Source organism: Nicotiana sylvestris, chromosome 12 (assembly GCF_000393655.2).
Source record: "Nicotiana sylvestris chromosome 12, ASM39365v2, whole genome shotgun sequence".
Taxonomy (NCBI): Eukaryota; Viridiplantae; Streptophyta; class Magnoliopsida; order Solanales; family Solanaceae; genus Nicotiana; species Nicotiana sylvestris.
In genome coordinates this window covers 8,739,504-8,811,592 of record NC_091068.1, presented here as the reverse complement: position 1 = coordinate 8,811,592, position 72,089 = coordinate 8,739,504, and the positions used below count along the sequence as shown (strand labels likewise).

Below are 72,089 nucleotides of genomic sequence, written 5' to 3'. Positions count from 1 at the left end.
AGGAGTGAAACTAGGTAGAGAAGAAGAAGAACCTTTAATAGCAACCGACCCTAGACTACGCAGTCTTCCCCCTCTCCTGCTTCTAGTAAGAGCAAAGGGAAGTTCATCAATAATATGAACTTTTTGGGGATTAGGGTTCGAAGAAGACATAGTTGTACGAGGAAGTAGAGAATATTGAATATTCAAAGATGGAAAACTTTTCTGAGAAAGAAAAGACAAAGGATATATTTATACTCAGAAGAAACCGTCAAACAAAAAGGTAATGATGGGAACGTCATAATGAAAACTGTCACTTCGTGATTGATGTAAGACGTAAAAGAGCCTTAAAAGGCGCTGAAGGGTTGCAGAACCAATCAAAAGTCATCACGTGTCACATGCATTAAATGAAAGTGACATGCGAAGCGTCAGTTCTGGAGAAGGTATAATGACATATAGAATGGCGGCAAAAATTTCCGCTTTAATGAGATCCACTTCCCAGATATTCAATTGATGAATAAATGGCAAGTGGGGAGACTATTTGTATTGGGAAAAATCAAGTTAATATTTGAAATTAATTATGTGCTGACATGTCAAGACACGTGGATCAATGAAAGAATGACAGCTAGCAAAGAGTATTCAAAGAGACACGAGCCTTAATAGACACGGGCAAAGATTCGAGAAAACAAGAAGGAGCGGTTACTTAGATCTCTTGGTAATATGAAGAAACATCGGATGAATGAACCTAGATAGCAAAAAGTATAGATATGTGTTATCTGTAATTAATGAGCATCAATGATGGAAAACGTTATAGAATCTTCACGAAATAGTTACGATTGTCAATTATAACGTTACATTAATGTCATTAATTGCTCATAATGGCTCTATTATGAGAGGAAAGAAACGTAGTACTTAGAAATAGCTATAAAAGGAGAAAAATAATATTTGTAAAGGGACACAGGATATTATTGGAATACACTGATTTACTTTGCATTGCTTACTCTGCTACCTTTCAATTTAATTCTTCCTTTTCATTACTTAGTCATTTCTTTATTTGATTATCAGTAACCCCAGTTATTCTAAAATTAAGCTTTGACCGAAATTCTTATTTTCTGGTTAAACATATGAAGCCTAAGGGCTAACCCTATTTCGAGTTCGAGCAAGTCCTCACTCGATCATAAAAGCCCAAAGGCTATCTTAACCCGAGTTAGAGCAAACCCTCACTCGGGGACTATCCATAAATCCAATGGGCTAACTTTACTTCGAGTTCAAGCAAATCCTCACTCGGCTATAAAGCCTAAGAGCTATTTTCGTTTCGAGTTCGACCAAGTACTCACTTGACTACTAAGCCCAAAAGCTACCCGAGTTCGAGAAATTCTCACTCGGGGACTATCTTTCGAGCCAAAGGGCCACCTCATCTCAAGTTCGAGCATGTCCTCACTTGGTCATAAGGCTTAAGGGCTATTTTCATTTCAAGTTCGAGCATGCACTTACTCAATTATCGAGCCCAAGAGCTACCTTACCTCATCGACTGTTAAGCCTAAGAGCTACTCAAACTCAAGTTTGAATGGTCACTCGGGGACCATTGATCAGAAATGTTCGAGGGAAGAACTTATTGTCGGTCGTTACCATCTCAAAACTTTGTACATTTAAAAGGAATTTATGATAAGGCACTTTGACCCGCACAAAAGGGTAACATATTCAGAAGCCATGGAAGGAAAAAGGCTTTGTATAAACCTTTTTACATAAGCTATAGGTCACGATCAAGAGTTCCTCGCAAGGACCAATCAGTCTCAAAAGCAAAAAATTACTAAGAGCACGAAACCTAAGCAGCACGGTCCTTATCGGCAAAAGTGTCTTCGCCCTCAGAACCTTCCCCACCGCCGGACTCTCTAAAAGTTCACGAAGTTTTCCTCGGGAAAGGCCATATTCCAAGCTTTCATTTCCTCAGTCGCTTATGTCACGATAATGCTGTCGTGGCAAATCGGGGTAAAGATCAAGGACTTAATTCATTTCTTATCGTTATACTCTAAGAAATGCGGGGACTATCTGTATACGGTAGAAATCGGGGCTACCGTGGGCTCGAGGGTCACTTCAAGAGCGAGATCAAAATAGACCAGGAGCGAGCCCGATGGGAGGCTTCGAAGATCAAAGTATCCGATGAACATCGAGGCCAAACGTGACCGGTCTCGAGATAATGCCGTTATCAGTTTGTTACAAAAGGACAAAATTCATGCCACATCCCCAAGATCGTGGCGTAATCCCGAAATAGATTTGTACGAATTAGTACTAATCCGTACTAGGCGGTTAGACAACTGTCCCAATAAAATTCTTTACTGTAAATAGAAATGTACCTTATTTAGGGTTCTCCTATTATATAAAGGGGACTCACTCATTTGTAAACATCATCTAATCATTGGCAAAGAATATACTTTCTTACTTTTTTATTGTCCATCAGAATTGTCCCTGAGTTTTATTATTCTTGCTTTATTGTTCTTGGTTCATCTCGAGGTCCCTTTGGCTCGAGGTTGATACTGTCTAGCAACACTGGTTTGATTTACTTATTTCTTTCATTTACACGCTATACTTCTTGATTATTAATTAATATTGAATTAAATCACATATCTTTAAAACTACAAATCAAATTTAATTGTTACTCGTATTTTCGAGGTAAATAACTTATGATAAAGAATTTTTCCCTTGTGGAAAACTACTGAGTTTATTGTTGTTGTATGTACCACTTATGATAAAGAATATCATGTTAGTACATAGTTCCATAATTAAAGATTTTATTCAATTTCATTAAAAGATATATTTTTATATTTTCGAATACCCTTTTGCTAAAAGTTTGGACATAAATCTTCGCCAATTCAAACATTATATCGGTAGTAAGAGACTTGAATCTACAAAACAACCTGCAATTATAGAGTTCTTTCATAAATCTTGAAAGAATTAAATCTTCAAGTAGCTTTAAAATGTGTGCCTTAGAGTTAAATTTTTGTACATTTAGTAATGAATTTATTGATTATATATTAGATTTTTAAATATTTAATTAATAAAATACGCGTATCTTTTGAGATTTTAAATTTGAATAAATTTTTTACTTTTTATATGAAGGGGAGCCTTGACGTAACTGGTAAAGTTGTTGCCATGTGACCATGAGGTCACAAGTTCCAGTCGTGGAAACAATCTCTTACAAAAATGCAGGATAAGGCTGTGTAAAATAGACCTTTGTGGTCTGCTCCTTCTCCGGACCCTGCGCATAGCGGAAGCTTAGTCCACCGGGCCGCCCTTTTATATGTAAAGTTAAAAAAAGAAAAAAAGAAAAAAAAATAATTCTTGATATTTTTTGTTTATAATAGCCAAATAGTATTTAAACACCAAATGTTATTATATGCGTATAACAGTTATTTACTATAAAAATTAAAATACCGGAACAAACGAAGCTGTCATAAAGATGTTAGGTGACGGTAATTGGTTTATTCACACGTCTATTTTGTCTCTTAAGAAAAATGTCTAGGGGCAGTAGAATAGTAACCATTACTAGAATTCTAATTATTAACAAAATGTAAAAGTTCATTCACTAATAAGGTAAGACGTCGATCATAATTATCATGACTCAAATCCAAATAAGTTAGATACCAATTATATGATTTATTCAATATAAAGTTAATATTACAAACAAAAAAAAAGAAGATAATTGTGATAGCACTAGAATGTCTCTACATTTCCTGCTGAAATTTAAATCTCTAATAAAGAAAAGTAATAATAAAAGTGAATCAAATATAATACAAAAAGGTTAAAGTGGAGTATCATATATTTACTTTAACAAGAGCTATTAGGATTAAATTATTGAGATGGCTAATTATAGAAGAGAAATATATATTAAAAAAGGTACCACTTCAATAAGGTGCAATGTAACCAGAAAAGGTAAGAAAGCATTAGACTAAAAGCTGAAGTTAATATAATGTTTTAGAACAAATAATTGGTACATTTCGTACCCAAATTGAAATTGGTGGGTACTAGTAATTTATTTAAAAAATAAAATAAAAAGTACAATGGCTTATAAAAAAAATTCAGTCCTAATAATGTACAAAATGCCAAAAGGTTCTTCACTACTTTTTTTAATACAAAAAGGAATACTTTTATATCGGCTCTCTCATCTGCTAACTATCCAGGCAAAAGCTGCATTCTCGGAAGTTAGTTTCTTTGCCATCTTAGTGGAATTAGGCTGGAAAAAATTAAAGATTTGGCTCTCTTGTTTGATAACGGTTCGGGTCGATAGCTGAACTCTGGGCATTACTTCCACGGTTACTATCGACCCGAGCCTAAAAAAGAAAAATAATGGACTAAAAGCATTAGAGTAAAAGCTAAAATAAATAATTTTCTAAAGCAAATGATTGGTACGTTTCGTACCAAAATTGAAAAGGGGTTGGTACTAGGAATTTATTTTATTAAAAAATAAAAAAGTGCTACTATGACTTATAAAAGAATATTCACACCTAATAATGTACAAAATGCCAAAAGGTTCTTAACTGCTTTTCTGAATCCAAAAACTTCACTTCATATGCAATCAGACAAAATCTTATTTTATAGTATGTTGTATATATATATATTTTTTTTATTAAGAATTATGTAATGTATATTTTATTTCATCATATAATTTTTAAGGTAAATTGTTGATTTAGTGTAAACTTCCAATGCAAACATGTATTTTAGCTAACTCCCTTCATTACATTTTCGTTAACACATAGTTAATTTGATGGATTTTCTTTTTAAAAATAAAATCAAATTGGATCAATTCATTCTAATAAAATTTAATATCAAATATGCACCGTTTCTTACACGTATTAGCGATTTGATTTGAACACCATAAGTAGAGATCGTGATCTTTATAATTAACTACCACTGGTGTAGCATAGGGGTGTACAAAGAAAATCGACAAACCGCACCAATTCGAGTCAAACCGAGAAAAAAAATCCGACTATAGTTTGGTTTGATTTGGTTTGGTGTTGGAAAAAAGAAACCCGACCATAATTGGTCTGGTTTGGTTTTAACTAAAGAAAGTCAAACCGAAACCAAATCAACCCCACAGTACATATATAGAAATTTTAGATATATTTAATATATAAATATACTTATTTTGATGTCATTTATACATATTTCTTTAAAAAATTCATAATTTTATCTTTTAATGTATTATTTCAAGGTTGGACCTAGAACTTTTGAATATTCTAATAAGTTTTATAGTCATTAATATTAGTAAATTAAATAATACTAATAAAAGCCCAAACAAAAATTAAATCCATACTAATGCTAACAAAAGACATTCAATTCAATACTACGATCGAGAATGTATTGTATATCTATTTTTTGATTTGCAATAATTTAGATAAAAATGCATAACCTATTTTTATTTTTTTTTGTAGCGTTTAGTCATGTAATTAATACTCCCTTATTAGTCTATTTATTTTAGCATGACTTAATACTTTTAGATTATATTTATTTTTATTATGGCTTTTAATTAGCAATATTTATATTACATAATTTTATTGTCTTTATTGTTGAATATTTTAGGATAATGTCATGACACATCTCATATTTTGTATTATTTTCTTGAAAATACTTTATATAGTTGTATCTTACCAGGATTAAAGAAATATTTGAGCACAAATTATATGTTTTGTTCTACAAAGATTTTACCAGAAAAAATCCGAATAACCCGAAAAAACCGAGATTGAAAAACTCGAGTTTTATTGGCTTGGTTTGGTCTTTAAATTTAATAACCCGACACAATTGGTTTTGTTTGGTAATTGTAAAATCTGAACCAACCCGACTTATGTACACCCCTAGTGCAGCGGATGGGGCTGCTTTTCTCTTAACCAGAGGTCTCGAGTTTGAACCCTAGGTATGGAAAAATCCTTAGTAGCAAACGCCTCTCCCCCTCCCCCTCCCCCTCCCCCCCCCCCCCAATGAAGTCTTATGCGGCGCGAATCCGGATATAGTCGGGTTCTAATGCAGGTATCGAACACCGGGTAAGAAAAAAAACAGATCTTTACAATTAACTAGTCATGTGTATCACTATTCAAATTAAAGATTTTTTTTTTCTTAAATAAATTATTCATATTTCTCTTAATTGTTGCAAAACTGTCACATTTGCATTGGCTGATTCCTCAAGGAATCTTTACACGTTTAGCCATATCTCCACCATTAAGACACTACAGAATTAAAATCTATTTAACTATTCTATAATGCAGCCTTATCACAATACATGAATAATATACTACAACTAAAATCATATGATATCATATGGTTTAACCGTATGATATCTAAAGTTTACTGGTCAGTTTAATTTGAATTAGTATTCCTATATTCATTGGGGAAAATACTTTTTTAACCGAAAGGTTCTCTGTTTGTGTGACTCGAACTCGAAACGTTTGATTAAAAATGAAAAAAATTTAATTACCTTACCACACTCATTCATGGAAAACTGGTGAGTATATTATATTCAAAATGAACATATTTATATATTTTTGAGCTACTAAATTAAAATTCATTTTTGTGCATATAAATAACAAAGAGTTCAATGCAGTTGACTTCTGTTCAACCCATCTGGCACCATTTTCATCAAACAAAAATCATACACAATCACATATTTATTATAAATATATCTTTATACATACGTAGCTTATGCATTAGTTGAAAATTAATGTAACATGGTATAAGGTGGGATAAATTTACCATCAACCAACATAGTATAAATTTAGTCTCAACTTAATCCTATCTTATCCCATCAAATTTGGTATAATTTTATCCCACATCCTAAGTGAGATAAATTAGTCTAGAGATTATAATTTCAGGACTATAATTCCAGAATAATTTAACCCCACGTACCAAACGACACCTTACAATCTCACGTCCAAACTCATATACAAGCTTAGTTGGAATAATATACTGACATCTTGGGTCGAGCTAATAGGAATGAATAAATTTCTAATAGAGAGTGTTTTTCCCTAAAGCTTCCTACGCAACACAAATTCAAATTAATCGGACCAACAAATACCGAATAAAATGATAAAATTCATGTACTTTCCAACAATAAAACAAAAAAATAATTGATAGCCATAGCCCATAGGAAAGTAAGGGAGCAGATAGACAAATAACAGCAAAAAAAAAGATTTTTGTAGTGCTATTTATTGGGCAAATTTTCAAGTCCAAGGGACAAAATTAGCAGGAAAGTGGCTTCATAAAGTGAGCCATGCCTCATTTGCCCACAACATTGGTTTTTCCTTTCCCTTTATATTCTCATCATTTTGTCCTCTCCTTTTTCTTTCTTATTTTTAACTACATATACATGTATGGAATCACTCAGTTTCGTTCCGATTTATGTGATAGTATTTGATTAATCAGAATTTAAAAATTCTTTTAAATTTGTAATTTAAGATAAATCACAAATATTTGTATAGTTATAAATAATTTAATTAAAAATAAAATTAAAAATTTAAAGTTAAATTATTTTTAAATATAAAAAGGTTACTTTTCTTGAACAAACTAAAAAAGAGGAAAATCTAATTGGTTGGTTATATGAGCTTTCACCTTGCCGGTAAGAATTTGATTCTCCGCTTTATTATTTCCTTCCTTATTTTGTTGTCTCCTCCCCCTATGTATAATTAAGAAAAAAACTAAAAAGATAGTGTGCCAAATAAAATGAATTAAAGATAGTAATAATTTTTTGAATATTTTATTAGTTTATATCCAAAAATCTACTTCAAGCCTTAGTAATAACCGATGTTCAATTTCCTATGATGGTTTGATTAAATAAAAGAAACTAAAAGAATAATAGATAAATAGTCGAGTGAAAAAAAAAAGAATAAAATAGTTAGAGTCGTAAATATAGGCTTGGACCGTTGGGCTAGCCCAGTCCAGCCCAACCCAGCCCGTAATTTAGTAGGGTTGGGCTAAAGTATTTGGAGCCCATTTAAAAACAAGGCTTTTAAATCCGACCGGAGTAAGCCAGTGGCCCGTAAGGTTGGGCGGAACCGGCTTGTGGTCTTAATAAAAATATTTATTTAAAATATAAAAAGTATATGACATTGTAGCATCTAAATCAGTATTTAGCATTGGTGGGCGTGTTCTTACCAAGTATAGAAGTTGCATCCATCATGAAATGTCCAAAATCTTGTTACTACTCGAAATTGGTTCAACGGCTTTTCCCAAACTCAAACTGGTAATATTTTTGTATGTGAATTTGAATATCATTAGTTTTTAAAATTTAATTATTCTTAATATTTAACTAATTAATATTGCATATGAATTGTAGATGTAGATAAAAGTGAAGATAGTAAGACAACCTTGTCACAAGCGGATTCAAATGTGTTTGATGAAGATGATGTATTGGATATCTCATAAGCATCATGGACGTTCTCTTGAATAGTTTGTTTTGAGTTTGACTTTTAGCGAATGAAGTATAGTCTTGTCTTTTACTTTTTTAGTATTTATTGTGATATATTAGAAAAGTATAAAAAATTATTAACTTTTGCGAAATTTTTCCAATAAGATATTTTCAACTTTTAAATATTTATCTTTTTTTAGGTTAGTACTTAAAGAAAAAATATAAAATTAAATTTAAAAAAATTATGGGCCGGCTCATTAGGCCCACGACCTACATAGGGCTGGGGTTGACTAACAATTATAAGTCCCATCAAAATGGTGGGCTTAGCCCAAACCAATCAGTCAATTGTTAAAGCCCACGTAGGCTAATCTGGGCTAACTCGGCCCGACCTCATATTTAGAATTCTATAAATAGTATTACAACCATCAAAGGTTATGGTGAACAGATAACTATTTTTCCATTCTTAATTAGAAGTTTCAAATTCGAGTAGTGAATATTTTACCCTTTAAAATGGGACTTTCCGACGTGAAATTGAATTGGTCAAATTCCAAAATAAATACTAGACAAAATAAAATGCAGCAGACACGTAATTCCTCATCCCACTTACCATTTACCAAACATTATCACCTTTTACTTTATAGCCGCCTTTAGGAATATTTATTATACAACATATACAAAATCTTTTTTCACATTGACAAAATGAAATGCATGTGTTAAAATACAAATAAAGAGTACTAAAATAAAAAAAAATTGACCAAGTCAAGCAGATGAAATTCTAAAAGTCAGAAAATTAAGTTTGACTAACTTTTAAACCTTTGAATTCTCACCATTATTTACTATGTTAGGTAGTATAAATTAACGTAGTAGCTATCAACAATGATGTAGAGAATTCAACCCACAAAAAAAGACAACGATATAGAGAAAGGGTCTTTTTGAGGTGTATAATCACAAATTTACGCGTAATCTATTAATTCGACACTTGCTGATCCGACTAATTTAACTTTATATCGAGAAAATCTACTATAGAGAAAATCACTCTAGGGACTTGATTCCCAAAGATTGAATTTGAAATCTCTTGCTAAATGAAAAGGAAATTTTCATCCCGCCACATCTCTCTTTTTTATATTTCTTTTTCATCATATTTTTCGATAGTGCTGGAAAATTGCTATTGGGTCGGGTTCACCCATAAAGGGTGCTAATTAATCCGTAAATTCATAGCTAGTTCTCCTCCTAAAGAACTTAATTGTTATAATAATAAAAGAACGGTTAGGATTTTACATAATAAAAAATTCAATCTTTGCATCTATAGGATTAGTAGGTTATTAAAAAAGGGAGTTCATCCGCCTTGCGAGGATTCCCGACTACCAGTGACACAAGTCGTGGTTGCTGTAGATCCGCTTCCGCTAAGAAAAAACCCATAAATCTCCTAAACTAATATTACAAGTTAAATACATAAGATGGTAACTTTCAGGGATATTATTACTTTTAGCCTGCGCCAAAAAATATTTATATTTGGTAGCCGAAAAATGTATAAAATTTATATAATTTTTGTAAATAACATACTGATACAAAAAATATATTTTTTTGACTATTATTTTAAAAGCGGCTATATATCTACTATATATGACTTCCAAAGTAGTGGTCTATATATGCAGCTATAGCCCCCAAAAGCCTTGACTTTACTTGCGTTAAAATTCTTATTTATATCAAAACGTGGAAAGATAATATTATTTTTTATTTGTAACAAACCTCAACACATTTATTCAGTCAAAAAATTTACTTTCCTTATATTACCCTTTCGATATAACTAATGTTTTTTAATATTCGTTAGTACGTAGTACTTTTTGTATGTTATATTTACGGAAAATAGCCAAATATATCCCCGTACTATCAGAAAAAGTTTAAATGTACTCCTCGTTATATTTTGAGTTCATATATACCTTTATCGTTATACTATTGATCCAAATATACCCTTTTTCCGTTAAGTTTGTCAAAAGTGGACGTCCAATCCTACGTGGCACTGACATTTGATGAGGTGGATGTCACACGGCTTGCCACTTAAGCGCCCTAACCTATTTTACCCCTCCCTTCTATTTTTTTTTTCACCACTAAAATTTCCTTCCCCTTCGCCACTATTGCTACAATTACCGCTACCATGAAAACTATTGTATTTCAAATTTTAGTCTTTTATATATGGATTAGGAGCGCTGAGGTGGCAGGTCATGGGGCATCCACCTTATCAAATATCAGTGTCATATAGGATTGAATGTCCACCTTGGACAAATTTAACAAAAGAAGAGTATTTGAACCAATAATATTACGGCAGGGATATATTTAGACCCAAAATATAACTAAAGATATATTTAAACCTTTTCTCATAGTACAAAGATATATTTAGCCATTTACAGTATATTTTATAGATATAAAATAGCACATGAAATACAAAAAAATTTTGTGCGTACACACTTCAAACATCTTTTTTATAATTATATTTTATTATTTCTATTTTTCCCATTAGTTAGGCAGGTGGGATTTCGACGTTAATCCTTGAGTTCTTTCACTTATATTTGCACATAAAATTCTTTTACTTAATCATGATTAATTAGTAATATTATAATTTTATTAAATTACTTAACATAATATGTTGATATGATTTAGTATAAATATCGGTGGGTTAATTTTTTTACCAATTCGGAATTGCACCACTTATGACCCATTAAAAAAAAGGAAATGCTACGATTAAATAGTTAATGGATATATAAAACAAAAGCAAGTTATCAAGAACTTATCGACAAACTTAAGTAAGTTACGTTTATCTTTTTTACTTGTTATTTCTATGATGAATCATTGCTAAGAATAATTTTAGAATTTTATACTTATATTTTAAGTTAGCATTTTCAGATTTTTGTATATACTACACATGGCATTTAATTAATGGATCATTTCACGTATACAGTGGCGAAATCATGAATTTTCTTAAGGGTGTTCCAACTTGAAATAAGTAAAAAAAAAATTCAATAAGGAGTATTCAATATATATTATGTACCTCTAAAACCGAATATTTTACTTATATACACAATGTAATTTTCCAACAAAGGGTAGTCAATTGGCCACCCGGTCACGACCCGAAATTTCCACCGCCGGGACCGTGATAACACCTAATATTTCACTTGCTAGGCAAACCAATGTTAGAACAATTTATCCATTTTCAACCATTCAAATTAAATGATAAGAAAGAAACTGAAATAACTGTAATAATCCACAGTAAAAATGTGGAGGCCATAACAACTGAAATATCTAATACAACCCTGGATACGGTGTCACAAGTGCACGAGCTATTAGAATAATACAAATAAAGGTCTGAATAAAACATAAAATTATTTATTTTTTTAATCACTATACGTAAATTACACACTGATTATATATTATTATACATATATTATATTACTGCCGATTATTTTAAAAAAGAAAAATTAGATGGTTAGGTATGCGCCTGTCTAAGTTAATTCTTCTAATTATAATTCAAAGCCAATCATAAGTAATAAATGCATGAATATCTTAAAGCATTTAATCCTTAGAATTTGACTCAGTATTTTGGATAGTGATGTTCAACTAAAGCATCTTTTGGGCGGTGGAATCAGTCTAAATCAAGAAACTTATTATTGGCTTGTTAAGTCGTACTTTTCAAGTTTCTTTTCCCTTTTTAAGAAATATTTTTCACTTGACATGAGTTGAGCTTAAATAAAACGGTAATAATTCATATAATTATTTTAATTTAATTTGGGACTGAGCCCTGAGGTATGATAGTACTAGTAATTATTGTTGTTGAGTCTTTCACAAGTTTAAATTAGTTTTCTCTATGGTTTCCTTTTTTGGCATTTGAGATTTGAGAATAGAAATTGTACCAACCATTGGTTCAACTCTTTGGTCCGTGACGGAGTCAGAAATTCTACCTCTGACCTAAAGTGATTTTTGAGCTAGATTTACGGTTGCATTCGAAGCTACCCTTATGTCAAGAGATTTGGCAATTTTTATGCATATAATTTTTTTTATTTTGCCTTATTTTTACAGTATAATTTCTGATAAAAGATAGAGACCTCAGAAAAGAAATTGGAATCTTTCTTTTAGTAGTAGATTTTAAGAGCATTGCAAAAGATAGGAGTATTTCTTTCTCTATACTATTTAAGCCACATGAACACAATGCATAGTCATTTCTAGTTTCATTCACTTTTCCCCAAATCCAGAATTATAGTGGCGGATTTAGACTCGACACAGCGGGGTTGATAGAACTCACCAAGTCTATTTGATGAACTATATAGTATATATGCATGTGTAGAAAAAGTTGGCACATATATAATGAGCAGAACTCATCGACTCTAAATCCTAAATATGCTATTACTGATTTAACTCAATTCCAACGGTCATAGTTATTAGTGAACTGAGGGTCTACCGGAAATAATTTCTCTACCCCATAAAGGTAGGGGTAAGGTCCGCGTACATCACACTCTTCCGAGACTTTGCTTGTGGAATCACGCTGAGTATATTATTGTTATTGTTGTTATTACTGAACTACTTTGTGGAGTAATTCATGCCTCGAAATAAAATGGATTGACTTGTCTAAGTAATAGTTCCTATTTGTTCAACCAGGGGAGGGTTAATAGAATTTTGGGAAAAATTGCATTTGCTGTTTGGTCAAAAGCCCAAAGTAAAATGAATTTGACAGAATCAGCGTCTTTGGGCTTGGAATGGGTAGTTCAAGAATAAAACTATTGTTTTCAGGCTGGAAAATGAGCAATTGGATTAGGGCGAAGTGTACCAGTAGCCGGTTTTAACCATGTTATTTAAAATATATTTACAATTTATAATATATTTAAAGATAAACTAGTTCATCCAAACTTCATTACCAAGGATCCTGAATCTTTGTATCCTGAATTATTGAGCTGCTAATTTGAAATTTAATACTAAAGTGTCCTGAATTTTTGAAGTGCTAATTTAAAATTCAGGACATAAAATTTGAATTTCTGGACACAATTTTTGAACTTTAGGACACGATGTCCTGAAGTTTGAACTCTGAGGTTAAACTTCAGGACGTCGTGTCTTGAAGTTTGAACGAATTGGTTAATCTTTAAATACATTGTAAACTATGAATATATTTTAAACAACATGCTTAAAAATAGCTTCTTTTTATCCCCAGATTGTTGTTAATATTTGTTGCTTCCTTGTTTCGATTTTCTGTTTGCATTACTTAGTATTAACTTTGTATTTTCGCTTTGGTTGTCAAATTAGTTCGTTTGTTATTGCCCCTTCTCTTTTTCCTCCATGAGCCGAGGGTTTACCGCAAACAACCTCTCTGTCTTTTTAAAGACATGGGTAAGGTCTGTGTACACTCTACTCTCCTGGGACCCCCACTTGTGGGAGAATTACATTAGTTTTTTTTTGTTGTTGTTGTTATGCTTAAAAGTGGCTACCTGATATCATTTCCACATTGGATTACTCCCCACATATCCGCTCCTTTTTGTTTTACCCGCTCATATCCGATTCAATCCGCCCATTTGCTAACACTAACCGCTAATATCACGAACTTTTCGAACTCGGAACATAGAGCTAAAAACGAATTAATAAGTCACTTGAGAATGAAAATAAGAAGAAAAGGAAAGAAAAATAGCTTCTTCTTTTTTAAATGTGAGAAAATCCTTTACTTTTGGGGTTACTTGGATTTTAAGGACATAAGAGAGGAATAAATCATCATAGGCAACTGCGTCGCTCTTTCTTGAAGTCACCTCAAGTATTGTTTGGAGCAATACGTGATTTAGTTGATACATCAATTATCGTTTTTGCTTTAAATGTTGGAATCCTTTTTTAATTGCTTGACAATATTTTACTTAGATTATACTATGACTTATTTTTTCTCATTCGCGGTAACTCTCACTAATCTAAAAAAAATTCCAAAACTATTTACTCACTCCGATCCAATTTATATGCTATTATTATTTGACTATACATGAAATGTTAGAAGAAAATCATTTAAGATAGTGTGATTTAGAACAAGTCAGAGACACTTATAGCATGTTTGGTCAACCTTCTTTTTGGCCAAAAGTGTTTTTTTTTTTTTTTTTACCAAAAGCACTTTTGACCAAAAATTGAGGTGTTTGGCGAAACTTTTGGAAGAAAAAAAAGTGCTTTTGAGAAGAAGCAGAAAAAAAGTAGCTCCTCTCCAAAAGTACTTTTTTGAGAAGCACTTTTGAGAAAAATATACTTAGAGACAATTTTTTAAAGCTTGACCAAACACTAATTGCTGCTCAGAAGTGTTTTTCAAACTAATTAGTCAAACACAAACTGTTTCTCACCAAAAGTACTTTTGAGAAAAGCACTTTTGAAAAAAAACACTTTTCAAAATAAGCTGATTTTTACAACTTGGCCAAACGGTTAGTGTTAAGTCATGTCATTAAGGGTAAAATTAAAAACTTAAGATTCAGTTATTTATTAAAAAATTAAAAAAAAATGGCATTCTTTTTGGACAAACTAAAAGGTGTGCTACAAATTGAGACAAAGAAAGTACGTAGTATTTAATCAAACATTTTATTTTCAACCTTAGGGCAAGTCGATGAGTCCATAAAAGGAGGAAAAAAATATGCATCAACGGCACACTAAGGAGAAGCAACAATCATATAAAAGGATGAGTCCAACAAAAACAACAACAAAAAATCCAGTGAATTCCCACAAGTGGCGCTTCAACGCAAGAAATAGCGTAAAAAGAAAGATACATGACGAGGTATGCATATCAAACTAAGATAAAAATCTCTGTAACGTACAAAAATAACTAAAGAATATAGAACCCTGTTGTGAAGAAACAACAGTTAAGATCTCCAAACAATTAGATAGTGAAATATGAACAATGTAATATTGTTGTACTCTACCACATAGCAGCATGTACTTATCTCAGCATGTACAAATCTTCAGATTTGAATACATTCATTGAGTATACCGGTGAAAACCAGCTATGGTCAACTCTTGTATAATATAACCCAAAAACAATCCAAATGACCGCCATTCAGCACCTGATAGAGGCCGTCCTGTTAAATCCATGAACGAAAAGATGATCAGAAAAAATGAAGGTTATTGCGGGGTAGAGGATATATAAGCATCTTCACCTATATAGGTAACTCCCCACCCACCCCTCCAAAAGAATAAGAAATAGAGAGTGAATGTCCCCATATGCAGGGCAGATTTTGTGAAGAGCAAAAGGGAAGTGCGAAAAAAGGATATTAAAATTGCAGCTACACCATCAACTCAAGGAAACAAGAGAATGGTGGGGATGGGGCGTTAAACTTACGAAGAAAGAATTCTGAAACTGAAAATAAATACCTCAATAGGGGCCTAGGTGGCTCTAATAACTTATCAGTACCATCTTGAGCAATTTCTGTAATATATATGCTGTTCATTGCTTGCGGTGAGGAGTCAGCAAGTTCTTTAAGGCCCTATAACAAGATTATGTGAAGTCAAATGCAAGTGCATTATAAAAGGTTACTGATTTTTGCCGAAACCATATGAAGTGAGAAGAAATATAAACCACAGAATGCTAATAGGTGATGGACAATGGGCAGTAACATGACATATAAACCATGCACGTGGAAATCAATCCTTTTCAATCTGAAATCATAAAAGGTTCAACCATATCCACACTGCTTCAAATTTGCAAAACTTGTTATTTCTACTCGCAAAAATGATGAAAGGCACATAGAATGCAAACAACAACAACAACCCAGTATAATCCCACTTAGTGGGGTCTGGGGAGGGTAGTGTGTAAGCAGACCTTACCCCTACCCTAGGGTAGAGAGACTGTTTCCAAATAGACCCCCGGCATCCTTCCCTCCAAGAACTTCCCACCTTGCTCTTGGGGAGACTCGAACTCACAACCTCTCGGTTGGAAGTGGGGGTTGCTTACCATCAGAGCAACCCCTCTTGTCTAGGGTAGAGAGACTGTTTTATTACAGGCACATAGAATGCATCTGTAATAAAACACTATGTTTGTAGAGAACTTAATAGCCTTGTGCTGAAGAGTCTATTCCAATTAGAGGAATGTTTTTGGTTTCACATATATCCAAGAAATCAACATGTGTACCAGCATCCAGGAATAGTCCATGCATTTGATGGAATAGGAAATGAATATCTTTCATTAATTGTTATGAAAGTTTTGATAAATTTTAAACAAGTTTTCTGTTCCGTTTTCCATTTGTAAGGAACGTGCCTTGATAGATTCATTCCTCCGAATAAGAGACGAATACCATTTACATTCATGAAAATTGAAATATAAACGCACAATCACAGCAACTGCATGAAAATGGCAAATACCAAGAAAAGATACTTGGAAAAATACATCTAGTAAATCCAAGTTAGCGAAAGTACCATTAGACTAGGAATAGAGTTGCCCACGGTTTTAAGTTGTTCCTGCAGCAGGAAATTAAGATTAGAAAAGTTATTGATAACCAACATCTAATAATGCTAAACAATCAAAGTGCCATATCACTTAAAAAGGACAAGGTATGCTCATAGGTATAAAATACCTAGGAATTGAAACACCAAGAAAACTTTACAATTCCAAACTCTCAGGGGTAAGACATAACCCACCTCCCCACCCCCCACCCCCCAAAAAAAAAAAAAAACCATCTGGGGAACTAACACTTTCTTCATTTCCTTGTAGAGTTAATAAAAATATCACTATAGAAGTAAATAGTAAAAGTAAAGAACTAAGTTGTTAGCTTCATCAAATGATGAATGAAGAGGGTCTCTACACACAAGCACTGGTTAAATAATAAACAAAAAAAGTCAAAGTATCAGCCACTACAGGATGTTCACAATTGGATTATGGAGTTGCATTATCTCGTTCACTCACCGCAGCAAAAAGAAATAATTGCTGAATCTTCAACTAGAGATCCTACTTTCAATAATTACTTGCAATTTCCATTTTAAAAGAAGCTTCCAGATCAACCAAAGATATTTCCTTTTTTAAATGTCTATACATAAAAAACAATACTATTTCCACTATCTTTTGTTCTTTGCTCTCCCAATGATTTCGCATAAAACATCTCATATATAATCTCAATGCTGATTCAACTTTCGCGAAGCGATAAATAGTTTTTGGTCTATATAACGCAAAATTTTCCATCTATCCCACCTTCACTCCAGGACCAAAATCAGAATTATAACGACAAACATCCAATTCTGTGGTTCTTTAGATAACTGTATTAATTTCCAAAGAGCATTTCTCTGCACTTTTAATACAAAAAACTTCAAGCAAATCCTATCATTTTCGGAGAATAAGTTTCCAGTCAACAACCAGCTTTGTCTAAATCTGCTTTGCTTTAAGAATAAGGATCCTTAATCCTATTCTGCTTCACTAGACATACCCACACTACTCCATTCTATCCAACGCAGGGAGTGAAATAGAAGCATAAGAAGTCAAATCTGTTAAAGCATAAAGCTGAGGAAGCATCATTTTAGTGGAAAAAGTTATTCTCATCAAGAATTCTACGAACCTGCAGTGTTTCAGGCATCTTCACCCTTTTCCCGCTGATAAAATCGCACAGGTACATGACACCAGCATTTGTAAGGTCCTGTTATCAACAGTAAGTGCAGTTCTTAGTACTAAATATCTATTATGACACCTTGGAGGCATTCATTACAAGCTCCAGAAACCATATTTCAAACCTTGTTTCTTTTCCATTTTCTGGGCTAATTATAATAAAACAGAGCTAGTAGCCTAAAAGCTGAAATGGAGACTTTTTTTCTTACCTGCTTGCCTTCCAAGGATAGTAGCTTGCCATCCTACAATTCCAGATAGATTTGAGATAAAAGGTTCAGTGGATATAACATTAGGTGACAGATATTATTTATGTAATACACACGTAAATATATGTTAATATAGACGCGCAGAGTGACCAAGTGGCCGGAACAGACAGTGACTTTTCCACTGTCTCTGCTCCCATGTGAAAGGCTTGTACTCCGCATAAATTTCAAAATAAAACAAACAAAAAAAAGCCTTGCAATCACACTATGCCAGAAAGCAGAACTCACCAGACCATAAACCAACCCTTTTAATTCATCCAAATCACAATCAATCTTGGATAGATCACCACGCACACCATTAACCTGTTCCAGAACAAGGAAAACCCAATCATACCAACACTCCATACGTTTCATTATAGCAGCAGATTTGTGATTTTAACTTTGAAAAAGGCAAACTAGCAATATGATTCTCTTATTGTCATCTACAATGGAATACAAGAACTTGACATTTCCACTATAGGAGAAACATATAAATAAAATAACGGAGTGCGGGCAATGAAATCAGATGACAAGTCTCATAAACAACTAAAGACAACAATTGAAGTGGAGTAGATTTGCACCTCATTCCTTAATAGTTTTGATATCTCCATTTGCTCATCCAATTTCCCATCCACGTTCTCAATTCGCTGTGTCAAATGCTTCTTTGTGGCCTGATCAAAGGACAAAACAGAACAATATGAAATGATTGAATTATCAATACATTATACATAAGTACAAACACACATCTATAACATTTAGAAACAACTCTGAATGCATATACAATTTATGCATTTGAAATATCAAATATGTCAAAGTTGTAGCACGGAAGAAGCTATGTAATTTCTGACATACATTTATCAAAAGTAAATCTCTATATGTTTCACAGGATGCAGAAAAGTAGCAGGAATATGAGGCTTCCCTCAATGTTAGCCCCCTCTTTCTTGTTAATAAAATCGTCGCCCGGCTCTTAGAAACAAGTCAAGAATAAAAGAGATACATCATCCGTACATTCAAACGCACATCACCCTTGAAGAGGACCATAGACTTGATGATCCAAGTCAGCTTAAGAAACTTACAACTGTGGATAGATTAGTTGGAATAATCTTCACATTGACCGTATTAATATTTCAATCCCCACTTCGTAGCCTTGAACTTACTGTTTCCTGCAGACAGCTGCTGCATATTCTCTCTCTCAACAAATTCCAACTAATCAGAATAAGCTACAATGACAGCATCTGTAAGCAAGAACTTTGCACTGCAAGTGTGTCCATACTAAGCTACACAATAACAATAACAAACCCAGTGTATTCCCAGTGTGAAACTAAGCTAATTTGTCCATAATTTATATTATCAATTGAAGCTCAACCATGGCAGCTGAAATTAATCACTCCCTGGAGATTCAAAAATCTTGCAGAAAAGGGGGTTCCTCGAAGAAGGGACAAGTGGCACATATTGCCATGACGCACAGAAGCAGCAACTAACAAACAATGCATGTGCAAGCCCGGATAGGCCAGTCCAATAATCTCCAATATAACTTTGGGTACTCTACCTACAGTCTGATTTAAATGCCAAAGAATTGACAGGGTAAGTTTCAGTAATTAGAAGGTCAAACATTTATGCAGAGATATAGGACACATCAATCCAGGTAGGTTCCAAGTTCTAGTTCGCGCTTAAGCCCCGAAGTGACGCGCAAAACATGTTGAGAGTTTCGCCTCGCTTAGCGGCCGCTTCAACATCGTCATCAATGCTCCAAGGCATACTTTTCCTTGCTAAAGAGCGTATCCTAAAGCGGCAACACTAAACAATTGATATATCAATTTATCATAAAAAAATTCCAATTCCTTTGTCTATATATTTGTTATTCATGCTTATACTTATTAGTCTTAGACTACACACCCATATTTGTATTTTCTTCATATGTGCCTTTATTTATTAAAGCCCACTCTTTATTTGCGCTTTGCGCTTAGAACCCCAATTGACCTTAGAGCTTTTTTGCGCTTTTGCGCCTTTGATAACACGGGGGCTTGCTCCACTTCCTCTCCCTCCTCTCCACCTCCTCCGCCCGAAGTCATTTAACATCATAAAAGTAAATTCAGAAAAACACAACCACACCAATTGAATTTGGGAAAGAGGGTTTCTGGCCAACATCAAGAGTCCTGGGGAAGTAAGGGTTTCGGTAAAGCAGTAACAGTATGCTATTCACACATATATAGCATCTATCAAGCTCATGTTATAACTTGAATACATGGAAAGGCTTGTATCTGCCAAGATTAAAAGAACTCATGAATAAACCATAGGCATATAAGGAAGATACTCACAGCAAGAGCATCAGAGACATGCTCCAGATGTTTTGTCAGATTTGAAACAGCAGTTGCCATATTCTTTTTTGTTACATACATAAGGTCCGAGAATGACAGACCCTGCAAGTATTACAAGCGAAAGAGGTGAAGAAAATGGAATAAAATTAGAGACGGTGAGAGAAGGCAAGCATTTCATGAAATATTAAAAATTAGGCAGAAATTTGGTGTCTCCCGCTTACGTCTCTTATCTTTTATTCACTTACTTCTTTGTAGAAGGTTTGTTATCTAAGATAAACCTAACTCCAGCTAACTAAATACATACAAAAACATGCATATTACTCCCTATGCCCCAACTTACTTCAAGCATATTTAAAATCTAATCCAATTTTTTTGAACCCTTCATGCTTTTGAGAAAAGAAACTTGAACCCTAGACTTAATGAACTGGTACCAAAAAGAATCAAAAGAAATACCCGGATATTGATGGTTTACATTCTTGCTGAATCTTTCACTTTTTTATCAAGTAAAGAACACTGAATCTTTCATTTAATTAAGTCTACAAATATCTTGTATTTCAATGTGATATTATTTAAACCTTCATGTAGTAATCATCACGTTAGTGACAATCCCCTTTGAGATGGAAAATTAATAAATAAACAATATAAGGTTTATTTCACCTTCCACCACATGTATCCATAACCTAAGGCACCCACTGCAGCAGCTGGCACTATCAGAGATGTCCAGTCACCTGCCAGGGTAAATGAGAATTAGGGAACATCATCTAATATAAAGCAAACTTCTTCCATGTCAAAGGCAAGATAGACAAAATCTAGCATGAGAAGGCATCAGTTAAAGGATAGTAGAGATACCGCTAGAACTTCCATTTAGAACAGTAATTGGTCGTGCCGAAGCCAACTGTCGAACCTCCAGTGCCAACCTACGAACCTGTCAAAGCAACAAAAAAATCAATTAGATTCCAGTTGTACCATGTAGCAAATCACAAGCCCATATATAGTTGGTCTATACACAATAGTAGGACTACAGGTGATAACTTTTTTCTTTTGACAAGTGGACTAGGGAAACAACTTCGTAAGCTATTTTTGGTAAAGAAGATTCGCTGTGGATTTCAAATCTTGCCTATACATTGACCGAAAAGATCCCATAGCAGAGGTAGCTGGGACAATGACATGCAGACAATCATCGTCCTGCCCCTCACCACTAGCTTATTGTTTCTTGACCCATGAACAAGGGATCTTAAACACTGGTATTTCTTTTCAGCAGATTTTACATAAATTTATGGCAAATTTATCTGTACATTCATCCTTAACACCATAACAAATTACAAAACCACATCTCATGCCTAAGCAACAATGTCTAGATACTGTGGGCGCCATCCACCTCCCAGAGGGAGAGGCAAAGACCCAAATTAGACAGAAAATTTTGTCGACCCCTCCCCAAAGATGATAAGCAAAGGCAATTCCAAAATCAATTCAGATATCACTTGTAAAACTACACTTAAACAAGATGAGAGGCAAAAGCACAGAATATAACCAAATTATTGCCAATTACGGAAGTTCTCATAGAAACTACATTGCAAAGTGATCTTGTCATTCAACTAAAAGAAAATTGAAATATAGAAATGAAAATGTATTCTCTGATGGTTGATTCTACATTGATAAAACAGATCACAGCTTGGATTGATCATCTAAAAAGCATATTACTACTTACTTAGGAGTAGTACATTAACAATCTTGACAAGACCAAGCCTTCATAATTTAAGCTAATATTATCTGGGTACCTGTGCAGCAATGACATCCGATTCTCCACCATCTGATTCCCCTGATTTTTCATAACTTTTGACCAAATTCTGCCAGAAATTTTTTAACATGAAACACTTAAGCTCAACGCACGCGGAAAAAAAAACTAAGAAAAGGTTTTTAAATTGACAAATAGATCCAGCCTTGTTACAATTTGTCACAGGACTCCTCAGACATTTATTCAAATAACACCATAATATGCAAACCAACCTTCAAAACCTATTCCACCATTGCAGTTTTAGTTAATAAAGTAGCTCATAATCAGTAGTTGACTGTGGCACTGCTAACTTTCAAAGGCATATTATAGCTTCATCTAGTTTTGTTTTCACTCTCATTGATATCATCTACTTCGAGATGGGAATTAATGGAACATAAATTAAACCACTATGTGGTTGAAGTATTTTACCTATCAGCATTAGTGATCCCAATAAGAAACCTAGTCAATCGTTGCATTATTGTTCACAAAAAAGATCATACTCACTAGTTGACTAAGGCACCTCTATCTTTCACATGCATACTAAATAACTTGCCTTGGTTTTCACTCTTATTCAGCTGTCTATTTAGAAATTGGTATTACTAGAATATAAATTGAGCCATTACGCGATTAAAGCACTATACCACATGCAAATAGTTGATTTCAATTTAAATTACCCAGTCCAAGCTCATTGAACACACAACACTCACCAGAGGCGGAGCCAGGATTTCAAACTTATAGATTCGGGATTCTAGTACTTCTATATTACTGGGTTCTAAATTAATAATTTATACACACAACAACAACGGCAACAACAAACTAAGTGAAATCCCACAAGTGGGGTCTAGGGAGGGTAGTGTGTATGCAGACCGATCCTCGGCACAGTAAAAGCAAAGTCACAGCATTGTTGAAAAGAAATAAAATGATGGATACAATTCCAATGAATTTATACATAATTCAATGAATTTCTTAAGACAAGGTTTGGACCAAAGCTACAGAGATCAGCGAAACCCGTAGCCGAAGGGCTAGCTCTGCCCCTGCACACACACATGCAAGCGCGCGCTCGCACACAAAACAATATATAAATGTACAATCTCTATAACAGAATTTAAATAACACAAAGCAAATCGGAACTAACCTGAAGCTCGCCTATCACATCAGATAATTTACCGTTTTTGAAAAGCAAAGTACCTGTATACCCTAATATGCACACAACACACATATATTATCAGATCACATAACTAAAATCAATCACAAACAAAATTAGCAAAAATCTCAACAAAAAAAATAGAACATAATAGTCGAAGAACAAGTGTGTGTGTGTGTACCTGCTCCGACGATAAATACGATCTTAGTTAAGCCTACTCCAGCTTGCATAGCCATGGCCGGCGTTAGTCCGGTGATCAACAAATCCTAGGTCTTTTTATGACTCTCCGGCAAGTGATTTCGGAGTTAAAAAATGTAAGAAGTGTGAGACAGGAGCTATATCTGGTATTTATATGCCTATATTACCCTTTCGCGACTTGTGTTAATTCGGCCACGTCAACCGTGTGGCACGTTAATGTTTTTTTTTTTTTTGAATTAATTGCACGTTAATGTTTTACTTCTTCCCTTTTTCATCTCGTTCTTTTTTTGGAGATTTTAGTTTTTTAAAGATTTAATTTTTGAGTTGTAATTTTATTTAAAAGATTTAAGTTTTCTTATAAAATAGTTTAAACAAATACTTTCTGAAACAAACAAAATAAAAAATCTTAGTAAAACTTGAGTTTGTGAATTCAAATTTTCAAAACTTAAAGCAAACTTCAGCTTCTTCTTTTTTGTGCTAGAATTATTATTCTACTTTTATAGTTTAATTTTTTCTCATATTAAAAGTTAATTAATTATACGTATTTTCACTTTTGAAATATGGTGAAGAATTTCGATAGTTGTATATTTCACAAATTAAGTGAAACGTTCCTCCGATCCCCTTAATGTTACACCAACACAACTACCCGGTGAATTCTCAAAAGTGAAGTCTTGTAATCATAGTGCGTACGCAAACCTTATCCCTATCCCGAAAAATAGATAGTCTGTTTTCGATAGTCTAACACCAAAAAAATAAGAAAATAAAACTTGGAGAGAAAGAAAGGGGTGATATTAAACTCTATCAAGGTGATCATTAGCCCGTGTAATTTATTACAGTCAAACCTTTTTATAATAACTTTGTTGGTTCCAACTATCTTTTTTACTATTACAGTGAATTGCTATTATCAAAAATTAGTTCCAAAAACAATTGGGCCTTATAAAGCAATTTGAATATGGAATGTTACGGGGTGATCTATCATGTCAGGTGCATGTAAACTTAGTAGCTTTTGTACGATATATGTATTACAAAATTATTGAATATCTATAAATATTTAATTGTGAGATCAGTTATATTATATAATGAGTTGAGTCCGCTGTAAAAGCTGATAAATTTTAAATTAAGCGATTTGCACCCGATCATCTATGGTGAGGTAGTGTTACATATTATTTCTATTGTTTTGATTCCAATGTGAGCTGCAAGGTTAAGAAATTCTATAAATTTAGATCTTGACGGGATTTTCACTATTATTGTACTTGATATATATAGAGGCGGAGTCAGAATTTAAATAGTTTGAAATTCTAATTCGTTTATGTTACTGGATTCTAGCTTAACAATTTATATATAGTCAATGAATTTTTTTCGATAAATATAGAGTTTGCACCAAAATTACTATGTTCGACCGAACCCGTAAATCCTATGCCAACTCCTCCCCGGATATATATGTGTCTATAACCGTATACTCTAATGGTGATGAGTGTTTTATTAATGTAAGTTGAGATTTGAGATTGTTATTTTACATTGTCAAACTGTTTTAGTACTTTCCCTATTTCAATTAATGTTTTACTCCATCCATCCTGCTTTAATTGTTACTTTAATTCGTTTCATGCTCGTCAATAAAATAATAAATACATGATATAGTTTACAAAGTTACCTTCTATTAAATATTTTTTTAAGAATTGAGTAGTATTAAAAGGATTTACTATTTCTTAATCTCAAGGGTATAGTTGAGAATAATTGAAATCAGTACTGGATTCATAAACCTTCAACTATTTTGTAACAACTTTTTGATTAAAGTGATTTTTAGTTCGGGACTGAAAGAGTAAGTAATACTCCCTCCGTCTCATATTATTCATCACGATTCTCTTGTACACATCCCTTAAAAAAATTAATTAGAATGAGATTTGATTATTTTACCCGTATTCATATCTTAATATTTAATATTTTTTCATGGACATTTGAACAAAGTTATCCATAATTGAGTGTTTGTCGTCTTCAAAGTCAATTATTACTACTAAGGGTAACAAAGGAAAAAGATAATCAATTTTGTCTTACACTTCTAAAATGACAAATAATTTGAGACAACTATTTTTAATAACCACAACTTATAATATGAGACGAAGAGAGTAGCATTACCAGATTCCAATGTATGGTCTTCATCAAATGTGAAAAGAGTACTGGTTCTATTAATATAGGTATTGCAAGTCACCTTGAATTTATATTTTCTCCTCAATTTTATGTACAGACAAATTTCTCTATAACAGTCTCGTTTTATTCCAAATATTTTTGGATGTTATAATGAAGTGCTGTTATAGAAAATATATATTATAACATAATATAAAAATTTGTTCCGGAAAAACTTGGCTTTTATAGTGAAGTTTTGTTATATAAGGATAATATTATAGAGAGGTCTGACGGTGATATATGTAAAATAATCTCTTTATTCAAAATCTAGAATTTAGGCTAACAATTTATTCTTGTTAGAACTGATAGTTGTAAATAATGCTCTATTAGATGGAGTAAAAAGAGGGAGGTTGCGGGGGAGAGGAGGAGAAAGACCTTTTTAACTATTATCTCCTAATTAATTGGCTATCAAAAATATTATCTCTCTTTGAATAGAGTACTTAATAAGGATTATTATAAATTAGATATATGCTTGGTTGCATCCATTTTTTTTTGTATAACAGTATATAATTAGTGACGAAGCCACATAGCTCCAAGGGGTGTCAATTGACATGTTGGTGTGTCAATTGACACTTTTTCGTAAGAAAATTATACTGTTTAGATAGGATTTTTTATTTTATGTTTATATACTATGCACTGAATCACCTTGTCCTGTGTATGTTTACTTCTTTAAATTTTGACAACCCTTAATAAAAATTATGGCTCTACTACTATATATAGCATTAAGCTTACATTATCAATTTATTAACCTGTTTGGCCAAGCTTCTAATTAACTTATCTTGAGAAGTACTTTTGTCAAAAATATTTTTTTTAAAAAGTACTTTTTGTGAGAATCACTTTATGTTTGACTAATTAATTTGAAAAGTACGTTTGAGTGCTTTTTAAAAATACTTCTAAGTACTTTTCAAAAAATGCTTTTGAAGAGAAGCTACTTTTTCTCCTTCTTAAAAACTGTAAAAATATTTTTTTTTTTCCTTTGAAAAGGTTAGTCAAATACTTTAATTTTAAGAAAAAAACACTTTTGACAAAAAAAAAAAAATCGCTTTGCTTTAAAAAAAAGAAGGCGGCCAAATAAGCTATATACCAATATACCATTAAGCTACACAAATATCGTAAATATAAAATTTAAATACTTTAATAAATAAACGTACAAAATTTGTGAAGCAGAACTATAAGTCAACGGATAAGCACCTGGAAGAAAGAGAAAAACAACCGTCGTCAACTGTCGTGTCCGGCAGCATCTCCACCTGTCACCACCGGCTGAAAAGAGCAAAAACCACCGTCATCAACCACTGCGTCAGCCGGGCACTCCATCGGCAACTAACGCTTAAGCTGCCGGAAGTAGAAAAAAAATGTCCATTTTGCACTCGCCATCTCTCATTTTCAACACTAAAACCACCATTAAACCCTACTGCCTCATTTCATTTCTTCCTTATTCTTCAATCTCGAACTTTAGATTTAGAAAATTTACAATTCATTCATCCTTTTCATTATTTAATGATCCTCAAGATTTTTTTGTACCAAAATCTCCGGGCAATAAACTCAACCAAAACGACAGCAATTCTGATGATAAACAAATCTCATTTGTTGATGAGTGGGGCGAGAGGTCGGAACCGGATACCCGACCCGTAACGAAGTTATCAGAATCGGATCCTCCTATAAATGATGACGAATGGGGCAGAGGAGCTGAATTAGTGGGGAGCAGCAACAATCCAGTAATTGAAGATGAGTGGGGTGAGAAGTCGTATCCGGAGCCCCGGCCCGCTCCGACAGTGTCGGATTCGGATCCTCCTATAGACGAAGACGAATGGATCGGAGCTAAGCCAGTTAAAAATGAGAGCGTTTCTGATAATAAAACAGCGTCGGATCCGGAGACCCGACCCTTAACGAGATTACCAGTTTCGGATCCTCCGAAAGGTGAAGAAGAGAGGGTTGCAGAGCTGAAAAGGTGCTTAATGGACACGGTTTATCGGACAGAATTTGGGCTCAGGGCCTCATCGGAGATTCGGGCCGAGGCTCTGGAGCTGGTTTCTCAGTTGGAGGCAGCAAATCCAACTCCGAGCCCAGTTGAATCACCTGAGTTGCTTGATGGGAACTGGATTTTAGTGTGAGTTGTTGATTCTCATTTCTCTTTTTAAATTTTCTGTTTTTGGCTTTATGTACTCGCGGTTGTATGAAATGTATGTGAATCAAGTGGACTAAGTGGCGGATTCATATTGTTGTTCCAACTAAGTTGGGATCAATGAGTAGTTGATTGGAATAAAAAGATTTATATAGGCGATACCAATTAGTAGTTGGGAATATATTTTAGTTGTATTATTTGTTCTTGGAAACAACCTCTCTACTTGCACAAGGTAGGGGTAAGATTTGCCTATACACTATCCTAGACCTCACATATGGGAATATAGTGACTGTATTGTTCTTGTTGATATGTTTTTTAGGTGCTATATCTTCTAGGAATATTTTAGCCATTTTGGAGAATTTGGTGGTGGTGAAAAGTATAGAGAACTTCTAATACTCTTTATTTTTTTTATTCGGCATAATGTGGTCATGCATAATATTGACATGCGATGATTTAAATGGAGTAACATGATCAGTGGAGATTCATATACTAGACCCCAATTTGTTTGGGGTTGAGGCATAGTTATTACTATTGTTATCTGCATAATGTTGGCTTGAGATGAGAATTATGGTTAATAAGGATTCATATAGTTGATCCGGCTTGTTTCGATTGAAGCATATTTGTTATTATTGTTGTAAGGAATAGTTGATTGATTTGTTTATGTACTTGCGAAGCTATATGAGATTACAGCTGACAGTATCATTTAAACTGATGCTGCCATGCTTCATTTTCTCCAAATTTCCTTCGTTGTTTTGCTGAAAGTAGCTCTAGTCTTGGTATTTTGAGTGAACATGCTAGCTAAGATTATACGATAAAACTTTGAATTCGATTTTTTGTTAACATATAGATTCATCATGAGAGCTTGAAGGGAACTGATCACGCCCAACTATGCCTTATAAAAGGACAATGCGGACGTTGCAAATATAACCTGAGTATTTATGCCCAGAGTCGAATCCACAGAGAATTAACCTATCAATTACTTTCGTTGGACTTACTAAATTCTTTAGAATCAACTTCCCCAAACGTTGTGAATAACAGTTGATGGTATATTTAATAACTAAGATTGAAAGTCAATAAACAGTTGTAAACTAAATATGCTTAAGTTGTGAACAATAATGAGAAGGTTCTAAGGTAGTGATTTCCCCTATTGATGGAATCCCTTCTGTTTATGTTTCATATAGATTTACCAACACATCTCTATCAATCATGAACACTCTTTTTACCGTGAATCTCTCCCGAGTAATCACGATAATTTACTAGACGCACTCCCCCGAGATACGCTAGCTGGCTTTGTTTATTACAGTTCACTTTAGATTGCACCCAAGACTTCGTTATCCCTAATTCCACCTTTAAACCCGCAGTTATAGATCCCTCTTATACTTTAGTACTGGTGTTGTTCAACAATCACCTAAATATGCACTCTCTCCCGAGTTATGCATACTAAATAGGCACAGCTAATTGAGGATCCTGTCAATTAACTACAACAAACACGTAGTTGAACAAATAGAGATTAAACTGGCAAACTATATTAACATAATCAAGAAGTTCATCCTTCAATAGGTTCCATCAAAACCCTAGACAAAGGATTTAGCTACTCATGACAATGAGTAAATAAACTTTGAAAATATTCATGATCAAAATTGCAAGAAAAATAAAGAGAAGAAGAAAATATGATGTTTTGGGTGATCTCTCACACTTGTTTCTCTTGCCAAAGTACTTTCTAAAACATTACATGCCTCCCTTGGACGAGTTCTATTGTTTAATATAGGGTTTTGGGCTAAAAATCCCGTGTTTTGCACTTCAGTCCCTCAATTTTTTTCGCTTCCTACCGCGGTTACGCCAGGACCGCGGCCAACTAGCCTCTCAGAATCCGCAACAGCCTTCTGCCGCGGTCAGACCGCGGTTACGCCGGGACCGCGGCAGTCCATCTCCAGTTCTGGTTTTGCTGCCTTCGCGTGGTGCACTTAGCGGATATTGTAAGATTGGCCTCTTTTTCTTCGTAATTGATCCCAAAAGTACTCCATAGACTTCTTTTATTGTATATAGCCTGCAAAGCATGAAAAACACTAATTAGAGCATTTTGTTATCACTTTTTACCATAAAAACTATACAAGAAGGTGGTTCTTTAGGGCCTAATTATAGTCCAATTCACCTATTATCAATACCCCACACTTAAATCTTTGCTCGTCCTCGAGCAAGTTGAACCACACTTCTAGGCCTAATCGTTCGATGCATTACCCAGTTTATGTCACACCCACCATTATGAAAGAACAACCTAAGCAGTGCAACAGCCACACCTCATATGAAGACTCTAATGCCATGCCACACTCGTGCTTACTCTAGTTACTCTAAATAGAGTTGAAAACTCGCTTTTTCTTCCTGAGTCACATGCCCTCACATCACATTTCTGAGAGAAGTTCCACACACATAAAATCAAGCAACAAGGAACTATAGATAGAACGAATCCACCCACTCTCAGCAAAGAACATTCACATGCCACACAGATACACCATACGCTTGCCCTTAGTGTAATACTGTACTAATCAAGTTGTTCAGTCCAAGATCAAGAGGTCTTTATTTGGTTATAATGTAGGCTAAGGGACGGGTAGGATATATTTGGATATAGTGACTAACCTCCCTAAGCACTTTTAATACAATCGTTCCCTTTATTCCAATTTCCATGTTCAACCCAATCATTCTTCCACACTTGTTTCATAGGCTACCCCACTTTTCTTTAGGTGCAACTGGCCTCTTTTTTTTTTTTTTTTCATAGTCATTGCACCATTCAAGTATTTTCCTGATTTTCCTTTTCCCACTCCATTACTACCCCACACTTTGACTTTTATATGCTCTTTAACGATTCAAGTGCTTCTAGGAGGTACAGGTTCAAACAATCAAATTATTCAAACACAGGGATGTAGGTTATTGTAAGGTTATCAAAGAACAGGCTTCAGGCTCGAAGGGGTTAACTATGACAATATGTACATGTGGATTCATAATTATACAAGCTACACAAGGAACTGCCTCAATCATCTCTAAGGCCAAACAACTTCTATTTCGCTTTGCAAACACACAGGGCAAGTTCTAGGTATCGCATGCAAGCACAAAATACAAGTATTATCTCACACACACTTGGCATGTAACTCATTCCGAATTAGTTTGTCAACACACTCACGTGAGCATTCAAGAAAGACAAGGTGTGCAGAATTAAGGCATAAAATTACGAGTCTACAAACGAGCCTAGACGTCGCACCCTCAAGTTCGTTTTCGTTATTTGCAGGTGTGTACATTACGGGTTGCATTCTTGCCTTCACCCATTTTGGTCCAATAGAGTCCTAAGGGTCCTAAAAATATTAAAGAAAAATCTACCTAACCCGGTTCAAGAAAAGCCCTTGGAAAAGAACCGTGGTCAAAAGAAAAACCAAAGAGGAATTACTACACTAAATAAAAAAAATCTAAATGGATTACTTCCCTTAAGAGTACTGTCCAAGTGGTCCGTCCTCAGGAAGAGTCTCCTACATTTATTTATTTTACAACCAATGTATATGTACACTAACAATACACCACTAAAGCAAGTCTCCCACCCAACACAAAAAGAATATGGCATGTCCCCATGTCATTACACAAATAAAGTGCAGAAGGGTAAGAAGACTTCCCTGAGCGTCACTTGGAGTCGGAGACGGTGCTGGGATCCACATGACAAGCCCTCCCCAAAGCACGAAACCAAGCTATCATCCGGCTCTCAGACCTGGCCTGCTGCTGAGACATGGCATCCATACGCACATGCAAGCCATCCACCGAGGAGCGAAGATCTGCCACCTCTTCCTCCAAAGAATGCAACATGGGTCGGCTGGACTATGATCTAGAGAACCCTGCCCCAGTATGGGGTCGCCGAGAGGATCCGACTCCATCATAGGATCTCTTGGATGGTGCCATGGGTGCTGAGGCGTCATCCTAATCATCAAGCTCAATGGTTATGGGTGTATCTCTGCCCACTGTGATCTTTGAAGCTCTGAATGCCGCTTTTGCGGGCAAAGCTCCATCTGTAGGATTGGTGGGGACACCATCCAGCAGACACAACCTCGTCACAAGTGAGGGGAAGTTAAACCCCTTAGATAGCAGAGGTGACCGAAGGATCATTTCATCTCCAATAATTCTCGCCACATCAAAGTCTTTCTTGGTGACGAAGCACCACACCAATAGAGCCCGTAGGTGGTTCACATCTGTCGTGTTGCCCGTGGGCAATAACCGGCTGCAAATAATGGTGAACCAACACTTAGCCTCATGTGTGAACGACTTGGAGTGAAGGGTAATGTTTTCCTGTAGCCAGATTGGTCAACCCCCTGCGCAGATTGTCTCAATCATAGTGTCCCAAGTGACCCCTTGGACGTCGTGGTAATGATCAATGTCACCAGTGAACTGGGGCAGCTGCAAGACCTGGTGAATCTTCAGAATTGAGGCATCTACCACCCTGCCCCGCACAATCACAGACCGACACAAATTTTTCGGGCAGTTCGCGTAGAACTCCCGGACTATCATCGGGTTTGCCGTCTCAGGTTCATCAAACAAGAACTCCATCTCCCTCCGTTTGATTTCCTCATACATGTCTGCTTTTTCCATACGGAGGGCAGCCATGTCAACAGGAATCTCAGGGATAAAGCTTTTGGTGGCCTTAGCATGAAACGCGTCCTCTGCCTCCTGTGACTGAAACCTGGTGGCATCATATATTGGCATTTGGGAAGTGCTTGCCGAGCTCTTTCGCCTTTTTCGGGCCATATTACCTGCAGACAATTCAGGGTAATAATCAGATGCATCCTAACATGTGCCAGTCGGATGGGTACTCAGACTTCGCCACCTGATGGCACCGAACAGTTTCCTTTTGACAATCAATGTCAGTATACCCAATTAGTAAGGTGCCCAAAGTTGACAACTTCCACTAGTGCCCTCACACCACTATTAATTCTACAATTCCGCCATATAATACCCCACACAATCTCCCACAAGCGAATCATGTCAAATGCTACCACCACCACAAACCAAGAAGGGCACAAAGTGCTCCAAAATTTTACAACACACCCCCAATTTTCGGCCATTTAGACCCCTCCACCAAGCTTCACCCTAAAAAATTTGTTTAGGCCTCCAAACCTTCTAAAAATCGCCCCCAAGTTAAGCACAATGAACACCCAACCATTTAAACATCAATCATGGCCAAAAGAAGCAAATAATGGAGAAAAGGAAAGAAGAAAAAGAAAGAAAAAAAAATTACACTAAAACACTACACTAAGTTATGTAAAAGAAAGAGAAAAGAATAGAGAAGCTTACCTTGAGGATGAATGGAAGGGATAGGTGGTGGAGAGAGAGATCGAGAAGAAAGGAGGGGCAACAATGGGGGTTTGAGGGATAGGAGAGTGTGAAAGAGAGAAGAGAAGAAAGAAGGGGATGGGGGAATAGTGGGGGTTAGGTTTATTAAAAGGGGGGGAAAAAAATTCTGCACTTACCTGGCCCGCGCTGGTCTGTCGCGGTCCTACCGCGGTTACGCTGAGACCGCGGTAAACCTCTTTCAGAGGGGGTATTTGACCGCGGTTACGCTGGGACCGCGGTAGACTTCTGTCAGAGGAGGTCCTTGACCGCGGTCCGACCACGGTTACGCTGGGACCGCGGTCTGGGCGTGTTCCTGCTACTACTTTTTTTTATTTTTTATGCATTACACTTACAACACATTCGTGGGTTGCCTCCCACGCAGCGCCTGATTTAACGTCGCGGCACGACGCAGATGAGCGCATTTAAGGCTCGCTCGACCTCTGTGGTTCAGTCAGGTGTAGCTCAGACACTTCCTTTGGTTCGCTCATGCCCACATATAGTTTCAATCTCTGCCCATTGACTCTAAATGTACGAGAGTCTTTCTCTGTGGCATTCTCGACAACACCTGAAGGGAAAACTTCGACCACTCTAAATGGTCCAGACCATCGTGACCTGAGTTTACCCGGAAATAGCCTTAATCGTGAGTTATAAAACAACACCATATCTCCAGGATTGAAATTTCGCTCCACAATGTTCTTGTCGTGCAACCTCTTCATTCTTTCCTTGTACAACCTTGTGCTCTCAAAAGCAAGATGTCTGAGTGTCGAGCTCATGCAATTCTGTGATTCTCGTTGTGCCCGCAGCCTCGATGTCTAGATTCATCTGTTTCAGTGCCCACCACGCTCTATGTTCAAGTTCCACTGGCAAATGGCAGGCCTTCCCGAACACCAGCTTATATGGTGACATACCAATCGGTGTTTTAAAAGCAGTTCTATAGGCCCAGAGTGCATCATCTAACTTTTTCGCCCAATCAGTTCTTGTAGCGTTCACAGTCTTGATTAGCACACTCTTTATCTCTCTGTTGGACACTTCAACCTGCCCACTAGTTTGCGGGTGATAAGGGGTAGCCACCTAGTGGCGTACATCATACTTTGCAAGCAACTTCTCGAAAGCTCTATTACAGAAGTGAGTGCCTCCGTCACTGATAATCGCTTTTGGTATCCCAAATCTGGTGAATATGTTCTTCTTCAAAAAACCCACCACCACTCTTGCATCATTAGTGGGCAACGCTACTTCTTCTACCCATTTGGACACGTAATCCACAACAACAAGTATGTACTTATTGCCATAGGAGCTGACGAAGGGACCCATGAAGTCAATCCCCCAGACATCAAACAATTCCACCTCTTGAATTGGGTTCATGGGCATCTCATGGCGACGGAAAATGTTCCCGGTCCGCTGACATTCATTGCAGCCCTTCACCCATTGGTGCGCATCTTTAAACACTGTTGGCCAAAAGAATCCGGCCTCAAGCACTTTCGCAGCTGTCCTGACCCTCCAAAATGTCCTCCATAAGCCGATGCGTGACAAGCATGCAAAACAGAAGATTGTTCTATCTCGGGGACACACCTCCGGATCATATTGTCAACACAAATTCTAAACAGGTAAGGCTCATCCCAATAATACATGTGGCAGTCACGATAAAACTTTTTCTTTTGTACAGATGAAAGGTCATAGGGAACTATACAGCAAGCCAGGTAATTTGCAAAGTTTGCATACCATGGCGCTTCCTCAAGATTAGTAGCGAGCAGCTGCTCGTCTGGAAAGGGTTCCAGAATATCTTCAACCTCAACTGCATTTTCAGCTCCCTCAAGTCGTGATAGATGATCAACGACTTGGTTCTCTGTGCCCTTACGGTCACGAATTTCAAGGTCGAATTCTTGCAGCAGCAACACCCAACGAATTAGGCGCGGCTTAGACTCCTTCTTCTCATTCAAGTACCTGAGAGCTGCATGATCAGTGTATACAATTACCTTAGAACCAATCAGATATGATCTGAACTTGTCGAAAGCAAACACCACAGCCAACATCTCCTTCTCAGTCACAGTATAGTTCAGCTGGGCTCCACTCAACGTTCTACTAGCATAGTAGATTGGATGCATCAGCTTGTCCTTCCGTTGTCTAGCACTGCCCCCACTGCGTAGTCACTGGCATCACACATGAGTTCGAATGGTTGCTCCCAGTTGGGGGCAACAATGATAGGTGCTGTGACCAGTCTCTTTTTCAGCTCCTCGAATGCTACCCTGCAATCATCAGAAAACAAGAAAGGGTGATCTTTTTCTAACAACTTATAGAGAGGGTTGACAATTTTTGAGAAGTCTTTTATGAATCTCCGGTAGAAACCGGCATGCCCAAGGAAGCTTCTGATTGCTTTGACTGAAGTTGGAGGAGGTAACTTTGCTATTACATCCACTTTAGCACGATCCACCTCAATTCCTTTGCTTGACACCCGGTGCCCCAAGACTATGCCTTCTTATACCATGAAGTGGCACTTCTCCCAGTTCAGAACCAGGTTAGTCTCGATACACCGTTTCAGCACTCGCGTCAAATTTATCAGGCACTCATCAAATGAATTCCCTACCACTGAGAAGTCATCCATGAACACCTCCATTATGTCCTCTACCATGTCAGTGAGTATGGCCATCATGCACCGTTGGAATGTGGCGGGCGCGTTGCATAGGCCAAAGGGCATCCTCCGAAAGGCATAAATGCCATAAGGGCAAGTGAAAGAGGTCTTCTCTCTGTCCTCCGGTGCAATGGAGATCTGGTTGTATCCTGAGTACTCGTCCAGAAAACAGAAGTGTGACCTCCCTGCCAGTCTGTCTAACATCTGATCAATGAAGGGAAGTGGGAAGTGGTCTTTCCGTGTGGCTAGATTTAGCTTTCTATAATCCATACAAATTCTCCAGCCCGTGACTGTTCTTGTAGAGATCACTTCATTGTTATCATTCTTAACTACCGTCATGCCACCCTTTTTAGGTACACATTGAACTGGGCTAACCCAGCTGCTGTCAGAGATTGGGAAGATAATTCCCGCGTCTAACCACTTTATTACTTCCTTCTTCACCACTTCCTTCATGTTAGGGTTCAGCCTTCTTTGGTGTTCCCTGGAAGGTTTGTGTCCCTCTTCCAGTAGAATTTTGTGCATACAGTAGGCGGGGCTGATCCCCTTTATGTCTGTCATGGTCCACCCAATGGCAGTCTTGCACTCCTTAAGTACCTGCAAGAGTTGTTGCGCCTGCACATCTAACAAACTAGATGAGATAATAACAGGTAATGTGGAGTTAGGTCCAAGTAATTCATACCTGAGATGGTTGGGCAATGGCTTTAGCTACAGCTTTGGTGGTTCTTCGATAGATGGCTTGGCTGGAGGAGTTTCTCGATTTTCCAAGTGCAAGGGCTCAAATTCTAGAGTTCTATCCCAGAACCCTCTACCCTCTAATGTCAACACCCATTCTGCCAGTTCCTCTCCATTCACCTCATCCAAATTCATTAAACATGCCGCAAGGGGGTCCTCAATGGTTAGCACCTCATCATCAGTCTCCATGATTACATCTACGGCATCAATAAGAGAACAATTGGCGAATTCACTTGGTCGCCTCATAGATTTCTGCACATTGAATATTATCTCCTCGTCGTTCAATCTCATCTTGAGCTCCCCGGTTTCACAATCAATGAGAGCTCTCCTTGTGGCCAAGAATGGTCTTCCCAAAATTATGGGAATCTCTTCATCCACTTTGCAGTCTAAGATCACAAAATCTGCAGGGAACACAAATTTTCCTACCTGAACTAGCACATCATCCAGTATATCAGAGGGTCGTTTCATTGTCCTGTCAGCCAGCTGCAACAACATAGAGGTGGGTCTAGCTCTTCCAATGCCCAGCCTCTTATAAATCGCCTGGGGCATAAGATTGATGTTGGCCCCCAGATCACACAGTGCTTTAGCAAAAACAAAATTACCAATAGTGCATGGAATTGTAAAGCTCCCTGGGTCAGACAGCTTTTCTGCAATTGGTCTGGTCACCACTGCACTACATGTCTGAGTAAGAGTAACTGTGGCCAAGTCTTGGAAATCAAACTTTCGGGACATCAAGTCCTTCATCATTTTTGCATACCCAAGCATCTCCTTCAAAGCTTCAATCAATGGTATGTTTACCTGGATTTGTTTTAGCATTTCGAAGAACTTCTTGTATTGTTCCTCCTTTTGGTACTTAGCCAGCCTCTGAGGGAAAGGTGCAGGAGGTCTCTTCTTCCCAATCAACTGGGATTGATCCTTATCAGCTGCTACATCAACTACTGGTTCCTGGACTATCTCAGCTTCTTTTTCGGTCGCATTCTGGATGCTATTTTCTTCCTGGGCCGGCTGGACTGGCACCTCCGTCAGTTTCGTTGACTCATCCAGCTCAATGGGCACTGGTATAAGTGTCTCAGCTTGTCTAGTTTCTCGAGCCCTCTCTTGCTCTACATCCAGATCTCTGCCATTACGTAGACTTACCGCCATCAGCTGCTTTGGGCCTTGATCTTTTGGATTTATCTGGGTGTCTGCAGGTAGTGTCCCATGAGGACGATTGTTCAGAGACATAGAAATTTGGCCCACGTGCACTTCAATATTCTTGATTGTTGCATCATGTGCATCCACTCTCTCATTAATCTTTGCATTAGACCCAATAACCTGCTGCATCATTGCCTCAAGTCTAGCAAACCCATCTTCCTGCCTTCCACCATGCTGCTGCTGAGGAGGGTGATACCCTTGCTGCTGATTCTGATTATTATATCCCTGTGGCCTTGGGTAAGGTGCCATATTGTTAGGGGGTCTCATACCTCCCATGTTTCCATTGTTGAACTGTGGATGGACTGACCTGTATTGCTTATTTTGCTGGCCCCAATTCTGACCACCCTGTCTCTGGCCTCCATAATTAGACACATAATTCATGTCTTCAGGGTAGTGGTGATGATCATGTTCTGCATTCCATTGGTTACCGATTGACTGACTAATGCAAGATGCGCACAAACCCCATTAGTAGTATCTACGATGTGTACCTGCTGCTTCTGCCTTGACTCTTCCACCTTTTTGGTGAGTATACTCATCTGTGTCAATAAGGTGGCCATATTTCAGCCATAGAGTTGGATGGATCTAAGGGCACTGAGTGAACCACTGGAGTGATAGGTGCATTCCTGGTTGTTAATCCCGAATTTTGTGCCATCTTGTCAAGCAAACTCTGGCTTTCTCTCCATGTTTTGCTCAAAAATGCTCCACCAGCTGAAGCATCAACAATGTTCTTCACGCTATCTGACAATCCCATGTAAAACCGTTGCCCCAACATCAGATCTGGAATACCACGGTGCGGGCATATAACCAGCATCCCTTTAAAGCGCTCCCATGTTTCATGCAGTGTCTCCATTGGTCTCTGTTTAAAACTCAAAATTTCATCAATTTGTTGAGCAGTCTTATTGGGTGGGTGGAACTTGTTATGGAATTGCCTGACTAACTCATCCCAAGTTGTTATAGAATTTATGGGAAGTGAGTTTAGCCAAGTCTGGGCAGCTCTTGTCACTGAGAATGGAAACAATAACAGCTTGATTGCTTCAGGAGTTACGTTGGGCTGCCTTTGGGTTTTGCAGATAGAGAGGAAGTTCTTCAAGTGCTGCTGAGGATCTTCGACTTGCGACCCCGAAAATAGTCCCTTGTTCTGCAACAAGTGTAGCATGTTATTCGTAATTTGGAATGACTCAGCCTGTATCTACGGAACTACAATGGTTGTGGACAGATTTTCAGCTATGGGTTGTGCCCAGTCATAGAGAGCAGCCTCTGGCACTATTGGTACCGCTGGGTTTTCCTCATGATCCCCCATGACTGTTTCGAATTGTGCAGTTGTTGGTTGTTGTTTGTTTTTCCGATTAGCCCGATTCAAGGCCTTGAAAACTTTCTCGGAATCTGATAATGCTTCAAATACTTCACCAGATCTCGATGAGTTTCTAGGCATGCACTTCTTTCAATTGTAATTGATAACACCATTAATTCCCCGGCAACGACACCAAAATTTGATCACGCCCAACTATGCCTTATAAAAGGACAATGCGGACGTTGCAAATATAACCTGAGTATTTATGCCCAGAGTCGAATCCACAGAGAATTAACCTATCAATTACTTTCGTTGGACTTACTAAATTCTTTAGAATCAACTTTCCCAAACGTTGTGAATAACAGTTGATGTATATTTAATAACTAAGATTGAAAGTCAATAAACAGTTGTAAACTAAATATGCTTAAGTTGTGAACAATAATGAGAAGGTTCTAAGGTAGTGATTTTCCCTATTGATGGAATCCCTTCTGTTTATGTTTCATATAGATTTACCAATACATCTCTATCAACCATGAACACTCTTTTTACCGTGAATCTCTCCCGAGTAATCATGATAATTTACTAGACGCACTCTCCCGAGATACGCTAGCTGGCTTTGTTTATTACAGCTCACTTTAGATTGCACTCAAGACTTCGTTATCCCTAATCCCACCTTTAAACCCGCAGTTATAGATCCCTCTTATACTTTGGGACTGGTGTTGTTCAACAATCACCTAAATATGCACTCTCTCTCGAGTTATGCATACTAAATAGGCACAGCTAATTGAGGATCCTGTCAATTAACTACAACAAACACGTAGTTGAACAAATAGAGATTAAACTGGCAAACTATATTAACATAATCAAGAAGTTCATCCTTCAATAGGTTCCATCAAAACCCTAGACAAAAGATTTAGCTACTCATGACAATGAGTAAATAAACTCTGAAAATATTCATGATCAAAATTGCAAGAAAAATAAAGAGAAGAAGAAAATATGATGTTTTGGGTGATCTCTCACACTTGTTTCTTTTGCCAAAGTACTTTCTAAAACATTACATGCCTCCCTTGGACGAGTTCTATTGTTTAATATAGGGTTTTGGGCTAAAAATCCCGTGTTTTGCACTTCAGTCCCTCAATTTTTTTCGCTTCCTATCGCGGTCCTACCGCGGTTGCGCCAGGACCGCGGCCAACTAGCCTCTCAGAATCCGCAACAGCCTTCTGCCGCGGTCAGACCGCGGTTACGCTGGGACCGCGGCAGTCCATCTCCAGTTCTGGTTTTGCTGCCTTCGCGTGGTGCACTTAGCGGATATTGTAAGATTGGCCTCTTTTTCTCCGTAATTGATCCCAAAAGTACTCCATAGACTTCTTTTATTGTATATAGCCTGCAAAGCATGAAAAGCACTAATCAGAGCATTTTGTTATCACTTTTTACCATAAAAACTATACAAGAAGGTGGTTCTTTAGGGCCTAATTATAGTCCAATTCACCTATTATCAGGAACGGATTGTAGCAAAGGCGAAGTCAGGTTTTAAATTTTATGGATTTAGGATTCTAATCATTTTAAGTTACTGGAATAATTCATTTTAAGACAAAAATAAGGTTCGAATCAAAGTTACTGGATTCGGCCGAACCCGCTCCCGGCGCTCTAGCTATCTCCTTGGATGGTAGCACAATAAGTTGCTTTCAATTCACTAGTTGAGTCATTAGTATATACTTTTCTTTTATCTGGCATTTTTTAGCATACCCTATTTTGGATGAAAAACAGATATTTAATTTGAACCGAGGAAAAATGTAAGCTTTCAAATTTTGACCTGGCTAAGATTTATGTAGAACACCTTGTCTTATCGATATCGGGATAATTTGAGATGATTGCCTTCCCAAACATTTGGCATTTAGCAGCAAATTGGAGGACCATGTCTTGGTAATTTTTTTGATAGGTCACTATGTCTTGGTAATATGTTAACTGCAATTTTTGTTAATTCCCAGGATAGCATATGCCTAAGTGTCGATGTTGTAGTACTGGTATTATTGCAATATTCTAAAGTGCCCATTAGTGAGTTAAACTAGTTGGAAATGTAAAGTTTCCTTGCTGGAAAGGGTAAGAGGATTCTTATATGTACAAACTGTATTGAGGTAGATAGCCACTGGCATACTTCTCCGCGCAAACTCATCTTTGGAATGTTCATTATCATAATAAGTAGTCGATTAGGAGAACAACTATATCACTATAGAGTATACTCTTCCTCATCTTTCATTCATATTTTGCGTCCTAGGACTTAGATATTCTAGATACCCCCTTATGTTGCTTTTTGTGTGTCAGGTTTACAGCATTCTCTGAGTTGTTACCTCTTCTGGCTGTGGGCACCATTCCTTTGTTGAAGGTTGAAAATATTAGCCAAGCGATTAGTACAAGCAACCTTACCATAGAGAACTCAACTACATTATCAAGCCCTTTTGCCACCTCTTCTTTCAGTGCAAATGCTGCCTTTGAAGTTCGAAGTCCGTCAAGAATACAGGTAACCTTTTGGACTGCAATGGACTGCCATTGTAGTATCTTATGCAAAGAGAGAAAAGGAGCAAGTCGCTTACTACAGACAATGAGAATAATTGCTGTGGTGATGTGACTCTTTGGCAAACAAAAGCATAGATCATCTTGATAAACTTCCATATTCTTGTAGACTATTTCCAGCTTGTGCCATTATTGACTATAATAGTCTCTCTATTTCAGGTTGAATTCAAAGAAGGGACAGTTAATCCTCCAGAGGTTAAGTCAAAAATAGACCTGCCGGAGAACGTTGATATCTTTGGCCAAACCATAAGTTTGTCACCTATACAGCAATCTCTAGGTCCTCTGGAAAATGTTGTGGCAGGTATAGCCCGAGCTATTTCTGGTCTGCCTCCTCTCAAGATTCCGATTCCAGGTGAGAGGACGAAGTCTTGGCTTATTACGACATACCTTGACAAGGATCTTCGGATCTCAAGAGGAGATGGTGGGCTATTTGTTCTTGTTAAGGAAGAGAGTTCTCTTATAGACCAGTAGCAAGGCTCGATCTCACTCTGCCTTCACAAGGTATGAGTAAGGTCTATGTACACATTTCCCTCCCCTCACCCCATTTGTGGGATTACACTGGGTTTTTTGTTGTTGTATACTGTATAATGATATATAAAGGTCTTAGGAGCTTCATTTATACAATATAGTATATACGACACATTATTTGTAAAGGGAGATACATCCCACATTTTTATGTATAAGATGCCATTTGTGTAGCCTTTACTCACAGTGGAAGGAACCAAAAACTGGAAATGAACAACATTTGCATCTAATATGATGTTATTTTGAAGTTCTGGTGGTATTTAGATCCAGCCGTTTGTAAAACTGATGTCACTCTTCTCTTGAGGTCAAATTTTTTGTTAATTGGAAAATTATATTAAGAACTATTGCATCTAATGCTGGGCTCTCAGATGGAGACGTGTCATTCAAGCATTCATTTTCTTATCCATAATGCCACTATAATTGTTACTTTCTATGAGTCAACTATAATTCCAATGAGCACTGTAACTAAAGTAACATTTGATCTAGGATATTTGATGTATATGCCATTTCGAAGTGATCTATTAATCTACTAATAAGTCGGTTCACGGCAATTTTGTCTATCGCTTTATTGTGAAAGACCATATTGGCTTGTTCTACCAGAAGTACCTCCATATGCCACGGAGTGATATTCAACAATGGGTTTGAGTTGGTGATTGTAAAACTTTCTTTTATCGATCTTGATTCGTGTATATATTCCGAAACTATGGATCTAGTTGAACCAGAGAGCCCCGAAGTCTCACGGGTATCATAGAATTACGTTAGGTACCATATGAATAAGCCCAAGCTTGCACGTACTTGTGGAGTTGAGTCTAATGGATTCAAATGTTTGGGTTAATTTAAGAATCAAATTGCTGATAATAAACTGCTGACCAAATTTCACAAACTATAAGTGGCAACTTTCTTGTGGTAACTGTTGATAATCCAACACATTAGTCATCCACCAGAAAGTTTTCTCACACTCCAGCAGCAAACAACAAGAGAATAATCGACCATGTCTTGTTTAGTGTCTGTATAACTAAAAATCATAGCTAGAGGTTCCAAATCATAGTTAATACAAGAATAGAGAGACACATCTATGTGAAGGCTGTTCAAAGTTGAGAAGAGTTAAAAATAGAAGAGATTATTGGTTATCATGAAATTAGTAGAGAGCAAAAATGGATTTGACATGGTCATATCATGCCTTCTTCTTCTTGGATTTGAGCATAACATATCCAATAAACACGCTCAATAAGCAGATGAGTGCTACTCCAGCATATACAGGAATGAGAATCGCGTATTCTTGTGGTAGAAAATACTTGTGCACGAAATGATCCCTATCAACTAAAGGCTGAAACAGGAATAAAAAGCATATATCAGTTTCCTCACTTAATAAAACATGGGTCTAAAAAAACTGAACATATCTGGAAGGAAGAGTATATCAGCTTTACCAGAATGATAACCCAAAAGGTATAATATGTGAAAATGGACAAACTCGTCAATGTCAAAAGCAGCCCAACAGCTCTGTCCGCTAATTCCATTGAGGCTCTTCTACTTGTGCTGCCTGTAAAAGAAGAATGCTTTTAGTTAAAAACTTATACAACTAAAAAGAAGAGGGTTCAAACAAAATATCTGGTGGATTAGCCTATTAAAAGGTTCAAGGGACTAAAAGTAAGAGAGAAAACCAAAAAACGACTGGGTGGAACACAGTCTGGAACAATGTCATATTGATGACCAAAAAGTGCTCTATATTATAAGCCGACACATAAGACATTCTCTCTCTGACATAGTTTTAATAAAATAGTAACTGTAACTTGAAGTATCACTGTAATTGAGTCATTTTAGAAAAGCATAAAGTTTCACTTCAACATGTGTTGAGCTTATCCCATGTCTTCAAAACATGTGACCGATAACTTAGTGAAATGCCTTGTGAATGAACGCATCACATTCAATATCTACCCAATCATTCGTCAACCGTAGTATGTCTTAGACAAGCAAAACATGCATTCGCTCAATGCACTCCTGTTTATTAGCACTATCCTGATCTCAGAATGACAAAATTTCACCTGGTAAAGATGTCTAATGATGGTTTTAAACTACAACTAACAGCGCCCAGAAAGATAAAGGTAAACAAACAAATCAGCTGATACCATAACATTATGTTTTTGCTAATGAAAATGATTAGTAAAACAAAATAAGTACCGGTGTCTTTAAAGATTCTAATTGAGCGATCGAATATTGACTAGATTCAGCATACCACACAGGACAAATCGATCTGGTAGACCATAACATTCCAGATTCCAACTATAAATACAGAGTGAAACCTTCGTCTAAAATAAGATCGTCACATATTTAAGAGTGGGACATGTATTAGATATAGTAATTGCATACACGAAACAATTTTTTCGAGATGCAGGGTACAAAAAATCAGCACAATAAGGAACAAGGTTCAGTTACTTCAGTATTTATCTCCCTGCATTAAAAGAAATGGTGCCCTAATTGTAAGGCTGCGATCTCATAATTCTGGAAAATGTTAGATGTTAATAGCCTCATATTAGAAGGAAAAATCAGGGAACAACAACAACAACAACAACAACAACAACAACAACAACAACAACAACAACAACAACAACAACCACAACCACAACCACAACCACAACCACAACCCAGTATAAATCAGGGAAGGAGCCCACAAAATGTTAGATGTTGGTAGAGATTCCTGAATGAAAAAACTTTATAATTGACTTCAAAAATTTCAGGTGATGAATCACAAGATAATGTCATATTAAAGGGGAGCAACACTGACCAGATATTAGGCCCTAATTTCACCAAAAAAAACTCGTTTGTTAAGTAAAGATACAATATTACAAAATTAACACGAGTTTGCCCATTCAAGTTCAATCTATATCTCAAATGTAGTAAAACTGACCCTTAGCAGTCCTATCATCAATGAGAACTTAATAGAAAAGCTTAAGTTAGTCAAGTTGGAGAAAAAAGAAAAGTACTTTCCTAAGAACCAAATTACTGCTCCAGCCAAACGGCACCTACACTGTAATTTCCAAGTAACTCACAAGTTCCTGAATCTTAAACTCCCTAATTATTAAGTGAAATTACTCAGCTGAAAGGGGTAGCAAACTAAACTGTAAGGGTGAAAAACTTGACCATTTGGAAAGCAACAACTTAGACCAGTTAAAGCTGAGGTGAAGTGAATCTAATCTTTGGAACATGCCTACCACAGTCGAGGCGCCTCTCCACACTGATCAATACATATTGATGGTTTAACAACACTAAGTATCAGACGATAAACACCAATTCTTAAATGGCCAACATAGTCTCGTCCGCTCAAAGAGTATAAGACATCCTTCAGATGAGTACACAAAGCCTATCCCGATAAGACTTCCACTTTACCATCCATGTCAGCATAACATTTACCAATCTTCGGTTGAGCTACCTATATGGTGCCATTTCTTTTGTAAAACAGGAACATTAAAACGAGACAAAATCACAAGTTCTCGTGGTGTTGCATAAGAATTATAAACTATGGCCATCTTACTAGAAACAGCTGGTTATATCTATTTTTCGACAACCAACGTTGGAATATTTCACCTCTTAGTAAAACCTTCTAAGAAGTATTATTCAGAAACTAAAAGAAAAAACAAAAGCGCCTAGAAATTAAAAACTCCCAAAAGTTTCCTTACCCTCACCCCCCCCCCCCCCCCACACAAAAAAAAAGAGAGAGAGACAAATTTTGTTCTTCCCCCACTTTAAGGATATTCGTAGACTTCCAACAATGTTCATATAACAAAAACCTTAACACATGAATTGAATCCTAAAAATAACAACTTTCCACCATAAAAGGCTAAATTAACTAAAAAGAAGCAAATATGGTGCATTAATTCTATAATTTACATTAGATTCCAAAAATAATTCGTTTCAAAAGAGCTCATATAAGAAGATTCACAAGTTATGATCCTACAGGGATACAAAGATTTTATAAAAAAAAACAAGAAATATTTTTGATGAATAAGAAAAAATCAATGGATGAATCAACAAAATCTCAATCCAAACTTAGTTAGAATTCGCTATATGAATTCTTACAAAAAATGTCATATGTCACCCGTATTGAGTGCGAGAACTGAAAAAACTAAACATAAATTATCAAAATTCATTAGAATTTTTGAGACCACAGAAAAAATGATAGAGAAAAGAAGTAGATCACCTGAAAAGCTTCGTTCTTGATGATGAAAAGCTTCGATTTCAGAGCATGAAGATCGTCGTCTTCATCAAATCGAAACTTGTTTTTTTTTTTTCACTTGGTTGTATCTGTAATTGGACCAATAATATATTGGGCTGACGTTTACATGGGCCGAAATTAGAATGGGTTGCAGAAGGGAGATTTGCACAAATAGACCATTTAATGCCACTGTTTAAATTATATTCATGTCCAAACACAACTTTAATTTTCAAATACCATTTTACTTTTAAAAATATAATTTTTTTGGAATTTTACAATTTTTATGTCCAAACGCCCATTAACTCACACTGCTTGAATTTTGAAGCACAATGTTATAGTTTTAAACTATGATGTCAGAATTTTGAAGCACGCTGCCACAATTTTAAAGTATGCAGCCAGCATTTAAAAGCATGCTCCCACAATTTTGAAGTATGCTGCCATCATAGAAAATTCTAGCAGTGTGCTTCAAAATTCAGGCAGCGTACTTTAAAGTACTGGCGCGGAGCTATTTTATCAAAAAGAAAAATAATCAAAATATAAATGATGGTTCTAAAGAGTTCCATCTGGCATAGTTTCCCATGACTGACATTAGTTGAGTGAGGACTCTTTTTATCTCACACATTTGTGGACCCATATCTTACATATTTGGATCCACAAAATTCTGGGACCATAGAGTTGTGAGACAATAAAAGAGGCCCTACTCAACTAGTATCAATTGTGTGAGGCACAAAGTAAAAATTTTCGTTTCGCAATTATATAAGAAGAATCGAACCTAGCTGCCCATGTTTTCGATTGGGTTTGGAATATACAAGGTCTTCTTATACTTTTAGCCCGCGCCAGAAACTATTTATATTTAGTAGTCAAAAAAGTGTGTAAAATTTGTATAAGTTCTAAGTATGACATATATATATATATATATATATATATATATATCAGAGGGTTAACCTAGCTCTGATATCAAAGTCCGAAACTTTTTCGATGTTTTTTTGGACAAAAAGCACGTTTCTAATGCTAAAAAAAAGTTACATAACTAGGTAAAACGCAGTACTATATTGCGTTTTACTTAAAGTTATTTTTTTTAACTAATTCGCAGTACTATACTGCGTTTTACTTAAAATTTGGGCCCAGCTATATTTTATTAAAGCAATTCGCAGTCCTATACTGCGTTTTAACTAAAACGCAGTATAATACTGCGAATTGCTTTAATAAAATAAAGCCCCTTCTTCTTCCTTGGACCACAGAACCGACAAACCCCGTTAAAAATTTTCGGATTCTGCTGGTCCCCCCACCCACCCACCCGCGTCAAACTTTAAAAAAAAAATTGGCCCCCACCTGTCACCTAAAGAGCAAGGAGTGTAGGTCTCACACACAAGACAAGTTTTGGATTCCTTTTTTCTGGCACAAAAATTCGATTTCAATGAAATTCAAAAAACTTAAATCGAGGTATTTCGATTTTGTTTATGTCGAAACTCATATAGTACATGCATATTTGTATTGTTTAATGTGTTTCCATGTTAATTTGTGTTATGTTTGTGTTTAAATTTGTATCTTATTTATACCCGAATTGATTTATTAGCTTTGGTACAAAAAATTATTAAAATTTGATAAATTATTTGTATTGTTAAAAAATTAATATTATTTATTTTGTTTGTTGTTCATATTTGTATTTTATGTTTGTTGTTTTTATATGTAATAGTGACCTTTTAGCGTAGTAAAATAAATAGCATTTTAGCGTAGTAAAATATAAAGCCTTTTAGCGTAGTAAAATATAGAGTCTTTTAGCGTAGTAAAATATAGAGTCTTTTAGCGTAGAGTCTATGTAGTTTAAGTATGTAGTGACTGCAAACTCTATCCAATTACACTTTACAAAATTAATTATTTAATTTATAACAATAAACTTACAAAAGTAACAAATTAATATATATTGTAAAATTAACTCCAATATCGAGCCTGAAACCCATACATAATTATTCAGTCCAATTTTAAATATAATTAATTATTTAATTTATTAATCTAGCAAAATTCTAAAAATGTTGAAATTGACACGCATAATAATTAAGGATAACTTGGTGCTACCGGGGCTCAAATATCGAGTCTCGAACCCATACATAATTTTTCAATCCAATTCAATAATTTTTAATTTAATTCCTTAAACTAACAAAATTCTAAAAATGTTGAAATTGACATGCATAATAATTAAAGATAACTTGGTGCTACCGGGCCTCAAATATCGAGCCTGGAACCCATACATAATTATTCAGTCCAATTCAATAATTCTTAATTTAATTCCTTAAACTAACAAAATTCTAAAAATGTTGAAATTGACATGCATAATAATTAAAAATAACTTGGTGCTACCGGGCCTCAAATATCGAGCCTGGAACTCATACATAATCATTCAGTCCAATTCAATAATTTTTAATTTAATTCCTTAAACTAACAAAATTCTAAAAATGTTGAAATTGACAAGCATAATAATTAAAGATAACTTGGTGCTACCGGACCTCAAATATCGAGCCTGGAACCCATACATAATTATTCAGTCCAATTCAATAATTTTTAATTTAATTTCTTAAACTAACAAAATTCTAAAAATATTGAAATTGACACGCATAATAATTAAAGATAACTTGGTGCTACCGGGCCTCAAATATCGAGCCTGGAACCCATACATAATTATTCAGTCCAATTCAATAATTTTTAATTTAATTCCTTAAACTAACAAAATTCTAAAAATGTTGAAATTGACAAGCATAATAATTAAAGATAACTCGGTGCTACCGAGCCTCAAAAATCAAGTCTGGAACCCATACATAATTATTCAGTCCAATTTAAAATATAATTAATTATTTAATTATTTAATTTATTAAGCTAACAAAATTCTAAAAATGTTGAAATTGACACGCATAATAATTAAGGATAACTTAGTACTACCGGGCCTCAAATATCGAGTCTCGAACCCATACATAATTATTCAGTCCAATATTAAACATAATTAATTATTTAATTCCTTAAACTAACACACACAATTAATTTTGTTTAAATTATAGTAGACGACATGAACTTCCCTCCGCCTGCACATCCTGGACCTGCCGAGGATTAGCTACTAGTGTTGCAGGGCGACCGTAGGTCCTCTTTTGTATGGGAGGGACAACTATCGATGTAGGCTCTCCGCCTCAGGAGACCTGACGATTTGTGGGAGTTCATCGTGGAGCATCATTTCCATGCCCGTGTAGTCGCGCGCCTACAGGTTACGGGCTTCTATACGATTTTTGAGCTTGGACGGATGCAGCTTGATTGGTCTCTCATCATGGCCTTTTAGAGCGATGGCGACCGGAGACGCACACTTTTCACTTGCCCACTGGAGAGGCCACCATCACGCTGTAGGATGTTCAGGTTTTGTACGGGCTGTGCGTAGATGGATGGGCCGTGGCACTGCCCCAGTACATTAGATACATGACGCGTACACAAGTTTTGGATATGATGGGGCATTTTACTGGTTATAGACCTCAGGGTGACGCTGGGGGCAGTCGCGTTGCTTTGTCAGCCATCAGAGATCATATGGCTGTTTTGCACCCAGACATTACCGGTGAGACGGAGGATCTCCATATTGAGAGGTACACGCGGTTGGCGTTGCTCCTACTTTTTGGGTGTGTCTTGTTTCCGAACACTTCGAGGAGTCTCGTGAGTATGCACTCTTTCCATCATCTTTAGCAGCTGGATAATTTACCCAGTACAGCTGGGGTGTTGCTATTCTCGCATACTTGTATAGGAGCATGTGTCGGTCGAGCATGGGCCCAGCGGTGGACATATGTGGTTTTCTGCCCCCCTACAGGTGACAACATTTTTTAATACTCTGTTCATTACTCCGAATTCTAGATGGTCGAAATGACTCATAAATTTTGCATCAACCTTTTATCTTAGGTTTGAGTCTGGCATCGGATCATGCCGTTACAGCCACCTCTACCACCACTTGCGCCCGGTGAGGCTTATCTGTTTCTCCCTCTAGCTTCTAGGTGGATTCTCCGGCGTGGGAACTACTGAGGGACCGATGCTTATCATAATCTCCCCTTATCAGGGATGTGCTAGATATGCTGGTGGACAGACAGGTAAATATGTACCTACACTTACTTGTTTTAAATTGAGTTGTGTTGCGCATTCTCACTTTTATGTTATTATTTGGTAGTTCATCTGGACGCCATAAAACGACGAGTTGCTAGCTCAGCTGCCCGTTTATTGCTCAGTCGATCGACTGCTTTGGAGCACCTCCATCCCGATGATCTTCTTCGATATGGTTGAGTATCATGCCACAGAGTGTGTGCTTTGCCAGTTTCACCATCCCCAGCCTATACCGGGGGAGCCTGGATGGGTGGCTACACACTATCAGCGGGATGACCGTGCCAGGCTTGACGATATATATATGGAATGGCTAGAGCAGCATGTCCATATTTGAGAGGAGCGAGCTGACCGTATTCCGCTAGCACCTGCATTTACCCAAAAGGCCACTATTCATCTGTATGTGTCATGGTACCACCGTCACACCCGACTGATTATCGGGAACCCCATTCATGTACTTGGCGAGCGCTACAGACCATACACCGAGAGGCACGAGGCACTGGTATGTTTTTTGGCTTATTAATATCGTATAATTGTGATATAACGTTATTTAATTAATATTTTAAATGTTTCACAGGCTATTGGGCATCATCACCTCTACTAGTTGGGACAGGAGATGCAGCAGCATACCGACATCCCTGCAGTCGTTGACTATGGCCGGCGGGTGGCACAGTTAGCTCATCGAACCCTGTTTCAGGAGAGAGATGCCGCGAGGTTGGACCACGAGGCTTAGTATGCGGTTCCAGAGAACTACCATCGAGGTAGGGGTGTCCCATGAGGCAGGGGTAGGGCACGAGGGAGGGGTGTCCCATGAGGCAGGGGTGCCCCACGGGGTCGCGAGGGACGGTGAGGAGGTGGTCCCCAGCAAAGGGGCGTTAAGGCACCTGTCGACCCACCTGTTGAGGGACATGATGAGGACTTTGGAGTTGAGGCGCTTGGAGATGATCAGCCGGGTTATATACCTCGGGTAGATGAGCCTTCCAGCAGCATGCCTTCGTACAACCTTCAGCTATCTCTACCAGCATCGTAGGTCACCCCGTCAGGAGCATTGTCGATCACGGGTACATTCAACGGGGATGTAGACCAGTACTTTGCATGCCCATATACCACAACTGAGGATCGGCCCACCTGGGCGTGGATGGCGGGCCTATGTTGAGTTATGCCTCATCCCCGGCGGTTGATGCGGATCCAGCACAGGCGCAGGTATGTTTGTATTACTTTAAAATTTCAATTTGTTTTCTTTTCCTTAATGAGCTGACATTAATTAAATTTTAACTTTCTTATGTAGGTTTTGTCCCAGCCCATCTTTGAGGCCACTACATGCTTTGATGAGGACTCCACGGATGCATATACTCAGTCGGCCGACGAGACCACGGTGAGAAAATATTTTTTGACTCAACACGTACAATACAAATATACTTTTTCACATGCTAAGATTACTACTTGTTTTGTAGGTTGCTGACGGCCCGACGACATATTCTTCCGATCTTGCCAGTTGTGGTGTCGATGCTACTGCACATCCTCACATAAAGAGGCGGCTTGATGACGATGATCCAGATAGTGTACCCGGGCGGCAGGGGATGCGACTTAGGCCGGCAGCAGCATTGAAGCACACAGGCTGCGGGACTCACTGATTTACTTATGTTTTTACTTTGTGTAAATAGTGCATTATGTAAATAATGGTAACAATTATCTTTTAACTACATTTTTATTTTAATTGCGTTTGAACATCAATTTTACTTAAACAGTACACAAGAAACACAAACATTGCAAACGCAACACAAAAACAAACAGTAAAACTAAAATCATCACTGCACAAAGGATAACTAAAACCATAAAACGTAATACTATACCACTCTTTATATATTAAATTTTTCTGCAATAAAGCTATTTTTTTCACATGGTTTTTATCTTTTTCAGAACGACAAGATAACTCCATAAACGCAGTACTATACCTCGCTTTATATATTAAATTTTTCTGCAATAAAGCATCTTTTTTCAGATGGTTTTCATCTTTTTTAGAACGACAAGATAACTCCATAAAATGTAGTACTATACCACGCTTTATGTATTTTGTCTCGCCTATAAATAACGGCCTCATTGTAGTTATTTTGTATGCTCAAAAATTAGTAAAAACAAATATTTCATTAAAAGTAAGGTTTTTTACTAAAAGCAAATATTTCATTAAATGGCTCAACCTCTTCGTCCAGCAAAATGCAACTGTGGAAAAGAATGCTCGATACAAAATTGTTGGGACGGTGGTGAAGTTGGACGCCGCTACTGGTGTTGTATGAACCAATTATACAAGGTTCTCGACGAACCTATTTGTGATTTTGAGGAATGGGTTGATGAACCATGTTATCAGGAATGCTACAGAGAACAACTGCAGTTTCTTCATAATATGTGTTTATGCCAACGGGAAACACAAAGAGAAAGCGATAGAATTATTGTAGAAATGAGGGCGAAACTGAAGGACGTGGGAGAAGAAAAATGGAAAGCACAATGGAATTGTGAAGCACAAAAGGAACGTAAAAAAAATATAAACGGGAACTTGTGGAGGTGAAGGCGAAACTGAAAGTGGTAAAAGAAGAAAAAGAACAAATGGAAGAACGATTTAAGTAGTTGGAGCGGGTTATAAATGGCAACCGAGACTAAACATTGGCATGTATGTGTTTAGTGTATTTTTCATATTTCATGTATTTTTATTATGTTGGCCTGTTATGTTTGTGTTTGTGATGTAGTAATGTTTTATTATAATTGAAATGACATGTATGGCATATATTGAAGTGGCATGTATTGGCATGTATGTGTACTAAATTTTATTTTAATTGAAGTGGAAGTTAAGTTTAAGTTCTTGTGTTGTTATATGAAACTATCAAACCACGCTTTACATATTACATTTTCCTACAATTAAACAGCTTTTTCTTCACTCATTCCAGATTGTGGAACATAATTTTATTTGATATATATTGCAACATACACAAGTACAAACACGTATTACAAAAAAATACCAAAATAAAAGACTAGGGGTATCCTTGATAGTTGGGTACATTCGACGAACTTGCACCAGGAGCCGGATTACCACCGCCATGCACACCACCTGAAGGACATTTACGACGGTCGTGTCCTGTTTGCGAGCATATGCCACATTTACGCGCATAAACGGTGTCACCAACATCCATTTGGTTCCGTATACGCATTCTCTTTTGCACTTGCAGCTTGCACAAATAGTCCTTGTTACATACCATCTTAAAAGTTTTCGGCGGCCAATAATGCTCAGCACCTAATGGCTGCAACTTCCCACTATACGTGTCTACGTATGCAGCAACACTGTATTGCCTATCAATATAGTTTATTGCCTCATATCCAACTTGTTGAAATCATTTCAATGCATGTGCGTATGACATGTGGTAGATGGTCCATTTCCCATATGAACATAACCTTCTATTTTCATTCACCGTCTGTAGATTATTCCCACGGTGTTCACGGATAGTGGTCTTAACTTCAAAAACACCTCATTCATGATCGTACTGAAGAAATGAATGCCACTGTGCTCGCCTCCTGGACCTTTCAAATTTTCTCATGGGTATTGGCATAAATTGAACACCCCTGTCCATCAATGCAGCTGCATGCCTTTCAACAAACCTCTCTGCACTCTATTTGAATGTCATGCGGACCATGGCAGTGACAGGCAGTCCACAAGCAAACTTCAACAAGCCGTTGAATGACTCCGACACGTTTGTAGTGAGGGCTCCCCATCATCTGCCGCCATCAATATGCAATGTCCACATGTGAAGCTCATGCCCCATCAACCAAGTATAGGCTCGTGGTTCTAATTGCCGGATCGCTTCTATGCGCCCCATGAATTTGCACTGCTGGTGCTCAGTTGCAGCCATCCACAATAAGTCATGCAAGGCTTTGTTAGGATATTTCTTCTAGAAATTGGCCTTCAGGTGACGCACACAGTAACGGTGGTATGCATATGGTTCCTGCCATTCAGGCAAGTGATGTACAAAACTTAAAATACCACCATGCCGATCAGATATTAGACAAATACCTGAACGCTGTTTGACTACGTGCTACTTTAAGTGGTTCAAAAAAAGCATCCACGTCTCTTCGCTTTCGTTGGCACATATGACAAAAGCTAGTGGAAATATTTGCCCGTTGGCATCTACTGCAACTGCAATCAAAAGCTTAATATCATACTTTCCATAGACATGAGTACCGTCTATGGAAATAACAGGACGACAATACACAAAACTATTAATTGATGATTTAAATGACCAGAACACATAGTTGAAAATATTTCGGGTCTATCCGGACTCCGCTCACGCCTCCATTCAACAACAGTCCCGGGGTTAAAGTCTTGCAGTGCAGCCATGTACCTGGGCAGATTTGAAAAAGACTTATCCCAGTCGCCATAAATAAGTTCAAAGGCACGTTTGCGACCGAGATATGCCTTTCTTTTGGTTATAGTACAACCATATTCCTGGTGGACGGCTATAATACACTCTTTAATCTTGAACCTAATGGACACTTCCAAATATGGAATCAAGACAAGAGAAATCAAGTCCACATCCATGTTGAAGTGATTCTCATTGTATGTGTCCATTTCACATCTGTGCTCACTAATAAATTTACCCACTTTCTACAAATCTGATTTCTTCTTGGTGGCATGCATCATCCAGTGACAACCCATAAAGTCTCTACGGCATACATCCTTGTATTTCTCCGTAGTAGACTCATTTACCGTCATCTCACGGCACTCTCTTATACTGTAGATTTTTACAGCCCTAATTAGGCGAGCTTTATCGGGGAAATACATGCCCTACACATCGCTGACCGATATTCATCATCATCCCTTGTGAGGGCATCCATGTTCGGCATGCTTGACAAATTATTAAGGTAGGGAATATTCCGCTCATGAAATAGCACGTGGGACTCGTACACTCTTGGTCTAGCAGGAGGTGGAGGAACATGCTCCCTAGTCAGCTCAGGTTCAACATTCACTTCCTCCTCCTCATCACCCTCATCATGGAAGGGTGTGTCATCCCCAGACTCATCCGCATTGTTGTCATAATCACTATCATCTTCCTGACTCTGCGCATCTACCAAATCACAAGTAAATACGTCGTCTATGGGCAAATGTGTGAGGTCAGGAGCTTCAAGAAGTTCGTTTTCACTGCACAAAAAGAACAAAATGATAAGTTACCCAACTAGATAAATACTTTAGATATAGCTATATCACTTTACTTACAAGTCGTGTTGTCTTGACGTTTCATGATGGATATTTTCTTGTTGGTGATGACTCCTGGATGGACCACTGTGGTCCAATATTCTAGAACTACACATATTCCAACTAGGGGCGGGGTCATAACTTGTAAAATTCATATTCGGACGGTACCCCTATGAATAATATGAGTGTTAATACAAATCCAATTAAAACATAAAATAAACATCACTAAAGCGTAGTAAAATTGAAGTTTACCAGTCGTCTTGTTGATTATATAAAGTCGAAAAATCATTTTGTGGATGCTCATTCGTCGGTGGTGACAAGTTTAAATCAAGGCAAGCTCTTTCATCAGCAATCTGTCCGGCAAAAACTGCTCCAGAATAACCACCCGACAACTGGGGGTTGTCCCTACTATGCACGCCCTCATTATTGGGAACGTCTTCCACCTTGACGTACATTTCCAATAATTTTATTACAATAAATTCCTTGTATTCATCCGGAATCCGCAAAAAATCTCTGAGAGTTTCATCATCCTCGATGTTAAAACTCAGAATAATAAGCAAACCCCTGCAGAGTCACTGAATACGAAAATCTACCGGTTACTTTAAGGTTAACCGAACGCCTCCTATCACTCATTTTTTTACGTAACAACGATACCAATTTATCGTACTCCATAGTAAGCGGCAATTTAACATGACACTGTGGAGGTGAGCTATACCTCACAGAGTTATTCTCTAGCACAACCTCAGCCCCCTCCCCAATATAGTGAAACCCTTATTTTTGGCACTTCAAACATTTGTAAAAAAATGATTGATAAGAGGAAGAGAGAAGTATGAACGTAAGTTTGAAGTAAAGTATTGAATGGATTTTCATAAAATTGAAACGCCTTTAAATAAGGCAAGTCCGAGCTTGGGGTGTAGAATTTTTCTATGTAAAACGCAGTACAATACTACATTTTATGTATTTAAATTATTGTTATGTCAGTTAATTGGTGGGGCCAAAAATGAGAGTAAAACGCAGTATAGTAGTACGTTTCAGTGTAAAACGCAGTATTATACTGCCTTTTACAAAAAAAAAAAACAAATGTTGTGTACTGCGTTAAAGTAAAACGCAGTATAGTACTGCGAATTAGTTAAAAAATAATTTTTAAGTAAAATGCAGTACTATACTGCGTTTTACTTTAACGACTAACTTTCCGTTAAAGTAAAACGCAGTGTAGTACTGCGTTTTACCTAGTTATGTAACTTTTTGTTTTAGCATTAGAAACGTGCTTTGTGTCCAAAAAAGCATCAAAAAAGTTTCGAACTCGTCTTCAGAGCGGACTTCACACTGAATTTCAAACATCTTCAGAAACCTTTCTTTTCGAGCCTTGTCGGGTACTACACTAGGCCCCATAGTCAGATGGCCTGAGCAGAGATTCCTTCTTTTGTTTGTCACTTTAATTATCTTTTTCCACTCAAAGACTCATCTTTCAAACATCTTAACAACTCTGATGGATTAATATGTAAATTCCTAAGAGAAATTGGTTAACTCAGGCCTAATAAATTACCAGAAAACATATGTACCCATTTTAACAACTTTTCTAATAGTTTATTGGGCCCGACTTAGCCGATTTTTCGTAGGAATTTACAAATTATATATATATTCCTACTATTATTTTGAGAGCAACTATACATTGTTATTTTCCGAATAAACAAACCAAGACCCATTAATGCCTTCACGACCCAAATTAGGTGATTTTCTCAAATGCACACTTTATTCAGCTAAACTAATTTTCAAGGGTAAGATTTAGTAGTTAATGAAATGGGTAAAATCATCCAAAAATATAGTTTAAATTTCAGTATAGCGAAAAAAAATATATCGCAACCCCGTCTCGTATTTTACGCGCATCTCTGTAATATACCTCACAATTTCAAAGCCACACTTCCTTCCAAATATCAAAATGCCTTTAGAAAGATTTTCAGCTATGTAAATTCTTAAATAATTAATTTTTTTTGGTAAATAACACTTTTATTACCAAATTTGAGAAATTACAGCTCAAACAGCTTTTTTATATTTACTTCTCTTTTTTGTTTTTTCGTTAGAGAAGTTTCCTGTGGTGGTTTCTTAAATATTTTGAAGACACTCGTACACTTTTTAAAAATCAACATCTAATTCTGTAAAATTCACTTGATTTCCAAATAATTGACCATACGAATTTGTCAATTTACTCGAATATACAAGTGGAAAAGCTAAAAGGGGCTGCTATTTCACAATATTATAAGAAAGTAATAACAAATGTTAAAAGTATTTACAATTGACCATTAGATTACCTATTTTCAAATTCGTAATCGGACAATTCAAATTCAAAATTATAATAACATTTTAATCATAAGCTGTCATAGTCTAATATGTTTAAGTTGACAAAAATTAGGACTCAAATGATACTATTGAAAAGCCAAAACACAATTCGAAATTTGAACACACATGTCAGCAAAAACTATAGAAAAATTAGAACTTAAATTTTAAGAGAGATTATTGTTCGGTGATACTTTTACATAATTAATCTAGATGGTCAATGAAAACACCAATTTGTTAATATTCCATCCATGCCCTCTAATAGACTATTTAAGTTTAAATTTTACATAACAGTTATTTAATAGTGGGGGAAATAGAATTTTTATTAAATAGATTAAACTATAAAGAAATAAACCCACGAAGGAATCTAGGGTATCAATATACCTTGTTATACAGTATACTTGATCACGCTCAACTATGCCTTATAAAAAGGACACGCGGACGTTGCAAATATAATCTGAGTAGCCCAGAGTCGAACCCACAAGGAATTAACATATCAATTACTTTTGTTAGACTTACTAAATTCTACGAAATCAACTTCCCAAACGTTGTAAATAACAATTGAGGGTATTTCTACTAACTAATAATGAAAGTATATTAGCAACTGAAAACCAACTATGATTAAGTTGTAAACAATCAAGAGAAAAACCTAAGGTTATGGGTAGAATAGTGCAACGGTTATATCATACTCCCCAAATGTGTCAATCATGCCTTAGACTCAAGTATCCGTCAATTGACCACCTAGGTAAAAGTCACTACCCTAGTGCCTTTTAATCATTTGAACAACTCGCAATAGTTTAATCTTAGCTTACTTTAGTTTAATTTAGCATTGTAGTTTTATATAATTAGAAGTAAATCAAAAACCCAAAAATGTTAAGAAGTATAATTTGGAACACATACACAACTCTCAATTAGATAGACACCTGACTCCAACTTCTAGCTCCCTGTGGAAATCGATCCCGACCCTAAATCGGGTAAAAGCTGCTTCGACCTCTCTCACTACTCAATAGTAGTGCAGGGTTGGCCTCGATCACCTTTTTGGCGTCGTTGCCGGGGAGCTAACGGTTTGGGATATCTATCTAAATAATTTTGTGTATTGTTCTTCTTTTCTTCTTTGTTACTAATTCGTGTGTGTCATAACTTCAGGTACCAAATGGAAGCTAACAATGCCAATGACCCTCTTGGAAATATGATTGCGGGGGAGGAAGTAGATGATGTCGGAGATGATAAGGTGCCTCTTGTACCTCAAGGACAACGTAGAGGCTGCCAGGCCAATGCTAATGTTAATGGGAATATTCCAGACCCTCCTCCGCCACCTCCAAGAGTGGCTCAACTAATAGGATCCTATCAATTAACTACAACAAAAACGTAGTTGAGCAAATAGAGATTAAACTGAGCAAACTATATTAACATAACAAGAAGTTCATCCTTCAATAGGTTCCATCAAAATCCTAGACTAAGAAATTAGCTACTCATAACAAAACAAGATAAAACTACTAAATTATTCATAATGGGTAATTGCAATAATAAAGAGAAGATAGAAGAACTCTAATGTTTGATTGCTCTTCTCACACTTGTTCTTGCCTCCAAGGTAGACTAAAAACAAGCTTGAACATGTCTTGGGCGAGCTTCTAAAGTTTATAAGGGTTTGAAACAAGTTTTCCCCGAGTTATACTTTGGTCCCCAAATTTTTGGCACGTGAACAGTTCACCGTGGTTGCGGCAAGACCGCGGCTCAACCGCGGTGAACGCTGAACATTCTGCATCGAGTACTTGATCTGTCGCGGTTCTACCGCGGTCGCGGTGGAATTCACTTAGTCCATTTTTTTTGCTTCTTTATGCTCGAGTACTTCTTGGTTGGGCGTTTTCTTCACATTATTGACTCCAAAACACTCTGCAGTGCTTCCTCGCTTAGATTATTCCCTGCGAAGCAAAAGAACACTATTTAGAGCATTTTGTTATCAATTCGCCTATAAAACAACAATAAACCATGGTAATATTAAGTTATAAATATCATTTATATAGCCTAATATCAACACCTCACACTTAAATCATTGCAAGTCCTCTAGAAATCCACCACACTCTACCAAAGTTCCTTCCTTAAGCTTTTCCATTAACGACTCATACCTTGAACAATTTACCAAAGTTGTACCTAGTAGTGAACAACTCTTGCCTCAACAGTCGAATCTCTCGTACCATGCAATATTCACACTTACTCAAACTACTCTATACAGAAGTCAAGACTTACCTTTCCTTTATGAATCACATGCCATTACATCACACAAGAGAGTAGTTCCACAATTAATATGATACAAACAATTAGGAACTCAAATGGACAAAATTCGCTCACTCTCCAAAAGAACATTCACATGCCACAAAGATGCACCATAGGCTTGCCCTTAGTGTAGTACTCGACTAATCGAGCCTATCCAGTCTAAGATCAATTAGGACTTCATTTGGTTGTAATGTAGGCTAAGAGATGAGTAAGATATATTTGGATATAGTGACTAGCCTCTGTAAGCCCTTTTAATACACAACACATTAACATTCCATATCATTCTTATGTCAACCAGACATTCCCCACAATTCATTTATCACAACCCATTCCTTTAGGTGCATTTGCCTCAAACTACCACTTATCAACTACTATATTTATTTTTTTGTGGCACGTCTTCTTTTATTCTTCAAAACTGCACCTTTCCTCTATCTCAAAACCAAACCACCACCCCACACTTTAACTTTTGCATATGTTAGGGCCATTCAAGTGCTCCTGGGAGTAAAAGGGTTCAAACAGAAGGCTATTCAAACAATTGGGTAAGGATCACAATGTGGTTGCCAAAGAAACAGGCTTATAGGCTCAACGGGGCTAACTAAGATGTATTACATTTAGGTGGGTTTACGTTATATATATCTGGCTCAACAAAGAAATGCTTATATCACTTCTAAAACTGAATGAAGCTACTATTTCGCTTTGCAAACACACAGGGAAAGTTCTAGGCATCAAATGTAAAGCATGGAATACAGTATAACTCACACACATATGGCATATGACTCACTCCAGATTGATTTATCAAGACATTCTCTTTTGAGCGTTCAAGTCAGCTACAAACATACAACTTTAAGGCACTTTAGCAAGAGTCAACCATTGAGACTAGGCGTTGCACTCTAGTATCGATTGTGTTCAGGTGTACTAACGTCAAATGATTCTTTTTCTATTTCAGCTCTTAGCCCATCGATGCTAACTAAAACTAAAGAAACAAAATAAACAAAAACTACCTACACCAGGTTCAAGCTAAACCCTTGAAAAAGAATCGTGGCCCAAAGAAAAACCAAGGGGGAGTTACTACACTACCTACAAATAAAATAAAAAATCTTTTTGGGATTTTCTCTAGACTAACTTCCCTCAAGAATTGTCTCAAATATCCGTCATCAGGAAAAGTCCTTATATATCTTTTTTTTTGTTCGACTTATGTCCCTCAAGAGACATGTCGAAAGGTGTACGTCATTGGGCCAAGTCGAAGTTAATTACATGATCCTACCCTACCAATCAATCAAAAGTAAAGCAACAAAAATAAAGCAACATCATACAAAGTTACACAATCTCTTTACAATAACATCATACAACAACAGCCATCCCCCACCCCATACTTAAAAATATGGCATGTCCCCATATCAACAAATAAAGAGCAGAGTAAGGAGGGGGATTTTCCTGAAGATCAATCCTGATCAAAGACGGTACCAGGATCGAGGTGACATGCTCGTCCTAGCGCTCGAAGCCATACCATAATATTCTTCTCCGAATTTGCTTGTTGAGTGGTTAGAGTCTCGACTCTGGTGCTCAAGTCTATGACAGAAGTGCGGAGACCAGCCATATCCTGCTCCAGGGCTGTCATGCGGGTACTACGGCGGGGCTGCAAAGGGCCCACCTCATCAACTTTTGTAGGTGGTGGGATATCAACAGCCTCAGCATCATCATCATCATCAGATTCATCATCCGATTCATCAACACTCACCACCGGCTCTATCCCAATTCTGATTTTTCTTGCGAGGAACGGGGCTTTCAGTGGCAATTTCCCATCAACTCTAGGGTCTTTAGGGATCTAGCAAGCCGGCACAGCCTGTTGACTAGAGAACGGAAGTAGAAGCCTTTGAGCAACTCAGGTGATCTAATGAGCATCTCATCATGGAGGAGCCGAGCTACATCAAAATCTCTGTGTGCCATGAAGCAGTAGATCGCCGCCACTCGTGGTAGATTGACATCGGTCGTATTGTTGGAGGGCAATAGCCGACTGTTGATAATTGTTAGCCAACACTTAGCCTCCCAATTGAGAGACTAGTAGTTAAGTGTGATCCTGTGCTTTATCCATATGTAGTCTCTGTCTGGCACACAAATAGTTTCAAGAAGAGTTGCCCACAAGGCACTTGATCGGCTAAAGTTATGATAAACATCAGTTTCCCCCCTGAACACTAGCAGCTGGTACACCTTGTGAATGGCCTCGATGGATGCATTTACCCGGGTATTGCGCACAGTAATAACCTCATTCTCATGTTCCAGGTAGTTAGCATAGAAACCCTTTACCATTTAAACATTGGCTTCCTCCGGTACCTCGAAGAGGATATCCAGTTGGCACCTCCTCAACTCATTGAAGATATTCGGGCATTCCACCTCTAAGGCTTCTCGGTTAATATGCACCTTATGTAGCAATTTCTTAGCTGCCTTTGCATTTTACTTATCCCGCCAGTTTGGAGACAAACCTGGTATTGTCAAACTGTGGTGCACTGGCTTGACCCGTGGCCCTCGAGGAGCTTTCCGGTCCACTAGCGGAGGATCCGGTGTCGCGTCTCTTCCTAGATGGATTCATTGTACCTAGGCGATGCGATTTTACGACTTACTGCAGTGGGTTGAATTTCAAAGACAGTGTACTAAGCCTTCACCGCGGTCTTACCGTGGTCGCGGTGGATTGCCTAGTTCTGAGGCAGAATCCTCGCCTTACACCGCGGTCGCGATGGTTTGCCCAGTTTTTATTTTTTTAGGGAGTTACATAAAAAAACACTGGCAACAACGTTCATGGGATGCCTCCCACGCAATGCCTGATTTAACATCATGGCACGACACAAGCAAGCGCATTTAAGGCTCGCTCGACCTCTGAGGTTTCGTCAAGTGGGTCTCGGACAGTTCCTTTGGTTCTTTCATACCTATGTATAGCTTCAATCTCTGCCCATTGACTCGAAATGTGTGAGAGTCTTTCTCTGACGCAATCTCTACATCTCCTGAAGGGAATACTTCGACCACTCGAAATGGACCAGACCACCGTGTCTTAAGCTTACCAGGGAACAACCGTAATCTTGAGTTATAGAGCAATACCATATCCCCGGGTTTGAAATGTCGCTCAATAATGTTCTGGTCATGCAACCTCTTCATTCTTTCCTTGTACAACATTGTGCTCTCAAAAGCAATATGTAGGTTCAGCTGTTTCAGTGCCCACCAAGCTTTATGCAATTCAGTCATTCTCGTTGTGCCTGCAGCCTCAATGTCTAGGTTCAGCTGTTTCAGTGCCCACCAAGCTTTATGTTCAAGTTCCACTAGCAAGTGGCAGGCCTTACCGAACACTAACTTATATGGTGACATACCAATTGGTGTTTTAAAAGTAGTTCTATAATCCCAGAGTGCATCATTTAGCTTTTTCGCCCAATCAGTTCTTGTGGCATTCACAGTCTTGGTTATCACACTCTTTATCTCTCTGTTGGACACTTCAACTTATCCACTAGTCTGGGGGTGATATGGGGTTGCCACCTTGTGGCGTACATCATACTTTGCTAGCAACTTCTCGAAGGCTCGATTACAGAAGTGGGTGCCTCCGTTACTGATAATCGCTCTCGGGGTCCCAAAATGGGTGAATATGTTATTCTTCAAGAATCCTACCACCACTCTTGCATCATTAGTGGGAAACGCTGTACCCATTTGGACACGTAATCCATAGCAACAAGTATGTACTTATTGCCAAAGGAACTGACGAAGGTTCCCATCAATCCCTCAGACATCAAACACTTCCACCTCTTGAATCGGGTTCATAGGCATCTCATGGCGATGGGAAATGTTCCCAGTTTGCTGACATTCATTGCATCCCTTCACCCATTGGTGCGCATCTTTATACACTGTTTGCCAAAATAAACTGGCCTCTAGCACTTTTGCAACTGTCCTGACTCCTCCAAAATACCCTCCATACGCCGATGCATGACATACCTGCAAAACAAAAGATTGTTCTATCTCGGGGACGCACCTCCGGATCATATTGTTAACACATATTCAAAATAGGTAAGGTTCATCCCAATAATACATACGACAGTCATGATAAAACTTTTTCTTCTGTACATAGCAATGGTCATAGGGAACTATACCGTTGGCCAGGTAATTTGCAAAGTCTGCATACTGTGGCACTTCCTCAAGACTAGTAGCGAGCAGCTGCTCGTCTGGAAAGGTTTCCAGAATGTCCTCAACCTCAACTAAGTATTCCACTCCCTCAAGTCGTGATAGATGGTCAGCGACTTGGTTTTCTGTGCCCTTATGGTCATGAATTTTGAGGTCCAATTCTTGCAATAGCAACACCCAACGAATCAGGCACGGCTTAGACTCCTTCTTCTCAATCAAGTACCTGAGAGCTGAATGATCAGTGTATACAATTACCTTAGGGACAATCAGGTACGATCTGAATTTGTTGAAAGCAAACACCATAGCCAACATCTCCTTCTTAGTCACAGTGTAGTTCAACTGGGCTCCACTGAGTGTTCTACTAGCATAGTAGATTGGATACATTAGCTTGTCTTTTTGCTATCCCAGCACTGCCCCCACTGCGTAGTTACTGGCATCACACATGAGTTCGAATGGTTGCTCCCAGTCGGGGGCAACAATGATAGGTGCTGTGACCAGCCTCTTTTTCAGCTTCTCGAATGATACCATGCAATCATCATAAAACAAGAAAGGGTGATCTTTTTCTAACAACTTACAGAGAGGGTTGGCAATTTTTGAGAAGTCTCTTATGAATCTCCGGTAAAAACCGGCATGCCCGAGAAAGCTCCTGATTGCCTTGACTAAAGTTGGAGGTGGCAGCTTTGCTATCATGTCAACTTTCGCGTGATCCACCTCAATTCCTTTACTGAACACCTGGTGCCCCAAGACTATGCCCTCTTGTACCATGAAATGACACTTCTCCCAATTAAGAACCAGGTTAGTCTTAATACACCGCTTTAGCACACGAGTCAGATTTATAAGGCACTCATCAAATGAGTTCCCCACCACTGAGAAATCATCCATGAATACCTCCATTATGTCATCTACCATGTCAGTGAATATGCCCATCATGCACTTTTGGAATGTGGCGGGTGCGTTGCATAGGCCGAAGGGCATCCTCTGAAAGGTATAAATGCCATATGGGCAAGTGAAGGAGGTCTTCTCTCTGTCCTCTGGTGCAATGGAGATCTGATTATACCCTGAGTACCCATCCAGAAAACAGAAGTGTGACCTCCCTGCCAATCTGTCTAGCATCTAATCAATGAAGGGAAATGGGAAGTGGTCTTTCCGGGTGGCTAGATTTAACTTTTGTAGTCCATGCAAATTCTCCAGCCCGTGACGGTTCGTGTCGAGATAGGTTCATTGTTATCGTTTTTGATTACCGTCATGCCACACTTCTTAGGCACACATTGCACCGGGCTAACCCAATTGCTGTTAAAGATTAGGAAAATTATTCCCGCATCTAACCACTTTATCACTTGTTTCTTCACCACTTTCTTCATGTTGGGGTTCGGCCTTCTTTGGTGTTCCCTGGAAGGTTTGTGTCCCTCTTCCAACAGAAATCTTATGCATACAGTAGGTGGGGTTCATCCCCTTAATGTCTGTCATGGTCCACCCAATGACAGTCTTACACTCCTTGAGTACCTGCAAGAGTTGTTATACCTGCACATCTAACAAACTAGATGAGATAATAAAGGTAATGTGGAGTCAGGTCCAAGGAACTCATACCTGAGATGGGCGGGTAGTGGCTTCAATTCCAGTTTTGGCGGTTCTTCAATGGATGGCTTGGCTGGAGGAGTTTCTCTATTTTCCAAGTACAAGGGCTAAAATTCAAGAGTTCTATCCCAGAACCCCCTGCCCTCTAATGCCAATACTCATTCTGCCAGTTCTTCTCCATTCACCTCATCTAAATTCATCAGACATGCAATAAGAGGGTCCTCAATAGTCAATATCTCATCATCAGTTTCCACAATTACATCCACGACATCAATAAGAGAGCAATTGGCGAATTCACTTGGCCTCCTAATAGATTTTTGCACATTGAATGTTATCTCTTCATCGTTCAATCTCATCTTGATCTCCCCAGTCTCACAATTAACGAGAGCTCTCCCAGTGGCCAAGAATGACCTTCCCAAAATTATGGGAATTTCTTCATCCACCTTGCAGTCAAGATCACAAAATCTATAGGGAACACAAATTTCCCTACCTAAATCAACACATCATCCAGGATACATGAGGGTCTTTTTACAGTCCTGTCAGCCAGCTGTAACAACATAGAGGTGGATCTTCCAATCCCCAGCCTCTTATAAATCGTCAGGGGCATAAGATTATGCTAGCCCCTAGATCATAAAGTGCTTTAGCAAAAGCAAAATTACCAATGGTGCAGAGTGTGAGCACGTGATTTTTACCTCATACGAATTACTCCAAAATAATTCCCAAAATTAGGTCTTGTCTTTAATTATGTATTATTTTAGGAATTATTGTGTGATTTTCCTGATTGTTTGTATATATTTGTGTGCATGTTTAATTTTATTAATGCATTAAAAATACAAAAATATAGCATTTGCATTTAAGATTTGATTTTTTACATTTTTTTGAATTAATTAATAATTAGGTATTTTATAAAAATTAAAATTCAAAAAATAATAACATATTTTTGTCAAATTGTGTGATTTTATTTTAAATTAGTGTTTAATTGTTTGTGATAATTATCACTTAGAGTTAATTAATATTCTTAAAGTTAATTTGGGTTTTATATAATTTAATTAGGATTTTAGTTTTAATTTTGGAAAAAGAAAATTGAAAAGAAAAGAAATAAAAGAAGAAGAGAATCAGTTGGGTTGTGTTTTAATTTAAATCTCAAGCCCAAACCAATTAACCCAGCCCAAAAAACATGCCCCATACCCGGTCCAAACTTCTAGTCTCTGAAACCATCGAAACGACGTAGTATAGGGACAAAACTACGTCGTTTCGATTTCAATAGATCTCAACCGTCCATTCATCTACATCCAACGACCAGAACTTCGCCCCATTTCCATTACCCGACCCTGAACCGGTCCGCCCCTCATGAAACCAAAACGACCCCGTTTTATTTAATGAGCTATTCTGAGCCGTTGGATTCCAATTATCCAACGTCCCGAATTAATCCCCCATTTTAATATACCCAAAATCCAAACCCCTTTACCCATATCAGAACCCCCCCTCATTCGTCTCTCATCTCTTCAGAGACCCAATGCAACACCGCCTCACACCACTGCCATCCGCCCACCGGAAATCGCCTCACGTCGGTTCCGATGGTCCAATCCCTTTCAAAATTACACCGCAGAACCCCCTCACTCCCCTCATGCCAAATCCTCACTCCCTTTTCCTAGAATCACCCCGTAACTCTTCGAATCTTGGATCGAAGATCTGACTCCGAACCATAGCTTACCCAACTAGCCCCAAATCGATACCCCAGAACCATCTCACTACCCTCTTTCCAGATCCCCACTTCACACCCTTCGAATGACACCATAACTGTTCGAATCTAAAAAAAACTAAAATCCCAAACTCTAAATCGGTTAGATATTGGAGGATTTGAGGTCGAAATCGACCTTAGTTGTGTGTTCTCAGTCGAGAACACTCGATTAAGGTCTATTCCGGCTTCATATTCAAAATTTAAGCTCTAATTCAAGATGGGGTTCGATCATTTGGAGGTAGGTGTCCTAATTTTAGTTTTTCTAATTCTTTTTATTATTTTCTTCCTCTACTCCTTTCTTTTATATTCAGAATGGTTATTTGGTCATATTCAATTTGTTTTAGTTTAGTTTTTGTGTCGAACTAAAAATTGTTCGTCAATTTGGTCTGGTTTATTCATGAGTTTCTCTAGCTATTGTTCATGTCATATGACTTCTTGATTTCTTCTGTTAATTATGGCAACCTCTAAGTCCTTCATATTCTAGGTTTAGTCAGAGTAATTAGGATCAGTTCAATAATTTGGTTTAAATTCTTGTTTCATTGTGTTGATAAGAATTGACTATTATAAGTTTTATTCAAGTGGTCACTAATTGAGAAACTTCTAATAGTGGTAGGGTAGTATTTGCATTATTGAATTAACTAAAAGCACTAATCTGAGTGGATAATTTAAAATGGAGAAGATAAGTTGTAGTGGAAAAGGCACTAATTGAATGCCTATTTAAGGGAGCTGGAACACACAAAAATAGACACAGAGAGAGTTAGGGAAACGACTAGAAATTACATAAGAAATTTCTGCAATCTTTTGATATAAGTTGGTCTTAGTTCTGTTCTTTAAATTGGTTTTGCTAGTCAGAATTTTTTTAAAAAAGAAGAAGTTCTGATTCTGGGTTGAGAAATGATTCAATTCTGAGAAGTTCTGGCTTGAAGCTGTTTTGATTTTTGAAGTTATTGTGATATTGCTAAAGATTAAACTGGGTTAGCTGCTGTTGATTACTGCCTCCTCATTCCCTCTTTGTTTTTTTTCCTTATTATCGGGTATATGTTTCTAAACTTATCTCACACAAGGTTTCGATATTGCAATGAAATGAAATCCGGAGTTCCAAATGTGTCTTCTGCACATTCAAATCTATTAGTTTAGTTTCAGTTTTTTGTTTTTTTAGTTAATTAACATGTCATATGCTCAACATGGGAGCTATTAGTCAACTTGCGTCTGTTGAAGTTAGTATAGCTTTACAGTAATTTTACTTACTTCTGAAGCTCATTGGTTATAGCTTCTTTTGAACTGCTAAGATGGGGAACTTGGTAGAATATTGACCATTAGCTAAGTTTTATGTTTAAGCCATGTTAGCTAAGTGTATGGTAGTATGGAAATATCAAGGAACCACAATAGTATATTTCGTCAAACATCGGAATTTTGTTTTAATTCTGGTTGAGATAAGTGCTCTTGTTTGTATGTAATCTTGTATGATTACAACTATTGGGATAACCATAAGTTAGAGGTAAATTGATATAGTCCATTATGTTTAAAGTATTGGAGTATTCTGAGAGGTTCAGTCATGTATTCGTGGTATATGTAGTGTGAATTTGTCTATTAAATCAATTTGTAAACTAGTTTTCTTTCTTAACAATAAATTACCTATTTTAGTTTAGGAGTGCAATTAGCCCATTTCTTATAACAAAATAATGTCAACATTATTACAAGGTATAGATTTGGTAGTTGTAAATAGTTTTCACAAGTTTGGACAATAATTGGTTTGATTTTATTCGTCTAAAAGCCAATCGTCATAAGCGAATTAACGGAATAGTTAGGACTTGGACTAGAAATAAATGTGTAGAAGAGGATTGGGTTTATGAGTACTGATTTCGGCATTTTAAAAAAAATTATACAACGTTGAGTTTGCTCTGGGTGGAGTGATGGTTATTTCATAAAACAAATGGTATGCATATCAGCTAAAGTTTCTCCCAACTTTACACGTAAACCATTTTGCAAGCTTTAAATACATACAATTGGTCTCAAGCATAGGAAGAGAACAAACAACTTATGAATATGGTGAACAAGCTTTAGGCACATAATTAAATCAAGGGTAATGTTTTCGCGGTGTGGTTGTGATATTTAATTTCAAATTAGTTTTAATCATCTCCTTAATTCTTCTAGTTGAATCATTTTGAGGCGTGCCATTCACACATTTGAATCATATAACCTATGGCCATCACTTAATGAATCTTAATTCTTTGGAAATCGAGGCGCGCCATTTAGCGAATTCCCATGGCCCTCGTATTAACGTAGATATAAAAATAATAAATATTCGTAGAGAAACCTTTAGGGCCGTTTAAAATATTATCGTGATTGTGGACACGTCCACGTGACACAGTTACGATTTCCTTAAAAAAAATCAGAGTATACGTTCGCGTAACTTCGTCTAAACTTTCATAATAATAGAGCATCATTAATCGTGGACGAAATAATTATATAGTATCCCTAAGTCATAAATCGGTTAAATTTTTTTCTCTAATCATTTTTGTAAATAGACCATGAACTATAATAAATTGTCTTTTATAAGATTATAGTAAGTTTCTTTTACATAAAGAAAAGTTTTTTTTCTCTAATTAAACATTTATAATTTTTAACTACCTAGCCATGAAAGTTGGAAATTTCTAAGTGTTAATTTGGTAGGAATGTTTTACAAAAAGAAGGGAGAAGAAAGATTATGTGCTTAAGATATATAATTCATAAAGTGCTCTAGGTAGCTTGTTTGAAGTTTTGTTTTAATATCAAAAGACTATAAAGTTTCATTTTTCGTTTTGCTCAGTTTTCTGTTAGCAAAATTTGTCGCTTTGTGTGGTAATATTTTTGTTTGCTGTTAACATAGTTCTTAAAATTGCAAGTATTTAATTTTTTTTTTTTAAAAAAATTTAATCCCAAAATATGAGAATGAGGAAGGCTCACTGTTGATCCATGAAAATCTCGCATTCACATATTCACATCAGAATCAAATCGATAGTATGCTTTTAGGTATGATCTTAATAAATCAATCATCGTGATTGCGTACATGTTCGCGTGACATAATTACGATTTTCAAAAAGAATTAAGGTACGCGTCCGCGCGACTTTGGCTAAGTTTTTTTAATAAACTAAGTGTTGTGAATTGTGTACACGTACGCGTGACATGACTCTTGACACGCCAAACCACATGAGTATACGTATGCGTAACACGATAATTCTTTAAGTATGAGCAAATCACGTAGTTAAAAGCGGTAAAGGTAAAATGCATGCAGTTTCTAAACACGTAATTAAATAATTTAAGCCAAGTATAAATTGTTAAGCGACCGTGCTAGAACCACGGAATTCGGGAGTGCCTAACACCTTCTCCCGGGTTAATAAAATTCCTTACCCGGATTTCTGTGTTCGTAGACCAATAAATAAGAGTCAACTTTCTTGATTCGGGATTTTAACCGGTGACTTGGGACACCATAAATTATCCCAAGTGGCGACTCTGAAATAATTAAATAATCTCATTTCGAATAATGTCACTTTAATTGAAAAAACTCCCTTATATACCCTCTCCGGGGTGTAGGTAAAAAAAGAGGTGTGACAGCTCTGGTGACTCTGCTGGGGATAAGAACCCAGAATCTCTGGTTCATGGTTCAAGAATTTGATCTTAGAATAATTGTTATATTTGGCTTTATTTTTATCTAGTTTTATTCACATGTTTGTGCTTAATATGCGAAATTTTGCTTTTTACCGCTTTGATATTATCTGAACTATATATATAAACTGTTACGAAACCCTTCTTCTTTCTGAGTCTTCTAAATTTATGGTGCACACGTTCACGTGGCCCACCTTTCTGTTAGAAGAGCGAAGTTGGGTCAAGTAACTAGGCCGGGTAGACTTTCGTGCTCCCGGTACGTTGCCCCCACTTCGGCTCAAGCTGTCTGCTTGGGTAAGCCAGGTCTAAAACAGTATACCCCAGGTTTTACACTTAGAATAACTCAGCTTCATGCCGGATCCCTAGTAGGAACGTTTGTTTGCATCATGTGCATTTGACTTCGGAGACACAACACATGGGTTGGGTCTGTCTAGGACAGGTGTACCCGAAATGAAAAGACCATCCTAATACATCTTACTTGCTACTTGTGCATTCATTTGTTTCGGATTTGCATGTTGACCAGCTTATAGGAAAAAGTTAGAAAAGTAAAATCAATGTGAGAACCGAGAAAGA

At 37.1% G+C, this 72,089-nt stretch overlaps 3 protein-coding genes and 1 non-coding gene across 4 annotated transcripts; 2 read left to right on the top strand and 2 right to left on the bottom strand.

Annotated features, from left to right (window-relative positions):
• Positions 1-15,016: 15,016 nt before the first annotated feature.
• LOC104237543 (uncharacterized) lies at positions 15,017-23,749 on the bottom strand. The gene is made up of 13 exons (XM_009791710.2): positions 23,611-23,749; positions 23,421-23,482; positions 22,290-22,358; positions 21,361-21,436; positions 21,169-21,239; positions 20,512-20,613; positions 18,775-18,864; positions 18,443-18,517; positions 18,161-18,193; positions 17,905-17,982; positions 16,775-16,816; positions 15,734-15,846; positions 15,017-15,441 (listed from the first exon to the last, which is right to left on the bottom strand). The coding sequence occupies exons 1-13, from the start codon at positions 23,663-23,665 to the stop codon at positions 15,420-15,422; spliced, it is 888 nt and encodes a 295-aa protein (XP_009790012.1). The 5' UTR covers positions 23,666-23,749; the 3' UTR covers positions 15,017-15,419.
• A 3,174-nt stretch (positions 23,750-26,923) lies between these two features.
• LOC104237306 (plastoglobulin-1, chloroplastic-like) lies at positions 26,924-42,489 on the top strand. Its single transcript, XM_070165543.1, has 3 exons — positions 26,924-27,915; positions 41,457-41,652; positions 41,865-42,489. Exons 1-3 carry the CDS (start codon positions 27,161-27,163, stop codon positions 42,174-42,176), a joined length of 1,263 nt encoding a protein of 420 aa, XP_070021644.1. The 5' UTR covers positions 26,924-27,160; the 3' UTR covers positions 42,177-42,489.
• LOC138884453 (small nucleolar RNA R71) lies at positions 38,626-38,732 on the top strand. Its single transcript, XR_011404647.1, has one exon. It is a non-coding gene; the product is annotated as a small nucleolar RNA R71 (small nucleolar RNA).
• Positions 42,490-43,166: 677 nt separating the features above from the next.
• LOC104237304 (dolichol-phosphate mannose synthase subunit 2) lies at positions 43,167-46,513 on the bottom strand. The gene is made up of 3 exons (XM_009791424.2): positions 46,426-46,513; positions 43,658-43,770; positions 43,167-43,557 (listed from the first exon to the last, which is right to left on the bottom strand). The coding sequence occupies exons 2-3, from the start codon at positions 43,745-43,747 to the stop codon at positions 43,405-43,407; spliced, it is 243 nt and encodes an 80-aa protein (XP_009789726.1). The 5' UTR covers positions 43,748-43,770; positions 46,426-46,513; the 3' UTR covers positions 43,167-43,404.
• Between the last annotated feature and the right edge of the window lie 25,576 nt (positions 46,514-72,089).

Excerpts from the sequence above, each read along its gene's own strand:
- LOC104237543 (XM_009791710.2), bottom strand. The coding sequence starts at position 23,665 with ATGGCTATGCAAGCTGGAGTAGGCTTAACTAAGATCGTATTTATCGTC. Across the intron at positions 23,483-23,610 it reads CGTATTTATCGTCGGAGCAG|GGTATACAGGTACTTTGCTT; the intron begins GTACACACACAC and ends TGTGCATATTAG. Across the intron at positions 16,817-17,904 it reads AGATGCCTGAAACACTGCAG|GAACAACTTAAAACCGTGGG; the intron begins GTTCGTAGAATT and ends TTCCTGCTGCAG.
- LOC104237306 (XM_070165543.1), top strand. The coding sequence starts at position 27,161 with ATGTCCATTTTGCACTCGCCATCTCTCATTTTCAACACTAAAACCACC. Across the intron at positions 27,916-41,456 it reads GATGGGAACTGGATTTTAGT|GTTTACAGCATTCTCTGAGT; the intron begins GTGAGTTGTTGA and ends TTTGTGTGTCAG. Across the intron at positions 41,653-41,864 it reads GAAGTCCGTCAAGAATACAG|GTTGAATTCAAAGAAGGGAC; the intron begins GTAACCTTTTGG and ends TCTCTATTTCAG.
- LOC104237304 (XM_009791424.2), bottom strand. The coding sequence starts at position 43,747 with ATGGAATTAGCGGACAGAGCTGTTGGGCTGCTTTTGACATTGACGAGT. Across the intron at positions 43,558-43,657 it reads CCTTTTGGGTTATCATTCTG|CCTTTAGTTGATAGGGATCA; the intron begins GTAAAGCTGATA and ends TTCCTGTTTCAG.